The sequence below is a fragment of the Chaetodon auriga genome, chromosome 18 (genome assembly GCF_051107435.1).
Source record: "Chaetodon auriga isolate fChaAug3 chromosome 18, fChaAug3.hap1, whole genome shotgun sequence".
In the NCBI taxonomy this organism is placed as follows: domain Eukaryota; kingdom Metazoa; phylum Chordata; class Actinopteri; order Chaetodontiformes; family Chaetodontidae; genus Chaetodon; species Chaetodon auriga.
Window position 1 is genome coordinate 8,390,806 of NC_135091.1, and position 60,948 is coordinate 8,451,753.

At 43.3% G+C, this 60,948-nt stretch overlaps 4 protein-coding genes across 9 annotated transcripts; all 4 read right to left on the reverse strand.

Moving 5' to 3' along the window:
• Positions 1-12,144: 12,144 nt before the first annotated feature.
• smek1 (SMEK homolog 1, suppressor of mek1 (Dictyostelium)) lies at positions 12,145-24,323 on the reverse strand. 2 transcript variants are annotated; one of them, XM_076756229.1, is made up of 15 exons: positions 23,175-24,323; positions 22,862-22,917; positions 22,670-22,768; positions 21,933-22,550; positions 20,797-20,874; positions 20,585-20,701; positions 18,603-18,719; positions 18,390-18,521; positions 17,694-17,796; positions 17,439-17,597; positions 17,163-17,332; positions 16,269-16,408; positions 15,035-15,225; positions 13,988-14,199; positions 12,145-13,233 (listed from the first exon to the last, which is right to left on the reverse strand). In XM_076756229.1, exons 1-15 carry the CDS (start codon positions 23,314-23,316, stop codon positions 13,114-13,116), a joined length of 2,454 nt encoding a protein of 817 aa, XP_076612344.1. In that variant the 5' UTR covers positions 23,317-24,323; the 3' UTR covers positions 12,145-13,113. The 2 variants fall into 2 exon arrangements, with proteins under 2 accessions (XP_076612344.1, XP_076612343.1); XM_076756228.1 differs by having other exon boundaries at positions 16,269-16,411; positions 23,175-24,321.
• A 343-nt stretch (positions 24,324-24,666) lies between these two features.
• Positions 24,667-26,793, reverse strand: LOC143335921 (enhancer of rudimentary homolog). Its single transcript, XM_076755619.1, has 4 exons — positions 26,660-26,793; positions 26,163-26,250; positions 25,494-25,614; positions 24,667-25,400 (listed from the first exon to the last, which is right to left on the reverse strand). Exons 1-4 carry the CDS (start codon positions 26,660-26,662, stop codon positions 25,298-25,300), a joined length of 315 nt encoding a protein of 104 aa, XP_076611734.1. The 5' UTR covers positions 26,663-26,793; the 3' UTR covers positions 24,667-25,297.
• A 535-nt stretch (positions 26,794-27,328) lies between these two features.
• Positions 27,329-32,638, reverse strand: paplnb (papilin b, proteoglycan-like sulfated glycoprotein). 3 transcript variants are annotated; one of them, XM_076756863.1, is made up of 13 exons: positions 32,364-32,638; positions 32,090-32,169; positions 31,671-31,780; positions 31,317-31,377; positions 31,088-31,190; positions 30,676-30,806; positions 30,093-30,407; positions 29,605-29,781; positions 29,371-29,521; positions 29,196-29,276; positions 28,603-28,759; positions 28,427-28,514; positions 27,329-28,211 (listed from the first exon to the last, which is right to left on the reverse strand). In XM_076756863.1, exons 2-13 carry the CDS (start codon positions 32,144-32,146, stop codon positions 27,933-27,935), a joined length of 1,710 nt encoding a protein of 569 aa, XP_076612978.1. In that variant the 5' UTR covers positions 32,147-32,169; positions 32,364-32,638; the 3' UTR covers positions 27,329-27,932. The 3 variants fall into 3 exon arrangements, with proteins under 3 accessions (XP_076612978.1, XP_076612977.1, XP_076612976.1); XM_076756862.1 differs by having other exon boundaries at positions 32,090-32,172; XM_076756861.1 differs by having other exon boundaries at positions 32,090-32,638.
• A 113-nt stretch (positions 32,639-32,751) lies between these two features.
• On the reverse strand, positions 32,752-36,323 carry LOC143336607 (uncharacterized). 3 transcript variants are annotated; one of them, XM_076756864.1, is made up of 4 exons: positions 36,244-36,309; positions 35,569-35,705; positions 35,342-35,470; positions 32,752-34,218 (listed from the first exon to the last, which is right to left on the reverse strand). In XM_076756864.1, exon 4 carries the CDS (start codon positions 34,154-34,156, stop codon positions 33,815-33,817), a length of 342 nt encoding a protein of 113 aa, XP_076612979.1. In that variant the 5' UTR covers positions 34,157-34,218; positions 35,342-35,470; positions 35,569-35,705; positions 36,244-36,309; the 3' UTR covers positions 32,752-33,814. The 3 variants fall into 3 exon arrangements, with proteins under 3 accessions (XP_076612979.1, XP_076612980.1, XP_076612981.1); XM_076756865.1 differs by lacking the exon at positions 35,569-35,705 and having other exon boundaries at positions 36,244-36,323; XM_076756866.1 differs by lacking the exons at positions 35,342-35,470; positions 35,569-35,705; positions 36,244-36,309 and adding an exon at positions 34,342-34,462.
• Between the last annotated feature and the right edge of the window lie 24,625 nt (positions 36,324-60,948).

The following is a 60,948-nucleotide window of genomic DNA, read 5'->3' on the forward strand; positions in this document are numbered from 1 at the left end:
GAGGCTGACACACACTGCTCAGTCAGGGAGCTCGCTGCTGATCCAGTAAGCGCTCACTCACGGCCAATTATGCCTCCTGTGATGTGTGTTCAACCCCCCTACACGCCCCCGCCACCCTGCCTTTGCCCCTCTAGCAACACCAACTAGAGAGAGAAAGCTGTCAAAGAGCTGGGATCAAACCTCCAATCAAATACTGGCTGTCACACACCCAGGTGATGATTAATGGCTTGTATTCTCTGACCCAGAGAAGAAAGGAGAACAGAGAGTGAGCTACAGATGGGAGTTTTCAACTCATTACAAAGCGCAGTAACATGTGTTGAGAAGACCAGGCATCCTCCGCGTGTTCGTGCAGCCCAGCAACTGGCACTGGCAGGCAATTACAGCGTTGAGAGATGAAAGCGTCACTCCATTAAAAAAGCAAGGCTGTCAAGGTTTTCTTCACTTCCGGGAAAATTAACAAATTAGATACAAGGGGTTCGCTATTCACCTGTGTCCCACTCCCTCGTACAGAAGACCAGAGGTTCTCCCTTTCTCTCTCTCTCACACACACACACACACACACACACACACACAGTAAGGGTCTCGCCACTGGCGCCCAACCGTGTTCTGCGGTGGAAACCAAACACTGGCCTGTTTTGACTGGATGTGATCCTTGTTTCCGGGCGGACCGCTGCCAGAGGCGGATTGATGGCTCTCACCCAGAGGAGGACGTTTACAGGAAAATCCTCCTGGCTGGAATTCTCCCTCTCTTCATATTGGACTCCAAACACAGGGTCGCAGTCATGGCTGCGCCGGGCCAAAGTGCTCCCCAAGTGATAATGAAGGGAATGTTGCCGTGCATATCGCCACAGAAACACACGACTTTGGACTCCTGCACTTCTGGGGGCCGTCACCGACATAATGCCTGCTCTAGCCCCCAGTCCTAACTAACAATCACAACAACATGTCTAACTAGGAATCTAACCTAAAGCTAATCTTGCAGGAATATTCTGGTTTATTGCATCTTGGGTCTTGTTTTAATAGTTTTACCACCATATGTATTGATTATGAGGACATAGTGCCCACTGAAGTAACTGAGTGAGTGGTCAGATGATCAGCAGACAGTTTAGCCATAACGTCTGAAACACTGTAGATAAAACCAAAGATGAGTTCATCTGAAATGTTGCTACCAGTCCCTCATAGCACTGGAAAACTACGGTAAGTATGCTAGGTCAAAGTTGCTAATCGGTAAAATTGTAATGAACGTTTACAACAGTTGATAGGTGGGTAATAATTGTACTGTTTGCCTTTTTCCTCCAAATAAGCAAACCTGAGAGTTTGTTCAAAACCTGTGTGTTCAGCAGGATGCTCGCGCCTCTCGGCCCATCTGACTTCCTTTTAGCAAGGTCGCCGCAATCCCAGATATCAGCCACAAACTGATGTTATTAGAAATACAGTACAGACGATGTCCAGGACTACAAGAATGAGTTCTAATGAAGCTTTAACCTTAAACCTAAGTATTACCCCCTCAAAAATGTCTCTTCACTCTTAAGGATGAAGCCTAAAACTGCTCTGAACAAAGACGAAAGTACAAGAGCACAGAGATATTCTCAAGTAAACGCAGTACTTGTGACGAACATTTACAGTATGTGTTGCAGCGTGCCTCCTCTGTGAACTCTCTTGCGCACCAGTCGTCATGTTCACACACACACAAACACACACACACACACACACACACACACACACACACACACACTAGTTGAATCCATATGAATGAAAAAGCTTCTCGGCCACATTCCTCCTCAGCAGCAGGAAGACAGACCAGTTGCTTCCGCCGCGGATCGATAGAAAAGAAAGACGACCACTGAGATTAAAGTAGCAGAAGAAAAACAAGAGAGAGATATGGAAAGAGGAGAAGAGGAGAGGAGGGAGGTAAGAGGTTGGGCATGATGTGGAGAGAGGAGAACAGAGTACTGTCATACATGTACACAGATACTCATATGACTCCCTGCATGTAATTCATTTGAACAGTGTTGCAGCATCTCAGGAAACGTACGTCAATAACTATCAACTCAACTGTCATCTGTTAATGTTTTGTCTTTGATTTTACTACGCTGTAGATGCACAGAGGAGAAGAAGAAGAAGAAGGAGAAAGAGGCAGAGAGAGCGGGGAGGGAGGAAGAGAGAGAGACGGGGAGTGGTGACAGTGATAGAGAGCGAGCGGACTCCTGGGGAAGCAGCAGAGGCCAGTCCATCGATCCAGGACAGTGAGCCGGCTCACATTTCACCTCCTCAGCAGCAACACCGGCACTCTGCCGTGGAACTGAGCCCTATATCCCGTCTGGACGGGGTCACCTCCACCCTATATGTGTCTGTCTTTGTGTGTGTGTGTGTGTGTGTGTGTGTGTGCGTGTGTGAGACAGACACAGGAAAACAGATCCGAAAAGGAGGTATGGGTGATAATCACTCTTGAATCTATCAAATTGTTTCTCTCTTGCATCCTCTGTGCATTAAATTCTTTTTCAGTTCTTTGAGAATCTTTATAGAAAGTAACAGAACAGCGAGGGCAATGAAAAACCTCTAAAACACCACACTAGACTAAATGATGCTGTCCATATGACACTGCTCACTGTTAATTTACAGTGAGGGGTATCCCAGCCAAGGAATGGCGAGCGGCTGGTGTTTCTCGCGCTGCTGTAACACCACATGGCATCAAAACGCTGTCCAATTTGGATCATCCCCTAAGTCACATGCCGTCCTCATCAGGGGGAGACGATAGCCTGAATGAATCGCGTCCATCCAAAAGTGTTGAGCCGCGAAGGGGACTGGGCACGGCTCTCAAAGCCGTCCACTGTCATCCAAGACGGCCGAGCCATGTGACAGACGACCGAGCATGTGGCATCTCACTGACCCCTGACCCGGAAACCTTTCCCCTATCTGCCCCTGCTGTGGCTAACGGATGGCCCAGAACCTCAGTGACCACTCGCCACTGGGGCTCTTTTGTGCGAGTGGTCAATCACATCAGAAAAGGTCAGGCGGGGGTCGGATCGGGAACAGGTGAACTTTGACCCCTCTGCTGCAGGCTGTAGGTTGAGGTATTTGAGTCGGGTGTGTAGGAGCATTGAGAAGATGGAGACTCACAGACAGATGACAGATAAGACTGATACAACAGTTTGTAATGAGAAGTGTGTGTATGAAAACAGACCACACAGACACGATGAAAGATGGAGTGTACCGTGGTATTAATGAAGAGAAGAAGCTCAACTACGACCTTCATAGAGTAACTTCCCATCAAACTGGTAGCTTTCATGTATTGCATGCTGCACTGCAGGGCTCTTCAGCTACATTCAAGGATGTATGTACAAGAAATATTTAACGCAACGAGGACTTTTTAATGCCTCTGAAGGCCTTTTTTGAGCAAACTTGTACGACTTTTCCAGACCAAATTATATATTAAACACTGCTAAACTGAGCTTTAAGGCAGGTTTACACTCTGTACAACAAGACAAAGTGCACAGAAATGAAGAAACAGCTGACAGTAGAGGGAAAAACACTGAATTCTGCCTTTACCAAAAGACTAGTTGCATACGAGAGGTTGTAAGGAAGTTACCAATATAAATATATAAATTACCTTCAGGTTAGAAAAAGTCTACAATTTCTCTGACCAGTCTTTTCACATCTTTCCAGGAGGAGCCTGAGGGCCAACTAAGGACTTTTTCTGGACCCGGCCCAAAACCTTTTCAGCACCAGTTGGGTTTATACCCCACCTGACAAACATGACCACCCAGCAGGCTGGTGACATTTACAGTGAGCCGTTTCAGCCCATTAGCCAGCATCAGCTCCTCATGCCGCGGCACCTCGTGAGCGACACGACCAGCAGGTCCAGGATTTAACTGAACCCCTACACCACCATCACCACCTCCTCTGCTTCGGCTGGAACAATCAAAGCTTGGTGCTGTAACAGGAACAGGAAATACCATTCCCCACGGATTCTTTCCTGCTGTTATTCCTGCTACTATTTCACAATAAATTCACACCCGAAATCAAGGCTGACGAAATGACAAAGGGAAACCGTGGCTAACAGCTCACATCCTCTGAAGGAGAGGGTGCGTGTGCATGTGTGTGTGGTAGTTTATTACTAACATTGTGGGAACACCAGTCCCAAAATCGGAAATCATTCAGTTTTAGGGTTAAGGTTCGGTTTAGGCTGGGATTAGGGTTAGACAAGTAGTTGTTATGGTTAAGGTGAGTCTCCAAGACATGAATGTAAGTCTATGTGACATCCCTAAAAGTGATGGAAACATAACTCTGTCTGTCTGTCTGTCTGTCTGTCTGTCTGTTAAAGCATGAGAAAGACCCATAGGCTCCACCAGGAACACAAATTAGAATTCATCCCACGCGCAGTATATCTGGACATGAATCACTGATTGATGTATAATAACTTTGAAATAAAAAATGATGCTTGGAGAAGTTCAAAGACATGACACAAAGTATCTTTCAATCCTCATGACTTCACCGTGTCTTGAAGACACCGTGGACGGTTTCACAGAGTTCATTTCCTCCACTCCACAGCCTGAACTTGTGAACTTGCACCGATCCACGGTCAGAGCTAGAAACCACAAAGACCCCGTCACACAGGATCCCTAAACTCACAGTCCTCTTGTCCCAGGTCGGCTTCGGCGAGCTCGAGGGACACATCTACAACATTGCTAAACCAACATCTCCCTGGTCTCAGGTCAGAAATTAAACACAAGGGAAAAGAGGGGCTACAGTATGATTTCAGCCCGTGGCGGACACTTTTCACTGGAAGTTTATTTTTGTTCGGAGTCATACGACTCACATGCAATCAAAACATCCATGTACATAACTGCACATGCACACTTTCAAACATAAACACGTACATTAGTGACTGACAAGGAAATTCCTCTGACCCCCATTCGCTACGTCGCGCTAACGCCTTGTACAATCCCCGAAATGATGTTTATTTATACCTTTTTGCCCTCAGCTGCAGACAAAAGATCTTTCATTAAGATGATCTGCACGTCCATTTCCTTCACGCAGCCTCCGTGGCATTTCTAATGTTCTCTTACAGTTTTAAAGAGCATGTTTTTCATGGAAATGAGCCCACTAGAAGTCAACTCTCTCTCTCTCTCTCTCTCTCTCTCTCTCTCTGACCATCTGGCTGGTCAAATGGACAGCAGTCTCAAAGGTCAACTCAGCTATGGTCCATCGTGACCCTGTCAATATCACTGCTGCACTTATCTGTAATGGAAGACACTTTGTGAGGCTGATAGTCAGGTGGGGGGTCACGGGCTGTGTGCTATGAGCGAGTGCGTGAATGCATTTGTCTTTGTGTATGTGGGGAGTGGTGACTGTGTTCAAATGATTGAAGTGTGATATGCGAGGATCGCAGCTAGGATTGTGCCCTTGAAATGCTCGCCAGTCAAGGGTGCGTCGCCTGCCAACTGCGTGTTGGCCCGAGTGTTTGAGCACACACTGAAAGTAAGTGTGTCGCCTGGCTCTGGGAACTATTTCACCCCGAGTCCTTGACACACTGACTAAGTAACAGAATGCATGCAGGAGTAGCGGAGCCTATTAAAAGCCTTGTTGGAATGGGAGCGGGGCTGTCCTCCCTGTAGCTAGCTGTGATAGCGTAGCCCTTCCTGCGCTGGAGCCAGATAGTAATGAAACGGTGGTGTCAGACAGGAGACAGGGGAAAGAATCAGGCCTGTGGAACAGAGAGCTAATAATAGCAGTGGAAACTGTGCTATTCCCACCACTGGCTGAGGATCCATCATCGCACTTCTACACACAGAGGCTCAGACAGACACACACACACACACACACAAGCTTGGCACATAGTTTGAACAGTAACCTGAGCAAGCCACCGCAGAAACCAAAGCAATCAGGAATCAAAGCAAATCCAGCCTGCGTACAGTATGCATGAGCGTGCATGTGCCGTACAAATGTGAGCGTGTGTGGACGAGTGTGTGTATAGGGAGAGGGGCGAGCGAGCCAAAGATAAATGGAAGCAGAGTTTGGTGGAAACCACTTTTCCCTCCATAAAGCGAGGAGCGCATGCCTCTGATGTGCCCTACCAGAGAGGGAAGAGAGGAAAGAGGGCCTTTCATTCAGCATGAGGAGATCTGTCTCTTCTCCTTTGGCCCCTCATTTCGCCCCCCCCCCCCCCCCCCCCCCCCCCACTGGTCTTCGCTCCTAGAGAGCATCTGAAGCCCATTCTCCCCCTCTCTTCCCCTCTCCATCACCCGCAAATATAACGTCTCCCTCCTCGAAAAAGACGAAAGGCTTTTTGCGCCTAATTGTACCCAGCCGTCACAGAGACGAAAGAGGTGAGTGGACTGAGCGAGGAGAGGAGGGAAGAGAAAGGAGAGGAGAGGAGAGGAGAGGAGAGGAGAGAGGAGCGAGGCAGAGAAGAGGAGTCAAAGGAGGAGAGAAGAAAGGGAGAAATGAAAGATGTGTTTGTTCAGTACCACAGGCTGACACATCTCTCTTATCTCTTGCCCAGCCAAACCATATGCCCCTGGGCCACAAGGGGAGGGAGGGGAGAAAGATGAGGTGTAAGTGTGTGAGGGGGATGTGGGGGAGGGTGGGGGAGGATAAAAATATGCTTTTGCAGGATGTAGAAAGCCATAAAAGAGGCGCATGCCATGCGTACTGTAGGTAAAAGTTATTCAAGGTCAGCCAGCGATCGAGAGAGAAACATAAAGACGAACACAAATGAACAGATACAAGGCGAGGCACTGACCGAAAGGGGGCTTCTGCCTTGACCCGCAGCCCTCTCGCTCTCCTGCAGCTTCCCAGTCGCCCGTTGACCACACACGCCGCCTGGCACAGGGCGGACGCCAGCGCCACACGACAGCAGAGCCGCCGTCAAAAGCCTCAGACACTCCAGCAGCGGGAGCCATCAGGCCCGGCTGCGTGGAAGAAGAAAAAACACACAAGCATTCACTCCCTGGACACAACAGTGGACACAAATTGCAAATGTCAAACACCATTTTGAGCGCTACTGTATTCGGGAAAAGTTCTGTTTGGTTAGTTTTGTGTTACCAGCCAGAGCCCGAAGCCTGCCAAGACATTAACATACAGCTAGAGGTTTGATTTGTTAAGCTGAACGGTGAGTTTAATGTACACAGTAGTATCCTGACTCAGTGTGTGTGTGTGCGCGACTGGTCTCACATGTTCAACTCCCGCTGAACCATGCGTCCGATTCCCCTGTTTATTGTCTGGAAGCTGATACCTTTAAGGGCTTCATTCATGCTCTGTTACGTGAGGTAAATTCAATAGTGCAGGCATCACGGTTTGGTCATTCCCCCTCTTGCCCTGGGTGATTTTCACATGTCGGATGTCGGCCTCTCTCGCCGTCTTCCCTCACAGAAGCCATTCTGTTTCCCAGCGCTCTGCTGCACGGCCTCATTTCAAACAACACCTCCAGTCCGGGCCGCTATACACGCCCAGAGGGACGCTGAAGTTGGTTTTATTTTATTCAGCGTTGAGTTTTATGCGTTTTTAATAGGCGCAGAAATTTATACGGGTGAGGTTCGTATCTGCTACATCCCAATGTGTGACTCCACATTACTGGAGCGCCGTTAAACGTAAACTCCTGGAAAGTACGCTGCTTCTAGGAATAGATCCAAGTGTGTGTGCATGTGTGCCTCAGTCAGTGTGTGACCAGCTATCCGCAGCTCATGGTGTGGATTTACAGGGTGCCTCCAGAGTATACTTCCGACCCATCACACACTGCTCACACACTCCTGGGTGCGGAAGGTGCGCTCTTTATCACTGTGACATTTTCATTTAACACGCAGCCCAAGAGCTCTTGCATTCACATCCATGTTTCCTGTGCCCCATGCTGAGGCACAATACCAACCACTTAACATTTAGCAATGGCAGATCAGCCGCAAATTCTTCCACTTCCCAGCGCTTCCATGGGAAAGCTCATTATTTATCTTTGATTTAGAGCGACAAGAGTTATGAAGGGATCACGGCGTGCTACCAAGAAACAAAGGAAGCGCGGGCTTACTGCTGGTTCAGGCTGCACATTTAGGAGCAGTTGTATCTGCTCTGCAATAAAGCGTTGAGCTGCAGTGAATGCAAGTCAGGGGCAGAGCCAAAAGGCGTACGTGCAGCTAGTGGTTCCCAACACAGAGCCTGAGGACCCCCCCACCAAAAGGCTGTCATGATAAATCAATGGTGTCACAAGATGATTGAAGAGAGAATGAAAATAAAAACACAGCTCTGTTGCACCAAATTACATTTATTTTTTTCTGGCTTTTGTCTACTTTTGTCAAACAGTGCATGCATTTGTCACCATTATTATTAGTTACAGCCCTATTTGCAAGTAGGGCTTTCATTACTGAACTTTTCTGCTCAATTGATTGATCGGGAAAAGAAAATCTGTATCACAGAGCCCATTATGACAGCTTCAAATGCCTCATTTTGTACAATTTGCTAACATGTGAGACAAACTAAACATTTAAGAGGTGTGGACAGGCCTTTTTAGGCATGTTTGGGGGGAAAAATAACCAAATATGAAAGTTGTTGCAGCTTAATTTTCTGTTGATCAACTAATCAGCTCCAGATTTGCATTTAGGGGCCACAAGCCCACATCAGGTTGGGAATCAGTGCACTCATAGGCTTCATTTTGAGGAGAATCCTCAATTCAAACAGCAGTTTGCGCTGCTTATTAGCTAAGCTAGTCAGCTAGCATCCAGCTAACTTTCAAAACCGAGAAATGGGCCTACTTGAGGTTGGGGTCCATCTTTAGGAAGACTTTTATGTGGAAAACGTGAGCCAACATACACTGATTTAGGATATGCTGAATATTAGGATGTCAGTTAGGCTAACCCCCTGACACTAAAAGGGGAGCTTATGAAAGTATGGCGGACCTGTCACTGTATCTCACCTCTGCCTTAATGTAAACCAGATGTGACGGGTGATGACTTTTCTCCACTCCTTCATTTGCTACCGACGGCTGTTGACCCGGGGCATCGTGGCCGCCCGGTGTCCCTGTCGGCCCGCCGCCCTCTCTCCACCTCGGGGGACGCGCGGCTCTGGCGCTTTAACGCGGTGATTAATCACACACGCGGCGGCCGACGTGCTGCGCCGAACACGGCCAATCACCTCCATTAAAGCGGGGGAGCTCCGGCGGACACAGAGAGCACTTTGTGCCCGGGAAACACAGGTCATTGTCTGCCGCGACGCCCGGCTCGGCGGGGAGACATGAGGGTGGACTTTGTGTGCGTGTTTTGACAACCTCGGCTAGGTTTCCAAAAACCGCATGTGTGCCTCATTTCCTGTTTCATATCCTGGACTGGTTACCAGGATTACATGGGATTAATATAATAGATCACTGTGTTGTCATTTCACTCCGACTTTGATCAGTTATGGTTACTTCACAAACAGCAGGAAAAAGTTAGTGAGCTAACGGTAGCCTCATTTAAAGCAATCATGGCCCCCTATCAGCTAATAGGAAAGGGCGTTTACTTAATGAGTTATTTGCTCAATTAATATTCTGCAGTTCATCTCCATAAGTGGTCTCTACCGCCCCCTACAGGCCGCCTCCCAAAGCTGCTGTGTGTGACCTACTGTTCATTGTAAATACACATCTGCTTTTTATGAGAACTCTAACAACTAAAAAAAACTTATCAAGAAATAATCAACTCACTGTTTCTTACAATAAATACACAGAATAAATAATACTGAAAATACTGAAGGTGGAGCTGGTTTTAGGTAGCTCCATCCAGCGAGGGGTCATGATGTGATGAACGAGGCAAGAAGGGAGAAAATACACAGTTCTGCTGCACACATTTGAATTTGTACTTCAGATTTTTCTCAGTTTATTTTTCCTGTGAAATGTTGCAGAGGTTTACTTCTGGGGGCCTGAAACTCTTAAATGAATGAAACAATGTGAGACGTTTACAGGGACAATCTCTTTTTGGAGGAGCCTCGAAAAACTCAGACATCTGAAGCATAAGAGCTAAACAGAGCTTTTTTGTAAATTGTCATAGACCAAAATGGTTCGGAACCACATGTTTAAAGAATTTTACTGCATTTTATAATTAATCATATCAATGAATCATATCCAAGGCCCCAAATTTAAGGAAGGACTAGACTGAAATGCCTGATGGTCTGCAGGTACTGTGTTCAAACGAGTGACTGCTGCTTAAAACCACTGTTTTGACAGAGAAGTATCTATGAAACATGTGGAGGTGTGTTTGAGTTTACTCATGTTATGGAGGATGTCAGCAGGATCATTTTAGTTTCACCTTTGCTTGCAATATGTAATAATGGTTGCATCTCATGAAAATATGGATACAACTTGGTCCCAATGCAGTGCGGTGTTGTATGCAGTGCATCATCATGTGCTGCCGTATGAGTGTTACTGATCAATCCAGAGAGAGTCGATAAGTAGCAGCCGGGATGCCGAGGGAGCCGAGCCAATCAAGAGAGCTGTCAAAGAGGCTTTTCATTGGCTCGGCTGGAAGCTGGACAGCAGTGTCACCGATGGGGACTCTTCAGTCTGGCAGACATACAGGCGGGCAGAGCCGGGTGAGCGCCTTGGCACTGGAAGTGGAGCCGGCATTCTGGTGGAGCAGCGGCTGGCACCAGGAGCAGGCTGGCCTCTCCAGTGGCAGAGAGGGAGATCACACACACACACACACACATACATACACACACTCTGCCACACTCCTGCTGAGGAGCAAACGGAGGCTGGCAGGGAGGGCCGCTCCTGAAAAGCTGCCGTTGTCTGGAGATGGCTTTCATGTGAATGGGAGCCTTAATAGGCGTTGTGTGACGGCTCTCGCCGCACGCTGAGCGCCGAGTGATCCTCTTCTGTTGGGTTTTAATTAATAAGCAATGTTTGAAGGCCACAATGCACTTGGAGGGACAACACAGTGACTCCTTGGTGGCCTTGATGCTGTTTGTTTTTGAGTCGTACTCAAACTCCCACTGAGGTGACCACATACGCTGGGAGGTGCTGTCATTTTTCCTAAACTATTTTCACTCATTTTAACAAAAAAAAAAAGAAAAAGAAAACAATTTCGGTCTACCAGAGAGCCGAGGCTTTCAGTTATGATACTGAAACTATGGAACAGCAAAAATACATCAACATATCTCCAACTGAAAAACAGCAAACGTGACTAAAAGAATGCCGGTCAGGTGAAAAGGTGAGTTAAATGAATCATGTTCACACACAGAAAACTGTCATCTAAATAACGAACACTTCAGCCCAATCTTGTTCTCCAGGATGTGAAGTTAGCTGACTTGAAAAACTGGAAAGTTATGGTTAAATATTCAACCCGATCCCGTTTGAGTTTTGAGAGCTGCGGTCATACGCTGCGCCTTCTTTTGAACACTTTATCCTCATGAGCTCACTGATCAGAAAATAACCACCCTGGATTTGCTCGAGCAGTACAGAAGGAAACGCCATGAAATAATACTGTAACAGCAGTCGGGAAACAGTGGCATCAAACGCTCACAACCCATTTTCAGACAGTGTTAACCTATGCTTTGTAAAAATGACACCATCCCCAACATGTTTACTGTAATTTCAAAGCACAGATGACACGACCCGCTCGGACAGGCAACGACGCTTCTTTCTACAGTTTCTATGGACTGAGGCCGCCACCTGGTGGATCACAAAGACAACAGCAACTGAGGTGCATTCATAACATGAAGCACTAAACAGAAGTCTGAGTTTCACCATGGCATTGCTTTGATTCGTGGAAGATCTCCAACACAGGCAACAAAATTTGACCATATATTTTGTAGTCTTCATGATTTCACAGACTGAATATGTTTCTAGGGAATAACTGAATTTCAAATGGTCCAACAGTTTCAGAGCGGGGTTGGACGTTTGATCTTCAGTGTGGAACTGAGTGGCCCAATAATAGTTTGTGTAACCACGTTGTACCGGACAGCTCTGTCTGTACTACAAGGTCAAATTCTTGTAGTGCTGATGAAACCCCAACTGATCAACAACAGCACTCCGCAGAGAGGAAACATTTGAGTTATTAGGACAAAGGGTAGTAGGACATCTTACAGCAAAGATCATTTTAATGGTCCCAAATATTCTGAACAACTAAGTGTACACTCATGTAAAAGGAAAAAAAAATGAGAAGATATGACAAAATTCATCACATCTAGAATTCCACTCAATCTTTAATCAAGACGGGATTACAAATTCTCCAAAAAATCTGCAGTTTCAAAGGGCAAAAAGGGTAAAACTATCTCACCTACTGAGGTCTTTAAAAACCTGTTCAAGTGTGACTGAAAACGTCCTGAACATTTAAAGGCAGGTCTTTTTTGTTGTCATTTACAAAAAACAGGAGAAAGATTGAGAGACAAATAGAGAACAAAAACAAAATAATGAAGAAACTGCTGGCTTTTTTTCTCTTCAGAGAAAGAACGTCCGCTGAGGAACGACGACACGGATGACATCATCAAACGACAACAAGGACAGCTCTTTGCCACATGCTGCCTCCCGTCTGGTCCTTTATACTAACTTAAAAAAAAAAAAAAAAAAAAAAAGGACAAAAAGCAACAGACAGAGAGGGAGAGAGAGCAGAGGAGAAAAGATGCAGAAAGAAACAAGGAGGAAGGTGAATTCTGAGGAGGGGTTAGGGGTGCGAGTGGTGGTTCTGGGTCTGAATTGGCTGACCCGTTTGGGCCGCTGTGATGTCCTTCCCTGAGTGGGGGGCGGGGGGCAGTGGGTTATGGTCCGAGCTCGCGAGCTCTCTGGGATTTCACTCTGCGTGTACGTGTGTTTTTGTATGTGGTCTTGTCGTCCAGTTGCTAAACTCCAACCGGTCTCTTACCGTCCGAGTCTGCCGACGCTCTGTTGAGTGTGATCTGTTCTCCCTCAACCTTCGCACGTCTGTTCCACTTTCCAGACGCCTTTTCGCTCCCGGCTTCCTGATTGGCACTTGTATGAAGTGGGCTAGTCTGAGGAGGCTTCGTATCCGTTCACAGTCCGCTCCTCTGTTGGCCACCCGCTGGCGGCGAGGGGTGGCTTTCATTCATTCAATTTGTTTACAAGTTTGATCGTTCCTGTGTGAAGTCTATGCGCTGAAACTGTCTGAGCGGAGCACAGGCTGAGACAGTGAAGCTCCTTTAGGAGCTCAGTTTGGACTTCTTCGAAGGTGGCAGAGGGTCCTCTTTACTCTCCCCATCCTCCTCCTCCTCTTCCTCTTCATCATCGTCATCGGGATAGTCCACCAGTCCCACTAAACCCTGAAGAAGACACAGGTAAAAAAGTCTAGTCATCCTAAATAATGAAGACAGTTAAAAGTATTATTAGGCCGGGAAAATACAACAAGCCACCCAGCAGACCTTTGTTTTGGCTTGTTAGACTCTTTTACCTGCAAAGTTAGTAGATGGGCGATTAAAGCGTTTAAAGCTTTAGTGTTCTTTCATGTCTTCACTACTCACTCACTACTCCCATGTCACCATTGTAGAAATGTATCAATAAAAACACGTTTATGCTCAAGCAGCTGTCCCAGATTGTGTCTGTTGATCTCCTCTCATACCTTGTTCGTGTCTCCTGTGCATCAGTCTTATTTGATGTTTCCTCATCCTGTGCACTGACGTTGTAGTCTTTGGTATATATGCACTTTTTTAACATTGACTTCACCTGTAAATCGCGTTTTGGCTCATGTGCCATTATTAGTGTCTCTCCCTCCATTTTCCTTGTCTAAATAAAGTTAACAAGTACAGAATTTGTCTTGATGGCAAACTGGTGATTCTGACCATTCTTTGTAAAACACAACAAGGATGGTGGGAGTTGTGTGAAAACTGACAGTCTAAGTGTGAAGATTCATAGTTAAAGCTCAATTTTCACTATTTCTTCCTTTGTCTTGGTTAAGTAATGTTTGATGCAGAACAGACATTGTGTAAAATCATCTTTGTCCTTAAACTTTGTCTCTTGATAAGAGAAGATTAGTGGACTTCCTTCACAGAGATCAACTATTAACATGCTGACAAGTACCTTTGTGGTTACAGTGGTGGTGGAAGGTGAGCTCCGTGCTCCCGAGCCCGGAGAACCCGGTGATCCCGGAGAACCTGGGTTCAATGAGGCAGATGAAGGAGGGCTGGACAGGCTGGTTTTAGTGGAGCCAGAGAAGGCGAGCTTGAAGCTGGGGTTCTGCCTACCCGATAAGCTCGACTTCCCCAGTACTTCTTTATCCTCTGGGTCTTTCACTGGGGGCGCAGAGGGAGAGGTGGACAGGAAATAGTCATTCTCCTCAGTTCATGGGTCAACAAAACACATCCTCTGCAAGAACAACATGCTTTTCCAAGACACATTTCCCTTTCATGCTTTAGATTTAACCCAACAAGTGACGGTGTTTCTTTAAAAAAAAAAAAAAAAAAAAAAAAAGCTCAGCGTTTTCTGTACATGGTACCCTAAAATACAGACAAATGTCTTTTAAGTATGTAGACTTGTGTAGATTTACTGTACAGACGAATGACCCCATATTTATCATGACTGTACCTAAAGCAGCAGTAAAACAATCACTTTTAAAAAGTCTTTCTGGTGACTAATTGCAGATGACTATTTGGGGCCAGTAAATAAAGCTCTGCGACTTCTGCGACTTCCACCACAGTCTGCCGGTAATTTAATCACAATGTTGTTCTGTTTACAAATCTGCTCTTTCGCCTGTGAAATGTGTCAAATCTGATTTTATATAAGCTTTGGCTTGATTCACATCCTCATTACCTTGTTTATTTTCCCAGCACTCTGGGGAACGACAATGCAAACATACAGCAGTCTTTTCCTGATAATGTTCCCTTGTCAGTCCTCCTCTAGAGGCTCCTGTGATTGTTTTCACTGATATTGCTATCGTAAAACTGCAGCCTCACATTCTGAAATTATAAGGCTGCACTTTTAAAACTGCACAATTTAATAACCCCACATAGCAGCTACAGGATTGTCATTTCCACAACAATCAGCCATGAATCCAACATGTAATTCACTCCGATCACACTGTTTCACCCTAAAGTATCTGAGAGGAAAAAAATGCTTTTCCATACGTACATTTCTTCCTCTCCATGAACTTGCTTATAGGTTCCATGAGGTCTTCCTCTGCCTTCATCTTGTCAGAGGGAGGAACCACTGCCTCACCATCCTCGAGGTCATCTTCATCTGTGTTGAACCACATCTCCTCTTCATCCTCCAGCGTCCTTGCATCACGGCGGAAGCGGTGGTTCCTCAGGATGGAGCGCATGCTGGAGAAGACAAAGCACTCAGTGTTCAAAAAACACAATGCACATATGTTCATAGACAGCATATCAAAACAGAGTTTCTTAAACCACCTTTTCCTTTAAAGAGCATTTTGAACTTACTGGGCCAATCTTTAAGGCCTACATTTAACAATTTCTTCTCACTTGTAGAGGAGAATTATCAGTGTGTTGGACACCACTTGTCCAAAATATTTAGTCTTTAGTCTTATTTTGTTTCAGTCAAGTCCTTGGATTTGGACTGGATGATAAGTTACAGGTGTAGTCAAAAGATGATTCTTTGCTGTCTTTGTGCACATGTACAGATGCATCTACACACATTGATGGACAAACTATTCACTGAGTCTGATCTCACTATTGTGCAATGAACCAGGATCAAACAGAGAGGTATGATATGATGCAACTGTTGGTATTTAAATTGTAAACCACACGTATGTGAACTGTGTAATTGCTCTGTACAGAAACAATGATGTCAGCCCTTGTATTTCTATAAAAAGCTGCTACACCATAAACATGATCTATTCCTGAGAACTGCAGATTGACAGAAGAAAACAGTCACAGGAGCAAAGCGAAGCTTAAAAACAAGGAAACGTCTGACAGTGTTGGCAAGAGTTTAAGTTGCAGCAACAGTATTGGCCTTAAGTGACGAGCCCTGCAGGGTGCCACTTTCTGATTTGACTGTGTACTTCAGTCAGAGTCATACGTGAATAAGTGACACATTGCACAATCTCAGCCGCTTGTGGTAACAGCGCTCACTGTGTTTAGCTGATAAACCTGAAGTACAACACTTGCTTTTATACAGTCAGGCTTTTATGCAGATAGAAAAAAGACAGTATCTAAAACTCAGGATGCACTTGTGACACACAAATGAATATACTGGCCATTGTAACAACTCATCAATGTTAATTCTCTAACTGGCATGTCACATCTACTATCTACCCACTATGAGACACACTCACAAGCTTGCCTGTCATTAAATCATCAGTGACAGCGTAATAGTTGTCGTAGTAGTCCAGCCTTGTTTTTCTCACCTATCCAGTTTGGGGTTGTCTTGCCTCTCTCGCTGCTGCTCATACCGCAGCTTTAGGCCCTTGAACGTTTGGACATAGTCCACATCCTCCAGAGCCTTCCAGTAGTTCTCTACTATATGAGCTGTGAGAGATTTCACATCCTCCTGGGAGCAATGGGAGAGGAGAGAAAGAGGAGTGTAGAGACCCAGTAGAAGTGGAAAGTGATGGAAAAAGAGCACAGGAGAGAAATAGAGAGGAGAGATCACACCAAACAAGTTAAAATGAATCAAAAACACATTTTTACATTCAGGTACATACATGGTCTGACGAACAATGAACACTGCTTTCTTTTTAAAAATCAATTAGACAAGAATTCTGTCGACCGAGGTGAAATTGGTAAATCAGTGTATGTATTCCAGTGAACCATACACCGCTCTTATGACACTGCAAGACATAGCCGTTTTTAAAAGGTGTCATGTTGTACAGGTTTGACAAGCTGCTCAACTCTGAGCCGACGAGCAACGGAACAGGGAAGGACATCAAAGATATTTTAAAAAAAAAAACAAAGAGCAAAGCAGAACAGAAGAATTATTTTTCTTCACCTTCCTAAACCAAACCCAGCATCGGGCAAGAGGAGGCTTGAGCCTGATGGTGGACTGGCAGCCTCTATGGCTCTGTGGCGTAACTGTCATTTCAGCATTGGTAATAATTAACTATGCTCCCATCCTGAATTCACTGTGGGGCAGCTTTATGTGTGAAGTATTTCCTTTCATATTTCTACATTTTATTGATCTATTAAGATGAAAAAAATGGTCATTTCAACATTTAAAACGCTTTAATTTCTTTAATTTTGTTCATAAAAGATTCAAAACTGACATGAAAGCACAAGTTTTGTGGGAAACCAGCAATACTCACCACACGGACATACTCAAACATCTCAATGATGGCGGAGTTCATGAGATTGTAGCGGGAGCCGTTGTTGAGGAAGGCCTTAATGACGGGCTCAAAAAGAAAGTTTCTCATGATGTAGCGATTGTAGAATTCATCCTTCAAACCAATGATCCTCCGCATGAAGCGCAGGGCACCTGGGACAGAAAAACAGATGAATGTGAAGCTCAAAATTCAGATTCAAAACTATATTTGAAGTGTTTAATGCGAAAGTTTGTCCGGGTTGAATTATATGTAACTTACATAGTGCCAGGAAGGCATGCTGAGAGGCGGTGAGCACCAGTACCCTCCTGAGTATGTCCTTGTTGATGATGTAGTTCTTGATGTGGTATGTGTGGTGCTCAACACAGAATGTCAGCAACTCCAGAATCAAAGCCAGCAGCTGGGATGTTTGAAAATCATCTAATAGAAGAGCGAAAATAGTAAGTACCATGAAATACCATATTTAAAAAAAGCCAAGACACATGTACACACATAGAACTCGCAGGTATTCAGTACCTTTGCTGGGTTTTTCCTCTGTGGTGTTGGCCAGTAGTGGAGCTGAGAGGACGTGCATACAGTGCTTGTAGAAGAAGCTCAGGAACTCCGTCTTTTCTGTTTTCTGGACAGGAAAAAAGAAAGAATGCATTTTTTTTCTTAGTAACAAGACTTCGGTATCTATTTCAATTTATGTTTTTACTGTATCCTACACTTAAAAACAATGGTGAATGTGCAGAGCTCTGGCCCAACCTGTTAAGACTGTTGGTCCTGGGCAGCACTAATCAACAGTAACTTGATTAGCAGGAACATCCAGCTTTCCAGCGTGAATATTTCATGTTTTTTCCCCTCGATATGACTTGTATCTGTAATGTGTTCTAACAGCCAAAATCCACACATGGATCATATTTTTCTCTTTTGCATGTTACACCACCTCCCTCTGCTCCTTGTAACAATCCTGTCTCTCCAGTGCTGCCTAACTCTTGGCTACAGAATGGTGAACTCACAGTTTCCTAGTGAGGAAAACATCTTTTATAACAAAGTTGACAGACCTTAAAGGTGTTTTTGCTTGTTTCAGTTTGACTTAAGTGAATAAGCAACGCCTCCCCTTCTCACAAAGGAGGTTCAAACCTGCTTTTGGACAAGCTGGATCTAAATATCAAGTACTCAGTTTTGTTTGTATAAAATGACGTGTTTAGGAGTAGCGTGCAAACTCACATTTGCAGTAGCCAGCATGTTTTCGGGGTCCACCAGAGTCCGTAGTAGACCCATCAGCTGCACCGCCCCGCCTAGCTCCGGGTCTGTATCACAGATCATGTGTTCTATGATGAGGTTGATCAGCAGGATGTCCTGGAAGGCAAATAAATAATCATTAGTAACACAACATCTGCTCATATCCACCTGTCTGGCTGACTTTGTTCATATACTTACATCATCATTCTGCTGAGACTCCTGCATGACGAACTCTCGTACCATGGAGGGGTTGTACTCCACCAGATAAGAGAAAATATCTGTGGCTGCCCCACGGACCTGAACGTCATCCATTCCCTGTTCATTAACACACATTTTATTTGTCAGTGGACTGTGATTCCCCCCCAGGAGTCCAAGTTTCAGCATTTCTTAAAAACTAAATGGAAATAAGTGTGATAATCAAAAAAAGGACCCAACTTTATTTTCTCAGTTTATTAAGTATTAATCTCACAAAGTCAAACTCTGTATGTGCAAAGTATATCTTCTATTTTATGTTTTAATATGCTTTATGCATTTGTTTATGTGTTTTTTCCTGACTTGCTAGTGATACATATTCCAAGGTTAAGTTTCTCACAAAAATTAACAGGATAATGGGTTGTACTGTACAGCACTAAAACATAACCACTCTCATGCTCAGAGGCTGGCTAGATGCAGGAAAATCTGCTAGTTCATTTTGTCTGAGAACAAAGTGTATTTGGCGGCCTGATATGTCCTTTTGTGTCAGATCCATTCTTCTAGTTTGTTCTTCTGCAGTCACTACTGTAGTGGTAAAAGTAACTGCTCCAACAAACACAAAAAACTGGGACTGACGGTGTCAAAATAAAAATGATTCATTTGAACATGAGAGAAAATAAGGAGTGATAATAAGTTCATAAGAAAAGATGCATGGCATACCATACATGCATGAGATACCAAGCTCAGTTCTTTAAGTCAAAACTGAATCAGCTCTAAGTCAAGTCAGTCTTCTTTGGTGTTCGCCACGTGACACAATCCATCTACACACAACAGATGAGTGAACTCTACTGATCTGTGATCAGATCACTATACCAATAAGTAAAATATTTTTTCCTTGAATGAAAAGTGCTATAAAAGCATCCTCTCTTTCCAGGCTATGAACTCCCCACTCCACACCTTAACACATACACTCACAGCCACTACACACATTGCAGCCTGCCAATTCTTCTGGGGGTTTTTTTGGCATCTGTAGAGCTAGAGATGTTTGCAATTTCAACATTCTGGTCAGATTTACAACTGCATATAACTGATCAGGAATGTGGCATTACCACCTGTGGCATATTTGAAACAGGATTTCAGTGTGACAAACAGCTGAGCAAAGAGTGTAAAACACAACCAGGTATGATTAGATGCACCAGTTTAATATGGATCTGACCAGACTTGGTAGGGGAATTCAGCTGTAACACAATGTCTGCAGACCAGATAATACCCTGACAACCAGCAGCAGCCCAGCAGCCAACATGATCCTGAACGTTTGTGTTTGTGTGTATGTGTGTGTGTGTGTGTGTGTGTGTGTGTGTGTGTGTGTGTGTGTGTGTGTGTGTTAGCTCAACTCAGTATGACAACGTATGGCAAGCCTCAAGGTCTAGCATTATACAGACAAAAACTATATTTGGTTTGCTTTCTTGTGGTAGGAGTTACTGTTAAAAAAAACAAGTGCTGCGTCATTGTCCTTACTGAGAAAGGTTGAAATACCCTAAACTACCAGCTACAACTTTTTAATGTCATTCACCTGAGCAAGACTGGCACATAAACAGTGTAGTCACAACAGTGTAATTTAATGCCACGGTTAAAAGAGTCTGATTCTGCTTCCTCAACAAGGTGTTGTTGTGCTGTGTACAATCCATGGTAACCAAATAGCTTTGCATGAAACAGATGCACAGTTGTATCAACATGCTGCAAACACTCAATATCATCTTCACTGATGATGATGACAGATTTGTTTAGCTGATTTTTTTTCCTCTAGGAGTCTGCCACTTCACCAAACTTTCAATTTTCAAGGCATGTTCCATGATCCTAATGCAAAAAAGAGTCACCCCACTCCCAAAGCTACTGAAGCTACTGACACCAAAAGCCAAATTCCTTGTATGTCTGAGCAAGCCTCTAATTAAATTAATTCCAATTTATGTTAACATTGCTGCACTCACCAGTATGACCTCTAGTGCAGGTAGAATGCCCATGTTTGACAATGTCTTGAAGAAGGCGTCTCTGTTTTGAGGTTGTAACGTTTGTGAGAATGCACAGAATTCCTTTAGGAAGTTCACCTATAAAGAAGAAATTAACACAGCTCTATGAAACAAGCGACTAGGAGAAACATGAGAATAGCATTCGATAAATAATCTCTGACCGTCTGGCATACCAGTTCGTGTCTTTTGTCGTCATCTGTAGCCTCATCTGTTAGCTGTGCAAAGAGGTCTGTCAGGAACTTCTCATCGTCCTGACAGCAAAGGGAAGGGGAGATAAGAGGGAGTGAGTATCACATAGAGGGTCAACTTATCAGGATATGGAGAGAAAAGAAATACATATGTCACCCTTGACCCCAATTGTGCACTCCATGAAATCTAGCACAACAAATCTTTTGTTGACCTACAGCAGTTCAAGTCAGACACAAATAACCAAGAAACAAAAACTGCATCCAATGCATTGAACAATTACTGATTTTGCAGTTACAGTGGGATATACTTTGTCATTATAAAACACCTTTTGAAATTCAATTCACAACCTGAAATCAAAAATACATTTTGCTCACTGCAACTTAGTACCACTGCAGTTTCAATCTACTGTAAATTAAACATTTTAAAAACTACAACATTACGTTTCTGTGGATTTCCTTTTAAGTTTTTTTTTTTTACATGGACAATCCAGTTCCACTCAATGACATCTGTGATCCAGTATGTACATGATGCACTGGTTTAAATGGATATAATACTTTGCTTGGCTTAACAAAACTGCCACGAGGTAAGTCAGGAAGAAAAGGTCCATAGCTACAGTGTTTGACTTCAGAATTTCACATAGCACAGTGTACCAGAGTCAACAGCGAGCCAGTTTCAGTTTTCCTCTAGCGCAGCATAACTGATTTACACAACACTTCTCCATCTCTATGGAGACAGCCATACATAAACACTGCTGAGTTGACACAGTACAAAAACACAAAGATCACATGACCATAAAAGACTAGCAGACAAACTCAGACTGGGTAAAGCACAATCAGATGAAAATAAAACCTTTGTACAATCCTACAATTACTGTAATTTCCAGTCCTCACTGTATAAACACTACTTTGAAAGATATTCTCTCATGTGTGCATTGTGATGTTAGATACTATGATAGGGTTGTCTATTTGTAAAGTCTGTAAAGCTCATACATTCTGTATCATTCGGGTTTGCAATGAGAAAAATTTTAAAGAGAAAATTTGGAGCGTCCACACATCTTGTTTAAAATAATAACACATACACTTGACTGGCAAACCATGTAATACATCTCTGCCTTTCTCACCTGTAGCATGCCCACAATCTCCACCTTGTTGAAGAAGATGAAGGAGTGCAGGGTGGACAGCATGTTTTCCTCAAAAACAGAGGGCGTGGGCAGCACCATGTCCTGAATATACTGCACCCGATACGTCTGGTGTATTTTCTGACGCAGTTCAGGGTCAGATATGGGGATGACTTCCTTAAAGCGGGCTGTCTTAGTCAGAAACTCCCGATGCCGCCGTGGCTGCGGGAGAGCTGGGTCAAACTCCAGACAACCAATGACGTCCATGATGCACTCGTCAGAGAACATTACCTCAAAGAGTGCAGTGCGATTGAGCAGGAAGATGCCTTTAATGATTTCATACATGTGGTGCAGTCCCTCTCTGTTCTCCAAATCCTCACACACACGGAACAGCTCCAGGAGCTTGCGAATGTAGCCCTCATTCTCCACGGCCAGTGCCAGTTTCTCGCGCCGCAGTGGTGATGGAAGTGAGGAGGCCACAAGCTCAGCAAGGTCCTCCAAGCGGTTCAGTTCACATGGTGGTAACTCCAGACCTGGTGATGACATGTCATCAAAGCGCTCCTCCTCAGACTCGTCCACTACATCCTGGGTGATGTCCACTGATGGGTCCTTTCCCTGCACCTTAACGACACAAAAAAGAGTGACATTGAGATGTAATAGTAAGTAACAGAACCCAAACACAAATGCATACACAGTTGAAGCAGACAAACGTTCACCCACACAAAGAGAAGAGCAGTTACCTGGCATATTTTCTCCCAGATTTCATCACAGCCAGCCTTCTCCTGGAAGCTGAGTGCCAGATCATAATTTTCAGCCTCTGACCATACTATCAATGTATCCTTTCCAAAAGAAAAACAAAGCCAATTTACAAATGATAGACAAAGGAAAATACACATTATACATGAATATACTTCACCATGTTATGTGCTGACCTGTTGTTTCTGGTAGGCTGTGTTTGGATTGATTTTGGACTCCAGCAGTAGGGAACCTGTCAGGTTAAAAACAAAGGTGGCCCATAAGTGCTGTCAAAATGTCTTCTGTGAGGTGGGTAAATTAGGTTATTCCCTATATACAAGTGAGGGTTAGGTGCATGGTTGGAGCTGACACAGCTGGTTAAAATAAGTCTGTGTGGAAAGTGCTGCTTACATATAATTATGTTATGGAGCAACTATTGCGGTGGCCAACACACTGCAGGTAAGTTGACATATACCATTCCTATGGCCATAGATCGTTAGATCGCCTTACCATCACTCTCTGCTCGCACCAGTAGAGACGTGCCTTTCAAACGCTCCACATAGCCCGAGGAGACATGTCCGGTCCCACGGTCATCCCACTGTCTGTCCTCATTGAGGGTATAGACTTTGACTCGTCGACGAGTGTCCGTCATCCTGGCAGGTAGTTGTAGCCGGTTTCCCCCTCCCGGATCTACTATGGTTTCACGGGGTGTCTGCTTCACCGACAAACGCCACAACTTCAAGTCACTTTTTTCCACCTGCTCACTTCGACTATGCAGTAGTAACTACCGTCAGGGGTCAACCAGGCTAACAGTTCTTTGAAGGAGCTTGAAAACGGAACACCTGGACGAGAATCCAGGAAGATTCCTCGACCGATTCTGCAGTTACAACTACAATATAATTTTTTTTAACGAGCTGCCTCAAAACTTATCTCGCCAGGGTTATGGGCAACGCACCACAAAATCAGCTTACAGACCATTGTAGCAAGCTAACGACAGTCTAATTCACAGTGCGGATGGCACTGACATTAGCTAACGGGTTAATCTACAAAACAAGGGCTGACAGACATTGCAAACTCCTAGCACACAGTTGAGAAAGCAGTATTCAGAATAAGCCCTACCGTTAAGATCTCTGGCTCTCAAAACACTCTGCCTGCTTATTAGTACAATGTGTCCGCTTGCGGGCAACGTTTGCCAGTTACGTTAGCTAGCAAACCTAACGCGTTAACTAGCTAGCTAGTACGCTAACTGCCTACGCTTCACATATTCAACGTTAAACGACACTTTGAAGCAAAATGACCAGAGCTGTGTAACGATAACATTATTTCACACTTGCGAATCGCAGACACCGTGTTTAAGCCGGAACAATGTTTCTAAATGTAAATGAATAATAAGCCAGCTAGCTAGCGTTAGCTGCTATTTCTTCCCAAGTGTTCCGCCATGTTCTGGCTCGGGGCCGCGGAGAGACCACTCTCTCCTGACTAGTATTCATGCATCCCAAAAACTATGCAAACCAACAAAATGTAGTCGTATAATCGCTTCAAGGTTACGCTTTACATTATAATGCTATCTGCCATTCATTCCCGACGTCTTGCTCAGATAATTGCTAACTGTCCCCCCCGTGAGTATTCAGCCATCTTGGGTCCCTTCAGAGTCAGTACGGGGTTTCCAGCACAGCAACAACAGGGCAGCCCGCCACATTTAAAGAGACAGTAACATAACATGACAGAAATTCAATTTCTCATGGTAATCAGCAGAAACAACTCGTCTAGATGCTCCAGCAACATCCGATATCATTCTGCCCAATTCTGCCATTTATAAAACTTACCATTCAGCCACTCTGCATCCTATTCAACAGATAGTCCAACCATTCGACACACAATTTGATCTACAGAGTTGTCGATCATTGTCAACCAGAAATTTCCGTACTAATATTGTGAATTAACAGGAAATGTATTCCTCATTCATTGTACTAAAGGTGACATATGCAACAGTGGACACCAGTCAGAAAACAACTGTTTATTCTGTTTAAATCAAACAACAACAACAACAACAAAAAAGCAACTCGGACAGATGAAATCAGATTCTACTCAAAACGAAATGTTTACAAAAACAGCATTTTACATCATGATGCGAGGCTATAGTAACAACACTGAAATAAATGGAAAATAAATCTTCAGGGATCAGTTAAATTATTGGGTCAGTCAGTCTGTAGACATTCATCTCACTGAAAACTACAACATCGCCTGCATTCAAAATCCACAGCATCTTCTAATCCAACCGCCCAGTACAGGTATATAAAAAATATCACATAACTTTAAGGGAAAATACACTAATTAACCCCCCAATATATATATATATTTTAAAAAAAAAAAAGTTTAAAAAGTGGGGGGGGGGGGGGTCTTGCTCCAAGCAGGGATGCCTCTCCATCAATAATTTAGCCCTTGCAGCCATTAGCCCCACTCTCACCACAGTGTAACAAATTAAAAACATGTTTATGCTGCCAAGCACGACTCCACTTCTATATAAAGCCCAAAATGTCTGACTCTACCCCCTATTTTAAACCCCTTCCTTTCCCAATGTACAGTGAACTCCTTCAAAGTGAGCGGAGAAAGACATCTCCTCATTGATGCCTTTACTTTGTCGCTTGCTGAGCCTGACGCCGTAGCAGAACATATATCTTCTCCTTGATCCAGTCTTTATTGTATGGTTGGTATGTTTGAGTGTCAGCTCTGTACCTGTATTAAAAAAATAATATTTTTTTTCTTTTACTAGACCCAATCAACACAATCAATGCAAGGTTGCATTCATTTCATTCAAATCATACTCACACAAGACAGCTCAGATCTGCCAAGTCGTCAATAAAGTCAAACAACTGACTAATGTCATAAGTGATGGAGGGACTGTTTGGATTCATCCTCTTAAGATGCTCTTCATACATTTTGCAAACACCTGGAAGAGAAGTACAGGACATGCTGATTTGAAGCAAAATCATTTCCGAAAATGTGCATCAAAAGAAAATAGCTAAAATGGTACACTTATATAATGTATATAACAGTTTTCACAATAATGTGACATGGTTACAGAGGCCATAAAGTCAAAGACAACACTACAGATTTCACTGAAAAGGGAGAAATGCAGAAGAATTTATACTGAAATGACAAATCTTGACAATCAACTAATTATTTGCACTTTGGGCATATGTGACAAACAAACATATAAAAACATTTCCACTTAACATTTTTACACACAAAAATGTTTTCAAATTGCATCACATCTATCCTAAACTGTAAACAGCCTCCAAATAATGACAGAAAGTGTAACTGTGCTTATAGCTAAATCAAATTATTTCAGTTGCCTCCATGAGGAACACTGTTGAAATACAATTATAATGTTACAAATGGTCCTACTAACATAATATGGTTTAAGCTACTTAAAGTATTACACCAGTGAAGACAAAACAGCATCATGATTCATGAGCAAAAACAAAAAAGACTCACCTTCCATGCATTCATTCACTGACTCATAGTCAGCATATGTGCGGCCCTCAGGTCTCTTGGTAGGTTGGACAAGCAAAATTGTGTGCGACTGTAAAAATGATTAATATTATTTAATACACACAACAACGCCAGCTCTTTATATCACACCACATCAGCTGCAACTTTGTATTTTCCCGGATACATCATTACTTGTTACCTTCTTCCAGAGGGTTTCAAATAGGAGATACACGCTGGTTATTAGGCAGCAGACCACTAACTGTAACGTTAATAGCTCATTTTCACAAAATACCTCGCAAACGTTGTTAACATTTAGGCTGACAGACAGAGATGAGTTAGTTAAGCGTTCAAGTTGAAACAAGGTGTTTAAGGCAACAGAAGTAACGTTGATAAACGTTAGCCTCGTACCTCGTTAGCTTAGCTGTGATAGTTTAATAGGAGCTAATATGGCTAATACTGCGAGTTTTTACCTATTAAAACATCAAACAAAACACTCTTACCATGTTTGTGCTGACCACAGATCCTGTATATTTACTGGGGATGCAAATCTGCAGGAAAAAAAATCGTTGTTCAGTGCTTTTCAATGCCCCGTGCGATGTAACGTTAGCTCCTAGCTAGCTATTTGAGGAAAAATATCTAAAGGAAATGAAATATGTCGTCTTCCGGTTGTAAAACGAATTGCCTTCAAAATAAAGTTTTTTGTGTCAAAATAAAGTCCGTTTTTAAAATCCAGGATCAGTTATTTCCAAGGTGTACAGAAACATTTTTGTCCTTTACATAACTAAAAGAAGTAATCCAGTAAAGCTTACTGGCTTACTTAAGTACTTAATTATTGGCAAAATAAGTATCAAAAGTAAAAGTAGCCTACTTCTTATGCACCGTAATAGCTCCTGTCAGGTCAGTGTCATATTTTATTAATGGATAATCATAATGTTGCAGTTCTTAAAACAGATGTGTTAATATTAACATAAGTTGAGTGAATTCCCAGCACATTAATATGTCTTTATTAGGACTGTACATTTTGTTTTACTTTTAACACAACTACTATGTTGTGAGTTTTAATAAAACATTTGGTTTAATTTTCAAACACAGTGATTACATCAAATATAACACACATCATATAATTATATTCCTAAGAATTTGAATTTTTGTGATACCCAGCTGTATACACCTTAGAGGTGTAAAATAACAGAAAATGAGTTAATAAGTGGAGTTATATCACACCAGTCTTTTGTTTCCTAAAAACTAATCAATAGTTTAAAAAAGGGTTGTCAAATTAGAGTAAGTGCATTTTTGGAGACATTTCAAGTGCAGATGGAGACAAAGATAAATCACACCATTTTTTTCAAGGTTACCTAAATTTATTGGATAGCTTTACAATTTAACTTGCATAGTCATGTTGACATTATTTATTTTTGTCCTGATCTATAATGAAAAATACATAAATGACTGAACTGAGGATCAGAGACAAAATGTCAAAAACCAAGAAGATAACAAAATCTGAACCATGAGCTGGAATCTTGGCAGTTGCAAAGTGAGGCTATCTAGATGATCTTTAGTGTAAAGACATGATTCTGATTTCTGATTCTGATTCTGAAAGTCCATTGTTTAAATGAAAGGTTGGATGGTGTAAGTTTTACAATGCATGTTTGTGTGTCTTCATATACTGTATGTAAAGAGGGCCTACTTCATGTGTACAGACATCATGTGATTCTTTCATACAGACAGCACTCTGGTTATCCCATGATTTGGAGGTATTAGTGGCGAGCACGGTTACGCCCTTGCCCTCAGAGCGCCCCTGGGTGGCCCTCTCCTTGGGGTCTCTCTGCGAGGGGGCTCCCTCACCACACCCCCACACTCTCTCTGGCATGCTTCCAGGGACACAAAGTTATTGCTATTGCCCTGGCAGTTTCCATACCAGAACTCGGTACATTTGCGACTGCCTGCATCATAGTAGAAGCGGACCTTCCAAGTATCGCAGGGGCCCTCATCACGAGGCAGGGAGCACACGTTACCAGTGGGTGAAGAGACAGGAGGTGGTGGTGGTGTGAGCTGCTCAGAGTGAAGGTCAGAAAAGAGACATAGTAAAATTTAGCAGTCATGCATACATACAGTAGGTAAAAAGGGACTATTTAGAGGCCCATTTAAAAAATGGGGTATCCCAGTGATACACAGTTGTGTTTCTCTAAGTTTGGAGACTTGTGAGAGGCAGATTAAAATCGTAATGATCAAAACTGAAACAAGACATAAACAGATGTGATTCCTACCACAGTCATCACAGTTGTCCGGTACTCAGGACATCCAGCCCTTCCGAATCCTTGAGCTGGAGTCACTCCATCCAAACAACAGCCGTACCTAAGGAAGAGAGGTTTTGTTTTAACTCTAATTATAATTTCATTCATGGTATATATTGGTTACAAGAATCAGATCCAGGAAGTGTTACCTGGAGCGAACACAGTCATCTTGGGGGCAGCCCTCTCCCCTGGGTCCCGTGGCAGAGGTATGGCCATCAGGGCAGCAGCCATAGAATGACTGCGCACAGTGAGGACCAATCACAGCAGGGTAGGGCTCATATGCAATGTTTGTTTGTGGCCTGGGAGCTAAAGCAAGTAAAAAAAAACACGGACATGGTCAAACAAGCATACATGCCACAGACCTGTAAAAAAGAGGGTTTTTTTAAAGTTTAGGATTAATTAGGTAGCTTGGCTTGATATTTTTGTAGAGTCTAAATATGACTTTCAGAAGTAAGGTATGAAAAGCAACACTGACAAGAAAGCAATGGGAAAGCAGTGCAATTATGGTCTAGACAGCAGAAATTACAACATAAGGGCACATACTTACTGCCTGAGGTTGAATCCACTCAAAAGTAAGTAATAAGTAATACTGGAGCTCAAATAACTGGTTGCACATTCAGTTTTTTTGTACATCTTCTTTACGACCGCCTTGGCATATGCACGTATAAAATAATTGCATGTTCAAGCACATAAAGAAAGAGAATAATGTTTCAACAAAATATCCCCCGCATGCTCCACATACCTGAAGGGGCACCTGGGACATGGGGCACAAATCCTCTCATGGTGGTGTCATGTGCCCTTGGGTCCTGTACACTTGGGACCACTAAAGAAAAACTAAACTGATTAAACACAAACGAGCACAAACAATCAAATCAAAAGAAAAACTAGATAGTGGAAGTGGTTGAGATTTGGCTCACTTTGTGGTCCGGGGCAGGGCTGTGAGTTGCATGTTTCCACAGAAACGGGCCTGTTAGCTGTTCCACACCGGGCCTCTGGGTAGGGGTTCAGATCTGTGTCAAAACAGCTCACCCTCCTCTCCCTCACACCTCCACCACAGCTTCTAGTGCACTGCAGAGACAAGACGGGAGGCGCTAAATAACGTGGAGCTAGAGGAGAGGTAAAAGTTCTTGCTGCTGCCCCATTTCACCTACCAGTCCGTACTCAGTCACGTGCCAGGAGATGTGAGCGTGACAGGCAGGTCTGCGGCAGGTCTGGACTGAGGGAGGTCTTGCGAGTCCACTGCAGGCCTGGTCAGCCAGGTGTTCACCTCCTGAGCCCACACAGATCACCTCCCTGGTCTGCTGGCCTTCCCCACAAGTCACCGAGCACTGACCATCACATGCAACATGATTATATTATACACTGTGTGTCGTTACTAAATCAATTTTGATACCCAGCATAATGAAGACTATTGGTAGCCCCTATGTAATAGCAGTGATTACTGCATGTCTCTCCAAACCTCTTGGACAGTGCAAAATATAGAGAAAGTGAACATAGATTTGTACACTTATGCTGTGTTTTGCACTATGCATTTGCATAAGACCTTTAACTCTTTCCTATTTCATGCCAGAAACAATAAGTCATCGCCTGTCTGCATGATAAACTGAAAAAGTTAAATTCTTTGTTGGAAGGTACAAACCACACTGAAGCTGGAGACACTGTACTCAGCACAGGGATGCATGTTGCAGGCTTGCTGGCTTTGTGGCCTCTGCAGACGCTGGGTAATGCAGTAAGACTCTTCCACCACACGGGGGTTCGATGGGTCCTGAACCCAACACTCCACGCTGCGATACTGCATGCCTCCGTTGCAGGAGGTAGAGCACTCGCTGTAGACACCGGTTTTGTACATGTACGTGAGTGTCTCCCTTGGGTGAGGAGCAACGGCGACAATAGTAGCAGAGTGTACAGAATTAGGGTCATCATCCAAGCCCATAAACTCGCCATGGGTCAGTGTCTGGAGAGAGACAAATTATTTTCAAGGTCAGAGATGGTGTACAATAAAAGTCTTCAGAAGGGGACTTTTGATTGACATCAACATCTAGCATCTAAGTGCCTCTGAGGAAGAGCTGAAAGAGCCGTACTGAAAATCAGCATGAGCCAATTTTCCTCAAAAATAAAAGCATCTAATTAAGAAAAATATAGTAGTTGTGATATGCTACAGATACAGTATAATATATGTAGCTCTGGAAGCGTTATATTGTAGGTCGCAGTTTTGTTCCCACCCTGCAGACGCCATCAACACAAATGTCAGTACGGCCCACATAGCACGGTGTCCCATCCACCACTGCAGGTCTGTGCCGGTAGAAGAAGTTCTGTCCTCTTGGGACACAGCTCAGCTCACATGGATTGGTTCCTACAGGACAGATACAAACATGAAAATCACCGGGAAAATAATCTACAACTCACAAAAATTGACAGATCAAGCTCAAATCTTCACTCAGTATGGTTGGATGGCCATCACTACATATGTATGTTCATTTTGTTCAATTGACAACTTGGTAAACACCCACACATTTAGGAATCCAAATAGGCTAAAAAAAAAAAAAAAAAAAAAGGAAAAGCATAAGAATAAGAAACTGTTATTTCATCTGCACTCAGCTAATGTGGATGTACACTATGTTACAGGTCTCATACCTCCATAATAAGGCACCCATGAGTGGCGTTTTCCCTGAAAGTCCGATCTGTCAATCTGGGCACACTGCTCCTCCCTGAAGTCCCTGGATCCAACTGGACAATCCTGCAATGAGACAAAATATTGGATTGTTGGCATATTTTGGGAAATATCAGGGCAAGTTGTATGTAGATGTAATACACAAAGAGGTAAAAAAACAAACAAACAAACAAATGGTTTGAAGATAATTACCTGTGTGTTGCAGATTCGGAAGGACTTGGAGGATCCTATGCAGTTATGGCCTCCATCTGTCCTACAAGAGAGAGGAAGTAATGCTATATGCATGCAAGCCAAATATCTCTGTTTCTTGTTAAATACATCCGCTTTGATGGGTCATGTCTAAAACATTTAAATGTAAATAACTTTATAAAATCGTGTTTTAGAAAATAGTAACTAAAGGCAATGCAAGAAAAGATGGCAACAAGATATCTGTAAAAGATTACTGAAAACATAATGATTATTGTCATACTTTTATTCCAAATCAAATTCTAGAGACCCTCATAGCAAATTCTTTAACAGACAAGACCCCACAGCTCTATGTCCTACCTCGACGTGATGCATTTCCTGGTTCTCATTGCCACTCCTGTGCCACAGGTGCGACTGCAGGGCCCATAGGCTCCAAACTCTCCCCAGTAGTCATGGGTCGGTCTTGTCAGCTGAAAGAAAAAAAAGCACAGTAAAACTCCTACTCACTCAAACTCTGGAACACATAGTACTCTCTCACACCATATCATAACCCACCACGAACCACTAACAGCACACACCAAGAGCATGCTAGAAACACCAAAATAGAAGCTGGAACATTTGGCCGCAAACAGTCTCCTAAACATTGCGTAAATAACCAGCAGCATCACTGCCGGAACATTTTGGACGTACTGTACTTTACTGCAATTTTCGAGTAAGTACTTATTATTGACCTGGACATTCAAATGGGACAACATTATTAACATTGTTAAAAGACTCACAGTGAAAGCAGGTCCAGCCAGCAGCTGCAGGAGACCTAGCACTTGCAGGATGTTCATGTTCACCAGAGGTTACTGCAGAACTACTGATGAGAAAAGCAACAAAGTTCAATTGAAGTACTCATATTTATAACATGTATGTGTATGAGATTCTACCTAGATTGCTTGATATCCTTGGTGATTTCTTTGCTAATGCTTGCATTGAGGGTGCAAGGTGTTTCACCTGGATAGATCAAACAGCTTGTAACAAATGTCATCAGAATCTGTTTCGTCTTACCTTGTTGAGGTGAATTCCCAGCCAGTCAGCCAGCAGTCCAGAGGGATGTGCACCTCAGTAGTGAAGTAGGCACTGACACCCAGCTTTCTATCTCCTCACTCTTTCTGCTCACCAACACCACAACCCATAAAGTGTCAAGTTTCAACCATAAAGAGAAACACGTTTTTTTTTCCCTTCTTTTTTGGCTTTGAGTATAAGCTGTGATTTCCTCTTTTTGGAACAGGTTGTTTGGAGGTAAGACCCTCAGGCTGTGAGACTACTTGTGTTGTAGTTTCAAAGTCTTTTCACTATAGCAGCCACGTGTTAAATGTGCTAAAGAAATCATCAAAAACGGAAAAAAACTGAGTAGAATCATTGTTTGGCTCAATACAGAAGAAGACAAAGAGTATTTTGATACACATGATTTAATGGCTGCATGCATAGATTAAAAGGTTAAAGCAATAATATTCATAAAGCCTTTACATAAGAAGAGAGGAGTGGAAGAGATTGTCCCGTCTCCCATTGATTTTTTTTTTCAGGTTGCTGGCGGCTGAATGTCCCTTTCACACATCCCATAACCACTAAATACAGACCAGTAAGTCACAGAAGAGGAGCTGGTGGGAGGTAAAGATCACCCTAAGGCTCTATTTAGGTTTATTTTAGCGAGAAACCACAGAGAACCGTGGCCCGGATGGGAAGAGAGTATGAAGGATGTCCCAACAGCCGCCAGCAAAGAGCACCATTGAAGCCGGAGGAGTCATATTTTACTGTCAACACAGAATGACATGGTGATGGAAAATCATAGCTGGGATGTGTGTGTTTGTTAGCTTTTTCCTCTCTCTCTTCAGTGAAGATTATCCGTGTGTTTGGTAGTGGGTGGGCAGGGGAAAAGTTTAGTGACAGCAGAAGTGAGAGTAAATCATTTGTTGACACGCAGCACAGGTTGGACCTCTGCACGGTCTTGTCATAGCCTGCATGAAGACAGCAGCACATGGAGGTCTCGTATGGAAACAATGCAACAAATTGCACCCTTGTTAAGCTCATAATGTTCATGTTTTATTAAAACTATGACAGACAGGTATTTATTCAAACTTAGCGTTTTTTTGTTGAGGCTGGAACCTGTGATGTTGCCTAATGTACTGGATTATACTTCCTGGTAATGATACACAATCATACATTTTACATATTGCTTTTCAATGAAACGGATAAGTGCTTAGAGATGATGCATGGATGGACTTTCAGTGGTTGCCTAAAAAAATAGACCTAAAAAGTTGCACAACAAAGTTTATATAATGCCATTTAAGAATCTAATTGAAGCGTTGGTTCAAAGCCATGAAAACCTCAGCATCTCACCCCACGTCCAAACCCAAAATTCAAGTTTTGACTCACACGTCCAAATCCAAAACCACCACCCCCACAGTTCTGGTTTTCTCCTCGTTGAGAAGCAAAGTCCGTCAGACGCTTTCTGTCCCTCAGAGCTGCCGGTTCAGTTTCTGTGCTTGCTTCTCTTTGGCTTCAAAGGCACTCTTGGTGCTGAACAGGTCGTCCACTGAATCCATGATCTCCTGCATTTCTCTGGACAGATCCGAGTAACTCTGCTTCAGATCTTCTTGTTGCTGCCTCAGGTCCACCGCCGCACTCATCAGCTCGGTGGCCTGGTGGCTGCAGTGGCTCCGCAGCTGCTCCACGTCCGACAGCAGCACCTCCATGCTCTTCATCAGCTGCTCCAGCCGGTCGGCGGTGACCTCAAACCCAGACGTGTCCAGAGTCCCGACCTGGGTGTTGTCTGGAGCCTCGTCTGCCTTTGACTCCATCCTCCTGTTGTAGCTGCTCTCAGGCACCTGATGCTCAAGTCAGACTTCAGTAAAACAGATATCTGGAAGAAAATGGAGTCATTTAGCTGGAAGCCATTGATTGTCAAAGGTCAGAAAGGGCAGGAAATTTCAAATATTGAGAGAAAAGGCTGAGAAATGTCACAGATGCAGAGCTGCTCTGACACCTTTTCTCTCTCTCCCAGCTGGTAATGAGATTAAGATCCTCGCAGGGGGTGAAAAATGCACTACTGATTAATCCCTACTGCTTGTGCACCTGCATGTACAGTGTGTGTGTGTGTGTGTGTATGTGTGTGTAGGTACACAGTATGTGTATGTGTATGCCCTTTCACTGACATGTGCTGCCCTGTAATCCATTTAGGGCAGCTATACTGGGCGACACCCTCCCAAGTCCAGACCATTGCTGGCTCGGGTGAGCGGCAGGCGGGACATCAGATTATGCGGTTGGTCCCTCCTCCCAGCCTATTGACTGCCACGGATGTCTGAGTAGACAGATTAACCCCATCCTCGTGAACTCATCTGTGGGTGGCTTTGTCATTCACATGCACACACTGGCACGCACAGTATAATCTCTTTCCTATTCTCTCTGACCTCTGTATCTTTCTGTCTCACTTTCCCTTAAATATTGATCGAATAACACACCTCTCACTGTGTGTTTGGCCCAAACTCTTGTGAGTTTATTGAGTAATCGTACTAACACCAGTAAATGTTAGGGGTGGACGAAGTACTCAGATCTTTTACTTCTGTAAAAATAACACATTTTAGTGATATTTCCCTGTGAATTGTAGTGAAGTAGAAATATACAACAGTAACATTCAAGACAGTGAGGTTAAGTACAAATACCTCAAAATTGTACTTAACGACAGTTTTTGAGTAAATGTGCTTCGTTACTTTCCACCACTGGTAAGTTTTGAGGACACAGGGCTGACAAAAAGCAACAGTGAAGCGGATCTATCCTTATTCTCTACATCACAAACCTACACAGAGAAAAATGAACCATCATAAACGCTGGTGCTGCTACTATGTGTGTGTATGATAAAAACTCAACACACATATGTGTAACTTGCTACTATCTTGTAATAGTAATATCTTACACATGTAGCTTGAAGGTCAACAAAACATTCCACTAAATCAAACGTGTATTGCCGTCAATGCTCAAATATTTACCCTGGATTCTCAGCGCAGAATGACTTTCACACAGAAGGTTGAGAGATGACGCCCTCTGGTGGCTCATTTGGTCGAAGTCGCTTCAGTAAGACGAGGGATGAAGTCGAGCAGTATTTCAAGACAGAAAAACTGTGAAAGTGAAAAGTAAAAATTGTGAATTGTATGAAACAGTACAAGGTGAAAACCCACGTGTTCAACATGTTAAAGAGCCGGCACAGGGAACCTACCCTTTAAATGGCTGTAAAGATAAGGAGTTGAAATGATGACCTCACCACCTTCAATCTCTTATCAAAACAAACCAACTTGCTGCAGAGAGGCCAGCGCCAGGGAAGGACTGTGCTTCTGACAGCGGTGCAAACATTAGCTGTATCACAGATACATAAAGGATTTACTAAAGTGGGACTGAGTTTTGGATCATTAATCATAAAAATGTACATATGTAGACCTGAGCACACATTAAAGTCAAGTGTTAGCTTTAAAGACAACTCAAGGACAAGAATATAGTCACTCTGTTGCACCTTGGATCAACGCAAAGACGCCCTGGCAAGCAAAGAACCTTGTTTTATATGTCCAAAAGCAAAAAACAATAGATTTAATCACATAAAACATAGAAAAAGATCTCTGATTTCTGAGACATCCACATGAAAGCTTCAGCTCGGCAAAATGAATACAAACAACAATAAACCAGAATGGTTGAAGTACAAGCAGAAACACAGCTCTTCACCAAAGAATAAAGAGGCATCACTTATTAGCAGCAACAGTCACAATCACCACAACAGAGAGAGTTAAAGGAAAAACTGCAAATATTTAGATTTGGCCATGTTGTGGTAGACTTGAACAAAAGCTCAGACTGCAGCAGATATAATTACTTATAAGCACGAAATGACAAAATGAACTCTTACTTGTTCCTGTGGTTCTTTACTGAGGATGTTTCAGCATGCATGCTGAAGATAAGATAGATTGCGTTTGGAGTATGGATCCTGTTCAGAACGCACGGCTCTGCCCACCTCACAGCAGCTATATTCACTCCCTGTGACGATGGTCGTGCTATTTTAGACTGAGCACTGAATGCTGCTTATCAGCAACTCACACAGAAACTTTAATTGTGTGAGAAGTAGGAGTAGTTCCTCATCCCTTTCCAGAGATACCTGCAGACTTTCTATGATGAACTCAGTCCAATGCATTTTTCTTATGTTTAACAACCCTGATCTAGTACATAAAGTTTGAATGGATGAATGAATGAATGTCCTCGTCCTTGGATTGCTCGTGTGTTAATTTGAAGAGAAATTGCAGCAAATGTTTAAATTGAATGAACTGGCTATGGATTATAATGCGACTGCATTTACATAAACATCTATTGAAGCCAAATTGACTTTATGTAAACATCAAGAAATAAATACATGGATTAAGTTCAAGTGCAAATTCATCCATAAGGGAATATAAGTCAGTATTGTGTATACGGCCAGGTACACATAATAGATGGCTGTTAAGATGAACACCACAAGAAGTGTCTGTTTACAGTTCAATACTGTGGACCAGTTGCTGAATTTGTGAGTAGGACATCATAGCTGCATCTGGATACTTGTTGCTTTCTATGTGCAGGGAAATAATTATGTATATATATAGGTTAAGTTAAAAGTGAGTCAAAATGAGAGTGATGAACATTTTTACACCTCTGTTCTGGCACTTAAGTGTTAAGTAGAAATTATAAGAGGCGAAGCGTTTTTATTTCTTAACTATGTCCACATGGGGGCAGTCTTGTCTTTCTGAGTTTCCTGCTTTGCACTCTTGTGGAGGTGTTTGATCAACAGTGGTTTTACATATATTATGTGATAATTGTCTGCCTCCACTCTTGCATGCGTGCGTGTCATTTGCTCCTCAGTGTGAACATCATGCAGAGATTTTTGCTTCGAGTTGGAGGCGCATGCTTGTGAATTCTGCAAGAAGTCAAACTTGCGTTTCCGTGAGCCCCAACTTGTGTGACCCTTTAAGTGCCAACATGTGTATTCATGTGTGTGTTTCTATGTATGTGAGTGCTGTGTGGGGGTTTAGGGGTATGGATTATTTCACCCTGGGTCGTATTCAGAGAAGCCAGCTGAGCGTGAGGCGGAGAGGAGAAAGGCGGCATTGTTGTGGTCCAGATGAGTGTCATAGGTGCCTCAGAAATAGATTCACTCATGGGGGTTTAACAGAAACACACTTGCAACAACTGCCTGACCCCTCAGACTATGACCACGCTTGAACCCCTTTTACAATAATGAAGGGATTAAATGTATCAATTCCCATGGTCTGGCATCTGTATTTGGCTTATGTTAGCTGTAACTGATTGGTATTACAATACAGATTGCTGGAAGGCAAAAGGCAGGAACACGTATGAAAAGTGTATTTAGTTTCATCTGAAGTGAATGTAATGACTAAGGGGAAGTTCCTGAAGATCGTTTTTGTTTTCCTGAAGCAGCAGATGGATGAGGTTTGAGGCACAGATCGTATCTTCTAAATCATTCTGGCACTTTTTCCATCCTAGTGAGGGAAAACTCAGTGGTCTTGTGTTAGTAAAAACAATTGCAGGAATCACATGGAGATAACTTTTGTCTCAACCAGCCTGCCCCTGTCTGAATCTCTTTCTGCCTTTGTCTCACACACACAACCTCCAACCAGACATCTGGTTTGTCTCTGCAGAACGCTTTCAGACAGCCCACCATCATCACCGGTCAGAGCTGAAGAAAAAGTGCATGACAGTGTTTCCCCTCTATGATTTACTCACAAGTAAATGAGAGCATAAAAAGACTCTCTTGTCACTGAGAGAATGGGAGAGTTATGGGCCAGTGGCTCACATGCTGCCTCAGCCCTCAGGACCGTTGGGGGACCAGGGGCTCGCCACAGCGTCTTTACCCTCAGAACTGTTACACTATTTATGGACTCTCCTGGGTGTGCATGTGCCTGTGATTTACGGCTCTCCATCTGGTTCTGTGGGGGCATTGTTGTTGATACTTAGGACATGGAGTCCTATGGAGATGGAGCCTCTCTGCTGGGATGGTCATGGGTTGAATCATGGGGATTGGCATGTGGTTAAAGGGGGTAAGTTAAAGGGGATTGGGTGTTGGGTAATAAAGTGGGCATTTAGGGATGTGAAGAGGTGGAAGTAGTTAAAGGTAAAGCCTGAGGACACAAAAACCTGAAAAGTTAAAATAGACTGAATGGGACAAACATACAAAGCAAGCAACGATGCCTTTTTTTAGCATGTGCATGTATACAAGTGTGCAAATTGCAGTAGGGTGTTCAAAATGGATCTAATTATAAGTTAGAAGTTGAAGAGAAGTATTGCATTGTGCAAGAAGTTACAGGAAAATCCCCGAATGTCCAGACCCCCAGAAGACACGAAGCCCTTTGAGACAGAACTGTGGTTTGTGATTTTGGGCTGTATAAATAAAACTGGCACGACTGCACATGATGGACAAGACTGTTAGGTGGTGTAGGAAGCTCTCATTTGTCATACAGTATAAATCAGGCAGAGATAATCGGACAAAACAAGGTGAGAGAAGTCAAGTTTATTGCCTTAAAATTAAGGCTGCAGAAATCAAAATATTAACAGCAAAACTGGAACTAATGACTATGTGTAATGTGAGACGGGTCACACGTAGCGACGAGCCCACAGATAATTATCACCCAGTTCCACAGATTCCCTCAGCTTTATGGAGCATTTCAGCAGCTTTCAGTTCATTGTTTTGGTTTAACGGCCCGCAGCTTTACTGTTCTGCTTCACCTCTTTCATCAGTTTTGGTTTTAGTAGCTGTTTCCATTGAAAACCTGCCGTAAGACTGCACGCCAAATGGCAGATAGACATAGTCAGCGAGCAGATGCTGAACAGACTGGAGCATTTAGCAAACTGAAAAGTCAGAAATTTCCCTCAGGAACCAAAACTGAGTTAAAAGGAGAGTGAATGTAAATTTGTCAGGTTGCTTTGCAAATTTTGCTTTGTGTCCACCTGATGTGTAAATAGCCATAGCCATTCGCCATATCAACTTTATAAGGTGATGTGTTTTGTGTTATGTGTACAGCATGCACATGTTTCCCCCAAGTGGCCAGAAATCCATTATTCCAGGTTTAAGTGAACAGGGCTTTAAAAACAATTAAGTCAAACCATTTTTATACAAATCTGCTTCAAACAGCTTTATAATCAGTACAACATACAAACACCCTCCAGCCTTGAACCCTCGACTTGGATGAGGAAAACTTGCCTCAATCCTTGGAACAAACAAAGGAATAGTTCAGCAAAACACATACAGTATATGTCAGTGCAATACAATAAACCACTCTATCCCGAACCATCATAGGTTAAAAGTTGACCATGTGAGGATGATTAGAGATAAATCTGGGACAGTTCATATGCAGTTCATATTCAGTATGAAGAATGTTGATCAGAGAAGACGTCAAACTTCCAGATGCTGCTGGTAGGACCTGGACCACATGGCAGCCTCTTTATGGCAAAGATGTGGAACAAACACCAAGATTCTGTAAAACAGAGAGATTAATAAGATTGAAACTGTTTTAAGAACTGTTTGACTGACCAAACCATGACCCTCTCCACATCATCTGACTGCACCGTGATAGAAACACCACTTTGAATATGATTTAAAAAAGATTGGGAAACACAGCAAAGTACAAAAGGTCCCTATCCATATTCCTGATGAGGAACACATGACATGCTGCCTGTATGTGTAGGCCTTTACAGGCTGTCTCATGTCTTGGATCAAGGACCAAGTGTTGCTGGTACTCTCTGTCTATCTATAGAGTTGACAAATATGCCGTGTGAAGCAATTTGAGAAACGTCTTGCGGATGAAAATGATGGAACAAAAACAAGTTGCCCTTCAGATGGGGGACATTATTACCTTGGAGATTTGAGAGGTATTTCTATTTCGACTGTCATTTACAGTTTCTTTCAAATGTCAGTCCCTCTGGATGGGAGCGTGAGTTAAATCCCTTAAAAAGAAAAGGGTAATGCCTTTTGAGAAAATGCTAAAAAGCATCGTAGAAAAGCAAGATTTTGTTTAAAAAAAAAAAGTCAAAGAAAAACAGCTAAGCTGCGCTCCACCCCAAGTCCTCAGATCAGGATCAGTTTCCTCGAGACATTTCTGGTAAAAGGGTGGGATTCCTGATCCCATCCCTCCAGGGGAGTACAAGTGCATGAATAGCTAATGTTCCAAAGAGACCTCCCCCGCTTTCATTTAATGCCAGAGAATTTCCTCTCCACTGTCAGAGAAACAACAATGTGAAGTCTACGCTGTGCGTTGGCCAGAAACCCAGCTCTTACGAAACTATAGCTGTCTGAATCAGATGAGAAGTTTAAGTATTTCCCTCCAGATCTGTCTGGAAGAACAAACCCAGATTGTGGAAAATGTGTGATTTATGTTCCTATTGGCACCTGCTGAAAGACGCTAAAAAATGACTCATCTTACTGGAATGGTATCGTTGTATTGGTTGGATTCTCGGAACATAAGTCTGTAAAACTGCGTACAAGGCAGGAAAAAATCAGTGCAAACATTGGTGATCCTGATCGAAGCCCGTGGAAGATAAGCAGGAGTATCCTTTTCAAATTACAGGGCTGCAATTTACGGTGGAGCACATCAAGTTGACCTTCGGATGACTCGTGTCCATTATGAATGTGTAATGTGTTCAGAGTGTCAGTCAAGTGAAGCATTTGGCCCCGTTGGTGATAAGCGATACACATGACATTGATCCGCTCACCGGCCCATAGCGCTCCATTGTTGGGTCTCCGTTGCACCTGATGTGAGATGGCTGCCAGCGCTGCACTCCCTTCACAGAGCTTTAATTGTTTTATTTCCCTTCCACATTCTTGGCCTTGCAGTTTCACCTCAGTGCACACTCGCACACACGTCTTCATACATGCACAAACAGACCGAAGCAACACTCGTCGGACATTATTTTTTTCTTTCCAATGAAGTGCTACGCTTGGCCAGCAGCAGTAACAAACACAGGCTTGTGGGAATGTGGCTTCTCAGGAATCGCCGGCCCTAAAGTGAAACCACATTTTATCTGAGCAGGGTTGGGGAAAGAGGGAAGTAAGAGACACACTTACAGTAAGTGAAACTAAAATCCGGCTCACCTGAATCATACCTCTACAAAGCGGTATACAGAATACTGTGGATTCAGTTTATGTTGATATTTTAGCTTGAGAAACTTTAGACATATTTTGAAATAAACCATTTGCACTTCTTTAATAGGGGTTCTCAACATTTTTGGCTCATGATCTCTTAAAGGGGAACTTAAAGGTGAACTTAACCAGGTAGGCTCAAGGCTACAATAGCAACTACAAGCAAAATATGTCCTGAATCTCTGACCAAACCATCAGTGGTCGAGTGGCATTGTGGTTAATGAAGTCAGGATTTGGCAAGAATGAAGAGTGTTATGCTAATCAGTGTGGCACTCTTGTGATATAAAACAATATCCACTTGCAATCCATTGTCATCAGCTGCATATGAGCAAATGAGTCGTGAGCAGGTCCATTCATCCCCTTGCAGGGGTCCCGACCCCCAGGTTGGGAACCACTGTTGCATAAAATGAAAAGAGTTTCCACTGATTATGCAATGAGAAAACATCCTTGTCATACAACACTGAAGAATTAAAATTTCCACTCTCATTTCCCACAACTAAACCACGCTTGCCTCATTTGTTTGATAAACCTTTTAGTATCATCAGAGCTGTCATGTTTTCTTTTTTTTTCTTTTTGGATATTTCCTGCTGCTGCTGCCAGGACCTCATTTACTCTTATTCAGGGCTGGGAAACGGGTTTTAGACGCTGGGGAAATCTGGTGTGCCTCTGCTCCTCTCACAGCTAATTAGTGTGTGAACTAATTGCATAGCTAACTTTAGCAAAGCGACAGCCTAGTTCCATCTGTCCGCTATCTATATAGTAGGGAGGGAGATGGAGTGGAGTCTTCTGGTGACATCTAAGCTCCTTTTAGAATATTCTAGCAAGAACTTTACCTCGGGAGCCTGTCAGCTGGTCCAGCATGGTTCAAATGACATTTTGTCAGTTTGAAAATACACTGAAGGAAACTGAGGCCTTTCGCAATTGACTGAAATCACACATCTGGCTTACAGTGACTCAACATCCAGTTTTCTAAAATGGTGTTGTGTCTTGGAACGTGGACAAGCTGAACCCTTTAAAACATCAGTGCAGCTGCTCTGAGCATCCATCAGACTGTCTGACATTTTAGGGGAATATGCTTGTTCCCTTTCTTGCCCAGTGTTAGATGATTAATGAGACTGAAAGTTAGAAGGTTAATACCAATCTCATGCTTGTACAGCTACTAAATATGAAGCTATCCACCAGCCTGTTAGCTTAGCGTAACAAAGAGACTGGAAGGAAACGGCTAGCCTGGCTCTGTGAGTGGTGGCAAGACTGAGTCGAGCACAAAAGCCCTTCATAAAACCACAGTGTGTCCAGTTTGCACTTAGCCAAGCTCACTGTTTCCCCTCATTTCCAGTTCTCATGCTAAGATAAGCTAATTACCTGCTGGCTGTAGCTTCATATTTTGTGCACAGACATGAGAGGCTTGTCAATTTTCTCATCTAACTCTTGGCAAGTGAATATGTGTATTTCCCAAAACGTCAAACGATTCATTTGAATTGCTAAATGTGTTTACCTTGGAAGCATCTGTGCTCACTGTGCGTGGTCGTGATAGGGCCGGGACCTCTTTGTACTGAAAGCACTCTCTGCCATTGCACTGGTGTGGAGGCAAACATCTCAGAGACAATTATCTAAAAGCCTGGGCAAATAATACCACTACCAACTATCTGCATGGCCAAATATAATTTTTGTGTTTTCAGTGAACCCTTTGAGCTATGATGTTTTGTGGGACTCACAGCAATTTCCACATAGAAGATTACACACTGCTGACGGCAGATCTTCAAATTGAAAGATTTCACACACATTCTCACTTTCGCAGCTTGATAATAGTGGCCCTTGTTTAAAGCTTCAAACACTGCTCCCTTTGTGGCAGGCGAAACCGAAGTTTGTCTGAGGTGAGCCAGAGGCTCTTGGGGTTTGATGACCTAGACTTCCCCTGATCGCGCTCCCAAAGTCGTGGCTGATGAGGAAAACAGACACCCATTTCAAACAGACCCCCCACTTGCCACACACCTTCCTGCGGTTGAGGTTGGGCGTGTGGATTGACTCCCCTCAGACTCAAACACGATACGTAACGCAACCAACACGCAGCAGATGACAGGAGAGAGGAAGATGAAGCAAGATTATGAGGGATGGAAGTAAAGTCAGGGTTTGCAGGCAGCAGCAGATCATGTTTCTGGGAAACAGAGCTGCGGGTGGTACGGAGGAGATGGAGCGCAGTGGGACTTGAAGTCTTACTTACTTGTTAGATTGAACTTGTAAAGGTATCAGTCACAAGAGATGGTGGTAAAGTGGCACCTGCTTTACAAATGTCCATACCAGTTGCAAAGTGAAATGCTTGTGAAAGGTATAATGTGAGGTCAGAGGTCAGGGTGCGGGTTGCTGCTGCACAGAGTTAACCCTAATGTTTAGTTTATTTCCGTATTTTGTCACCTTCATCAAATTTACAAGCCCGGTGTGTAGGAAAATAAAATGTTACCATGCCAACACTTTTGGGTTTTAAAAAGGTTGGACAAAAAGAAAAAGGTTTTGCTAATACATATAAAGCAGTTTAGTTATATGTAGCTCATGAAAAATGAACTTCTATGTCCTCTGTCATTTCTGAAAACATCAGCAAACATGTGACAACCGGGAGCTTTCCGAATCATGAATACCAGGAGACTTCCTGGGATCATCCTTTCACTGCGGCCAGTTACTTCACCTAGATGACATCATCATCATCTCTGGACAACTTGACACCAGGAAGTGATGTAACCAAAATATGTTAAAAATAGCAGAAAGGGACCAGGACACCATTGAAGGTCTAATGGATGGTGTGGCTCCAGGTGTGTCCGTGCTCCTCTTACACTGATGTCCTTTACATAACACCACACGTCACATTTCTTCACATGGGCCTTAAACATATCACCCAAACTTGTGCCATTGTTGGTGGAGATAACATACATGTGGGCAACATGGTAACTGTTCATGGAAATGACTGACCCATATGGAGGAATAAACTGTACATGATGGGTTTATAAAATGACGTTCTAGATGTTTTATCTGATCATAAGATGCAGTTCTGGCACCTGTCAACCACCTGCTTGTACGCCCAGAAGGATTTCATTGTTAATCAGTGACCTCAGTAGAATAACAAGGCGTGAACTTGTGCTTCCAGAGGATGTTGTATCAGCCCAAAATCATGGTATGTTGTGTCATTGGTTAAACTGTAATCAATATATCTAATTCATCGTTCCACAGGAGTTTCGTCACTGTTCTCATTAGAACGCTCGGTGTCTTATAACAGCATTGATCACGATACAATCACTTTCTAAAATATGTCAGATTTCTCAGTATATTTAGCACCTCACTTGTGTGCTAAATGTACAAAAGCCCCCACTATTTTCCCACCACATCAGCATACATAATGCGGGTGCCACATGGGCAGTGATCAGAGATAGCATTACACACCCTCTTTGGCATTTCCTGTGGCGTTTCCTGCTTTCTTCATGACTTCATGTGCTAATGTCCATTAATCCTGTCAAACTCTCGACAGCTCTTTCTGTCTCGGGCTCTGATATCACAAAGGCTCTCTCTCTCTCTCTCTCTCTCTCTCTCACACAGTTGTCGCTCACCGAAAGCAGCAGAGTGGGGCTCCGAGCATTTCACAGCCGATGGTGGAGATAAGCTTTCTAATGTGTGTAGGTGTGCACATGCTTGTGTGTGCATGTATGAGAGGAAAAACAGAGATCTGCAGTGTGTACAGCTCGGCCTTAGGGAAAAACTGTCTGGGAAATTGTACAAGTGATGCCAAGCTGCACAATATCTGTGTCAAAAACGTCTGTAAGCAAGTGCTAATCCAACTGGATGAGCACTGGGTCATGAGCTGAGGACAGTGTTTGAACCTTCTCTATTGTTGTGTCTGCATGTTGTTTGCACTGTGTGTATGTGTCACCTGATCATAACTAGCATGCACAGTCTCAGTGAAGTCTTTTAATGTTTTTTATTATGGCTGCCCTCATCTTTCTTTCAGTTACAGCCTTTGTTTGTGAGGCTATTTTTGACTTCTCATCAGTCATGTTGCCCTTTGACACTCTGAACAACCGACATCATTTATCTCGAGCGTGACTCAGTTCAATAGCTGTCCTTGCTGTCTCCTGCACAGTCTGCCAGAGATAAGCGTGCCCTTAACCATCTCGCCATACGGTTTTACACAAGCGAGCTGATCGAAAATCTAGAACAATGCACCCACATGTGTCTTGTGTGTGTTTTTTTTCACAATTGGGGCCATGAAAGCATTTTACAAGCACATAAAGCGACCAGTGCTACTTCATTACCCACCTGGCCTATTTTTGCACCGGTTAGGTGCCACACATATGAGATAATGTGTCTTACCTTACATACACTGATAACGTGAACTGATTACATAAAACATAATGAGAATGGGCTTTAAAAGAAAGTTCAGGACCATAAACAAAGCCAGACCAAAGGTAGGCCTAGCTGTAAAACTGTACAGTCAAAAGGAAAACATTAATTCACAGAAGCGTTTAAGTTACATCATCCCTGCAGGAAGAGACATGACTGAAAGCTCAAAGGAGAGTACAACACAGTTTAATCCAGCAAACATCGAGCTCACAGTTAGCTCAAAATTAAATGAAAATGTTGTATTAGCGACACGTTAGCCTTGGACAGCTAACGGCAAGCTTGGTTAATAATAACAAATCAACACGACAATCAACAAGAACTGTTAAAAAGCACCTAAAGATAATGCTACATTTGAGGAGTAGATGACTGTTAATATGGTGACGTAACAACATCTGTCTAGCAGCAGAGTGTTTAACTGTGATTGGCAGAGAGGAAACATCCATTTTTTCAGGAGAAATGGCAGCTGAAGTGCTGTAAACAATATTCTTCCAAACACAGTGGGTACAAGTGGCAGCGACTGTGGCTGGAAATGATGTGAAAGTCGAAAATAACACAAAGACTCACACTATCAGACGTGCATAAACATCGTTAAACGCAGGAAATATTTATCTCGAGCTCAGGAAGTCATTTCGTGTGTCCCACAGCCCAAGTCTTCTGAGATAAATGCCTGTTTTGGACAGCGCATAATTTCCTGATGTTGCCGTGTCACATGACATAACAGGACGCTTGAACGTTGTAAGGTGACAGCCAGTTGGATTTCGTTTATTTTGTAAGGACTGAAAATGTAGTGTGTGTTCAGAGGTGGAAATCGTGCACAACCAATTAACAAAATAGCAGATTTATACACTTTTTAAATTGATTTAAGCTAAATAAATTTCAGTAAAGACACTGCCAATATGTTGGAAGCTGTTTTCAGACTGCCCCGTTCATGACCGCAACCTTCTGACTTGAACTCCAAACTATTTGGACTATGGGACTCCACTTATCTGAAAATGGCCACGCATGCCTCCACACGTATGGGGAAAAACAGTTACGGGCAGACTATAATTTCTTTCACTGGAGGACTAGACACTGACATGTGCGGAGGACTGCATTGTTTGTCTGTTCAGGCGCTACCTGAGGGGAAATTCTTATCGCTTTCAGGATTTCAGCAGTTTCAGTTGACAATGAAGTCATCTTGCTGTGGGAAAGGTGATATTCTGTGGAAAGGCTCCGAGGCCAAGCCTTTCCCCTGTGGGACAATCATTTAGGTCGTGACCTCACCAGCGCCAAAGGTATTACCCGCCAGTCGGCAGCAAGCATGAGACCTATAAATCACAATGTGAAGGAAGGATCATGCTTTGATAACAATACAGTGCAAATAACGTGATACGGCTCTCTTCAGTGAGAACATAAGCCGCAAACGGTGGCTAACATCGCCTTTATTTAAGTATCTCTCAAGGAAATAAGATTACAGCAAAGTGTGGGAGCAGAGTCAATAGAAAGGAGGGGCAGAGATACGAGGAATAGGTATAGCACTGTACTGCTCATTCCCCATGGGTTCCTCACAATGACCCAATTTCCATTCAGTGATCACAGACATGTCCTGCCCCTGCACTGTGTTTTTGTGCCCTAATGATGGCTTTTAGTACAGAGGAAAGGGCTGAGTCTGGTTTTGGGTTTCCTTTACATTCTGTTTGCATGCAGGGAGGCAACTGGAATCCGTTACTGGTACTGTAAATGTCAGCGTAACAAAAGAATCCACTGTGGTCCAAGGTGTTAAATTCAAAGCAACATTATCTCTGCAGAGGCACATCTTGAGACGCCTGATGTACCAGAATTATATTTTACCATGTTAGGGAGAGTGTTGGCAAGCGCGCTATTTTCCAACAGCTCCCTCACAGTCACAGAAACTCCTATGTGGGAGATAGAATAGATTTAAAGACTCGTGATTTCTGTGGAAGTTCAGTCGAGCTTCTCTGATGTCAAAGTTACGATCTTATATCTGAATCAGAATCAGAATCGGCTTTATTGGCCAAGCATGTGTGCGCATACAAGGAATGTGACCCCAGTTTAAACATTGCACTCAATGTACTTGCATAGAAAAAAGACATAGAGCTCAACGAGGACATAAAGATCCCCAAAAGACTGAACAATAAGTTAAATAGATTATAAAATGAAAATACATTTTAAAAGAAACTATATGTTATACAACGAATGATCGGGCAATAAACAATATATACAAAGCAATTTGCAATATGTAGGGATTTACAGTATTTTGCTAGTAACAGTGAATGATGAATGTGCATGTTAAAAACTATTGGATGATAAGTGGCCAATCAGTGGATGTTTTGGTGTCAGAGTCAGGTTAGTGACACTGTCTGATTCGCTAACTGTTCATCAGGGAGATGGCTTGTGGGAAGAAAGTGTTTTTCACCACATGTAGGCCAAATAACATAATCTGACTGAGATCAGTTATATAAAACTGAAAGCACCAAAAGGGTTGCACCTGGGAATGTAATTTGGATTTTGTTAGTCGCTTCATGTCTGCATTATTCTTTGAGCAGAAGATGAGTACTTTTCACAGAACCTGGGAGTCAAACCTGAGACCTGACATTAACTCAAACAATGTGACCTGCAGCACCTGTCTGTAAATCCTGAAGAGACTGAGACCGCCGCGAGGCAGCTGCTGGAGACAGCAGTAAGCCGTGAAGCTGAAAGCATCAAACAACATGTTAGAGGCCCAGCGTGCAGACAGTGCACAGGCATGCACAGAAGCATCACATCCGTGGGGCAGCAGGTCCTGTGTTTACTGCCCGATTCAGCTCAAATCTTTTGGGGATTGTTCAGAAAATTGAAGAGCATATATAGTTTGTGGGTTACTGAAACTTTTTGTGGTGGCATTTTTGAGGAGGGAATTCCTGTCAAACCAGCAGCTTTCAGGCTTAATGTGGTCTTTCTGTTTGGACTTGTTTTCCACTACAAACTAAAGGGTTCTGCAGCCTTTGTGGGGAATAATGACGAATGGTAAAACATGTAAATGATTGTAAAAAGTTTCACCCAGTTAAATCTACCGACAAAATAATCGATTATTGTGTAGATTTATGATTTTTGCAGCATTGTACTACAGAATTTTTTAATGAATACCAGAAAATTGTCCTGTCTCTGCCTCATATACCACAATCTGTGTGTACTAATATTAAACAGAGTGAATATTAAAGATTGAACATTAGACCTCATGCTTTTTATTATTATATTCATTGCAAATCTATTTTGATTCTATCTATCTGATGTTTGTGTGCCTTTTCCAAACATAGCCGCTGCCTATGTGCCTGTATTAAATGTATACACAAATAAAGTTCGTTTAATTTAAATTAAAAACAACTGGGTTGTAATAGCAGTGTCTGTAATGACGTGGAACTTTTTTTTTTTTTTTTTTCCTAATTACTGCACCAAAGAGAGTAACTTCGAACCACTAACGTGCATGGTCTGCTGTGCCATCAGGTGAGCCGCCTGATGACGCACCGCGACAGGGACCTGCGTAACGTCACTTTACCAGCGGACAAACGAGGACACAGTGTTGGAGCTAGCGAACTTGACAAGTGGGTCAACGTGCATGCATTTTAGTGAATTTTTAGCCGTTTTTAATGAAGGATTTGTGTCCAGCAGCAGCAGCAGCAGCAGCGAGGAGCCGAAGATTTGCACAGGTGTTGTCTGCAACGACGTCTTCAAGGAAAAGCAGTGAGTGAAAACTGTCTAATCCTCCTCCTCTGTGTCTCAGTTAATGATTGACCCACAGCCACAGGAAAATCAAGCATCCTGGCGTCTTCAATGCACACTGATCCCCAGGGCCCAGTTGCTCCGGAAGTTGAATCTGGATCAGAATAATCTTGATGCGGAAACCACATGTTTTTTGACCAGAATGAGCGAATCCATTTTACTTTGTTAAACGGTTTGTCAAAGCAGCATTGCATCGGATCAAACTGATCCGGATACAAACTTTTCATGGTTACCAAATCCAGATTACAAGTGCTCTCAATGGGATATGTTGAATATGTGTTTTAAGACCTGAAAATGTCCAATAGTTAAAAGGGAAGTCTGACTTTGTTCCTCAGCCAGATGAATCTGTACTTCTGCCCTTTTTGTTTCACAAGAAGTGACTTATCATCATCAGCATCAGCATCTTTTGGCAAGGAATGTTTCCAGTCCCTTTTCTGAGCTCCTCTGGCAATAGCTACAGGCTTTCCCACTGAGGATCTCCCTTCTTCCTCACTAACAGGGCTGAGATCCAAAATAAATGGTTCTGCATTCAAAGGAACTGGCTCACTTCCCTCTACAACACCTTGAATCCCATGCAGAGCTTGTGAAGTTACACTGACAGCAAAGCCAAGAAGCACATCTGTGCAATCACCTCTCGTGAAGGGTCTCTTGCCTGTTGTGGTGGTGTTTGCTTCAGCATGGTCATTTGTCGCCTTGGCCTTCAGATTCTTCTGTCAAATCCCCACAGAGGACACTGTCAAAGAAACAACCAGCACACCACTGAGGGACTGTTTGCTGGCTTTCACTTTGTGATCGCTGATATTTGCTCCATTGCAGACCTTGTCAGGCCAAAACCAGAAGGAGTCAGTCAGTCTGTGGACAAGCACTTCCTCTTTGTGCTGCTTTGCATCTAAGCAATATAGGAGTGGACAAATTAACTGTGAGTGATAACAGCTCGGGGTTATCGGCTGTACTCGTGCATATACAAGTACCTCGTGAGAAGGAGTGGGAGTACATCAACCAAAAGGGGAGGCCAACCAATCACCAACTGCATCATGGCCAAGGTCTGTCCATGACTCTTATCCTGAGGAAGAACACTCAAAACAGAGCAGCTCTAAACCAACCATCCAGATTTCATAATATACACATACCTTAAATAGCCGACGTCCCCTTTTCTTGCAGTAAACGCACCTGAGCTGCCAGGTGTCAACACTGCTCACTGCAAAGCAAGATGTACTATTGATAGAGTTCTGAAGAGGTGCTTTGCATGCCGTAAGTACTTGTCAGTGGAACCAAAGGGAGCGTGGAACGTAATACTTGCCTGTATTGTTCTGCACAACCTGTCTGTGATGATGTTCATGATGCACTCGGACAAACCTCTGTTGTCACGTAATGCGTCATTGTGATTAATATAAAGAGATAAATCAAAGTTAAAATTAAATAATTTTTGTTTGATCTATTTTGGGGATTATCCTTTTATTTTTTAAATTTATTTTGCTGCAGTGAAAGGCTAACAGGGAGCCTAATGTCTACTTTACCTGTGTTATCAGCTTGTTGTGCTGCTCAGGTGCAGAGCGTGTGAGCTGCCTGCAGGCTAGACCGCAGTCTTGTATAAGAGTGATAAACGCTGACAGATGATAGAGGGTAATAAAGAGATTGACTAGGAGATGGCATTGGTTTGATGGACAGAGAGAGCATGAAGTTCTGCTTTCAACAGACTCATGGTCCTGTGATGAAACAGGATGAACTCTGACACTGACCCTTTTAAAATTGATCTTACATAACTGGAGCATCATCTTACAGAAGAACCGCACAGACACAGATTGATGTTGTTTTCTGGACACTAATTTTTTAAAAATGACAGTTTCAAATCAGCCACTGATGATTTTTTTTTTTTTTTTTTTTTTTACTTGTTATGCAACAGTAGCAGATGGGAGAAGGGGGTGGAACTGCACAGCTTTTTTCACACTGAATCACTTCAGTCTTCATAAGTGATGATTAATGCTGAACCTCACCATAAACCACATATTAAGTTTGTGTCTATGATTGACGGGGCCCCTTTCCCACCAGTTCATCCGCTCCTATTGTTGCACGCTGTACTAAAGAAAATAGTTTGGCATTTGGAAATGCACCTTTTGGCTTTCTTGCAGAGAGTGAGATGAGATTAAGGCCACTCTCATATCTGTATAGTTTGTAAAGTTGCAACCAGGTAGATAAGTTTAGCAGAAAGACTGGAAGCAGGGACAAATGGGTAGTCTTAGTCCCAGAGCCAGGAGACCAGCTGAGCCTCGAGGAAGTTACTGGCCCCTGCCATATAACATATTACATCTTGATTAGTGAGCTTTAGAGGTGCAGGTAGGAGCATTTTGTTACCTTTGGACAGAGCCAAGCTACCATCTGCTTCCAGCTAAGATAATTGGCTGTTGGCTGCAGCGTCATATTTACAGTACAGAGTGACATCAATCAGTCGTTTCACTTAGTTTGCACTGTGTGTTTACCCTGCTTCATCCCTGAAGTTAGTTGGATGGCAGTGTCCTTCCTCACACTTCACAGAGAAGGAGGACAGGTGTCCTTCTCACTTCTAAATCTCGTGGGAATGTTACCTGAGATTGGACGACCCCGTAATGTTAAACCCAGAACAGGCCAGACCTTCTCCTCTCATGTCCTGAGAGTAGTCTAGTAGTGGGGAGTTACTGTCTTCTGCCTGTCTTCCAATGACGCTGTGGCTCTGGGTTTATGTAACATGTGGCTGTAGGGGCTTTTTAACCTTGCTAGCAGAATGGCTCCAGGGATAGCAAAATTGGTCTGTCTGTCAGTAGGTCCATCACTTTGGTCCAGACTGAAATTAGTCAGCAGCTATTGGATGGATTGCCATGGAATTTTGTACAAGCTTCCGTGGCTCCCATAGGATGAATTTTAATGGCTTTGGTGATTCCCTTGAATTCTCCTCTAGTGCTACTTTGAGGTTTAGATTTGTGGTTTCGAGTGAAATGTGTCAACCATTAAATCTGGTTCACACATTCACATCCCCCTCAGAATGAATTGTAAGAACTGATTCCTTCCATCTGGCACATCAGCAGATTAAAATTCTAATTTGTCCAGTGCTTTGGTTTATGACCAAATACCTGCAAAACCAGTGACATTAACCTTGCATGCACTTTCTGTTCAGTGCTAATAAGCGCACGCTAACTGTGTCTCTCTGCTGTCTGGTACTAAGCAGGTAGATTACAGATTCTTACAGCCACCTGCTGTTCTCAAAAAATGAGAATGAGAATTTACCAGAACAATAAAGCTGCAGCCAGACAGCTGAACAATGAGCTAAAACTAACGATAAAGCTCCATAAAGCAGCAGAGAGAGCTGCAGCTTCTGAGATAAGAATGGAAATACAAGATTCAGTCAAATATATCCAAATATTTCCCGACAGGATCTTTCTGTGTAATTAGGATATCAATTCTGTGGAAAGTCAGAGATGGGCAGATGTCCTTGTGTATCATTGCCTTCAAACAGAAATTGTCAGGCCGACTGTCGATCCTCATCTCTGTCACGTGGAAATAAACCCATCGTAGTGACGGCTGGTCAAGTTTATGATGAACTGCAGCTGTCATGTCACTTTCTCTCCCCGTGTCTCCTGATTGATGTTTTTACTGGAGGTCTTTCCGACGGATGGCTCCACAGGATGTCTTTGGTCCTGTGCTGTATCACGTTTCTCTCCCTTGAAGATTATCTTAAATCACTCCACAACCTGCCCTATTTATATTGAGGTCCAGGTGGTGTGGGTGTAAGTGTGCAACACTAGCGTGTTTGAAGGCGGTGCCTTATAGGAAAAACACTTGTGTGTGTATGTACAGTGTGCCTGTGTTGGGTTAGGATTGTATACCTGCCGTCCTGATGTCCAGTTTGATCCAGCACTTTTATCTCCGTTCTGCCTAAAGCAGTTCCAGATAGCATGTGGAGTTCAAAGGCAGTGCAGACGGAAGAGACCCAACTGTGCATCCATAGGAGGCGTGATGCATATCTGGAGCATTTTTGATGACTAGAGCTGTTACAGGACTTAACACTACCATAACAACAGGTTGGAAAGAACAATCATGAGAAAATGACAGACCAGATTTTCTCTATTGTTCCCATATCAGCTCCTCTGTTTCAATTCATGGCCGCCTTAATTGTACTCGCAATATCAAGGTTATTTGATGACGGGATTTGCCGGATCTCTATTTTCTCTTGTTAGTGTTTCGGAATCCTTCCGATAAAATGTCGGTGTTGAGAGATGTGATATCCCCCCTGTTTTCCTAATCTCTGCCTGAGGCTGAAGCTGAGCTCTTTCTGCCTGCAGGAGGAGGGCAGTGAGTCTTTGTGTGGGGGGTCACGATCTTTCACCTGTCTTCCCTGCTGGGAGGTCACATGTAGGAGCTGAGGCGTGAAGGAGTCGACAAGAGAGGGGAGAGCAACGGAGGATGGGAAGAGAGAGGGAGCGGGAGGATAATAGACACTAATACTTTAATTACACCTTATAATAGCAATTGTTTAAGTTTTGGTGCTTAAAACTCAAAACACTGATGACTAGAAGCAGAAACTGTGGCTTGGCTATTGTGCTGGACTGTTAACATGTACCTAATAAAGTGGCTAGTGAGTGTATGTAGGGTTCAACAATGCTGTAATGCCAGTATGATGAGCAGAAATCAGATGGTCTTGCAGTCCTGACAAGCCGCCCCGTTATTGCACTTCTATCATCGCCCAGCTTTGTTGGAGTCTGCCCTGTTTTCAGCTGCACAGCTGAATGACCTTTCCTACTTGTCATACGGGAAAAGGAAGTGAGCTGTGCTAACAAGCAGGGCATTAAATTTAGCATCTTCATGGATACAAACAGGGCGCATACTCCAGCACAAAACTGCTGCATTGTGTGAGGCATGAAAGTTTACTCTGCGGAGAATGTTGTTAACCTTTAGTGAGAAGTGTGTCTTCAGCCTTAGCACCGATCTCCTATGGAAATGTCAGCATTAAGACAGGCAATGCTGCCTCCATCAGAGAATAAAACGCCTGTCACTTTCTCAGTACCTGTCGTGAGTGGAGATGCAAACAACACCGCCGGCCTGGGCCGACATGCAAAGCGTGCCCTTTCACATGCAAAGCAGCGTGGCAGCCGCGCAAGCTGCAGCCGGGCATCGTAGAAATGTCAAGATGAGCTCTCGCAGCATCATTCTGCTTGAATTTATGATCCTGATGCATCTTAATGAAAAGATGTTAGTTAAACGCACACATTTTTGGTGTATATTTGTTTACATTCTGATAAACTTTATATGTCTTATTAATGTCGCCCTGTTGCCCTGATGGATGAGCTTGCACTGCTGTGACTGTTGTCTCCGGTTAGAATTCCCAAATTTCATGGTTTGTCTTCAGTTGTGTGTATGTCTGTGTGCGTGCGTGTCAAGAGGACAAAAGATTGATGGATATCGCCATCTGTTTCCTGTTATACTCAGGTGTGTATGTGCGTGCGTGCCCGTTTGTGGTTGCTCGTGTGTCTTCAGGTCCAGCCCATATTTCCGTGGCCCAGACTGGAGCAGCAGACGGACATGCAGAGACCTGCTCCGTGCTGCACTGGGATATTTCTGGACTGCTGAACTTCCTTTTGATTTGCTGGATTGTCTATTTAGCACCAGGCTGCAAACTTTCTATTCATAGTGTATAATATGCAACTTAAAATAATCGGGTGCTATCAACACCTGCAGGGAAGCAGTTCACTGCGCTTCTGAGATTAGAGGGTCACATACTCTCTAGAAGGAGACTGAGACCTCTGTCAGGACTTGATTTAGATGTAAAACTGACCCGACCTCCTTACCTTGGGGCTAAATACAGATAACCCACATAGGGAACCTTGACCTGATCTGTCCAGAGTACAGACTTGCATGCACGCACACAGAGAATCATCAAATGAACCTGTGGTGACCATCTAGCCCGAGGCAGGCAGAAGTTTAGTGTTGAGTCACAGAGTGCTCATCTCCTCTGGATTATTTATTCATCATGAACCAGAGCAGGATGCAGAACATCAGAGTGCACGTAAATTGGATGTTTTTTTAAGGATTTCCTCAGTTGATCTTTTGATTAGGTCTTTCAGTCTCAGGCTTATGCCTTAGATATGAATGTCTCCATGGTAATAATCTTGACTGCGAACCCAGAAAAACTTCTTGCTGACCATTAGTCCCACAAGAGAGAGGTGGCCGCCAAGCAGATATTTCCACAGTATTAGTTAAATCACTTCCTGCAGTTGTCATCCTGTTTTGGTGTTTTTCTTTGTACATTGCTTAATATTAGTGCATTTTTCTCTATTACTGCTACACTTGTCATTGAATTCTATTAGCTAAATTGTACTTTTGTCTATGCACTTTCTGTTGAATGGAGAGGATTTCTGTTGGCTCAGGCTCAGTGCAACAATGACTGAGGGCATCTGAGGTGTTTATGCGTGTGTGTCTTGGTTTGAATCACTTAAAATGACTCAGATGAGCCGCGACTTTTTGATTACCGAGGGCACAACAGGCCTGCCGTGAGCTTTCAATGGAGCCTGTATGAAACCTGCTGATTAGACACATGCCTGTTTCTCACACCCGTACACACTTCATGCACCTACTTCAGATGTGAAATGAAGCGTGTGTGGGCATATTAGTGCATATGTACTTTGTGTCACAACCCACTCTGTGCGTCTAATCACACCCTGGTGTCTGTGCTTGTTCAGCAGGGAAAAGCATTCCAGCAGACGGACCTATAGGCTGTGATTTAAGTGCATGTGTGTTCTCAAGCTCTTTCTATACTGCTAACCACTACTTAAAGTACTTCAGAGATCTGCTGTAAAAACATGTTTCAGCTAATTACACGGTTTGTGATGAGGAGAGGGAAAGTTGGGCCCACTGTCTGTAAAAATGCTAACCTAAGAAAATATTTTAATGCATGCCTTCAGCTTCAGAATAGCTCTAATCCCCACCTGGTTGAACAAGGGCGTTAAGAGACGGATTACCGAGATTGTAAAGTTAATCATAATTATATTAGTTTAAGTGCTGCGCTCCATCACTGCTCAGCACCAGCAGCTCTGCGTGAAGCTAGCGGCTCGAGGCTACATTAGCATCAAAACCTGAATCTCTGACCGAACTGTTGGTGGTCATTTTTGTTTTTTAAACTGTCCATCTTGAGTCTAACAGTGTCAAGGTTGTAGTGCTAAATTGTTTTGTTTAGCCAACAGTTTGCCGGTTGTAATCACAGCACCAGCGTTGAACAGTGCTTGCCCATGCACTTGCCTCTCTGAGCTGCAGGTTGTGGATGCGTAAACTAAAGGCTAAAAGGTTGGAGGTCAAGCAGGGTGAGACTGAAATACTCCAGCTCTGAAAACAGCAGGCTAATTCCAGATAGTATGAAAGGAATCCTAATAGTTGTGGCTATATATGGGAGTGTGGGTCAGTTAACACACTCACTTATTGTACAGTGGCTGCAGACGCTCTGCCCACTAAGTGCCTGTAGACATTATGACGGGCTGAATGTGGTGTGGTGCGTTTTTTTAGAGTGTTTTGCAACTGCTGTCGAAGCTCTGGTCTGCCCTCACTGTGCAATGGAGAGTTAATTCTGTATAATAAGGGCATGCAGTCATACCTGTTTATCAAGTGGCTAAATGTGGCACTTTGACCTCCCTGTGTGTGTCTCTGTATGTATGTGTGTGTGTGTGTGTGTGTGTGTGTGTGTGTACCTTTTGTCTGCCTTAGCCTGTTGATGGTTCCAGGTTCAGTTTATTCATCCATAAAATCGTGGACATTACGGTACTTCCATTCTAATCAACCAGCACTGATTACAGGACCTCATCAGGTCTGAGGTCTGACATAACCTAGATAAAAGACAACTGATAAAGGCAAGATAAAACGTAGACGTTCCAATTATACTGTCATATTATACTGCATGTTATGTATTTCATGTCTTCATGCCGTGATTGTTTTAGTTCGATTCAACACATGAGAGCCGTTAACCACAGTACATGTGAATATAAGACTCTTGTAGAGGGTGATGCCCAATAATCCAGGCTGAATGAAGCCTGGCTGCAGAAACCTAGCGGCTAGCCGTCAGTCAAAGCTGCCGTGCCTATAGTTATGCATTACTTTAAGCCTTAATGTAATTTAAACTAGTGAGTTTTAAAAAGTTGTTGTTGGAGCCAGGCAAAAGTGGCCATTGGAGGAACTGTTGTTTGTTTTGCCGCTTGGATGCGAGTGAATCGCCTCCCAAAGCACTGTGGGATAGCAGGCGACGCTGGTCGGCTCAGCGAGGCGGAAAAAGGAGCATCTTCAATGTAACGGCTCACCGACTCCCTCACCATATTGCTCCCTGACTTATTTCATCCCACCTCCATCATTTTTGATGAAGTTTGTCTCAGTGAAGTCATTATAATGCAATCGCCGTTCTTCTTGTGCACTAGCGCTGCTTCAAGCCAAGTTCCCAAGCTCCACATTGAGAAGTGACCCTCATGGGGCTTTTTTCACCCACTCCATCATGTCAGTCAGTGTAATAGTCCTGTAACAATCCATCGGATGTTTCCTACTGGGGGGGAAGGACAAGAAGAAGAGGAAGGAGAATGCCAGGATGGGTCAGGGGTCATCAGCTCACCATAGCCAGTGAATGTCCCATGACAACTAGTGACATTTTTATACCAGTTGGCCAGATTCCTTACTAAGTTTATCAGGTTGGTGAACTCTGAGGTGGGAAACTATGTAGAGTTGAATGTTGTGGTGGACAAGAAATTCCTCTAGTTTTATTTAGATGTGCCCTCAGTGACAGTGGGAATCTGCTGGTGAGCGATGAAGTGCGAGGGCGAGGATTAGGGAGAGCGACCCCCTGAGATTGGCTGGTAGTCCTGTCAGTCTTGAAGTCATATTTGTCTTTTCAATATCTTACCTGCGCAGTAAGCTCTGTCTGTTCTGTGATTATTTTTTAATTACGACACGATTTATGAATTCCCCTTGTGTTCCCGTGTGCTGGGGCGGGTCAGTCACCGCTTCACCTCAAACCTGAGATGTCATCAGATATGAATAAGACAGATTAAAGTCTGATGACTGAAAATGAAACTGACAAGGGGGATTTTGTTGGGAGATTATCCAGTCGGTTCCACTGACTCATAACTAACAAAAATCAGTTTGCACTAACATGCCACACTAATTACATTTCCCAGTAACAGGTAATGCAACATCGTTTGGTTTGTTTTTATTGAGTCAGCTCCGTCAGTATATGCAAAGAAATAACAAGAACGCTGGTTGCAGTTGGTCGTACCTCATCATTTCTAGATTGATTTCAGGTATTTTGATTTTCTGAGGATGCATTTTGGATTACTAATAAAAGTAATATGATAACTTATCCAAGGGATTGATAGGTAATTATAACAGCGGTTCTACAACCAAGCTGCCTTGAATTAGTCACCTCTCTGTTGTTTATGGAGCTGCTCGTGGTGCAGATCAGTCAGGAGAGAGTTTTTCACATCCACTGCTCCTTCTTAACAGTTTAAATACCAGAATTATACCGAGTGGTGTTCCACTTAGGTCTACTAAATAATGAGGCCACCAGAAAGTTGTCGGTTGAACCAGAATGTGAATGTGTGCCATTGTTGGCCTCAGCGCCTCCCTCCTCCTCCCAGTGTGCTCCCCAAGGCCCCGTATATGTGGCTGGCTTCTTTCCTCCCTGATTTTGTTATGTCTACCGTCCCCCCAAATACAGCGCGCTATTTCTGGCATCCATTCATTTTAATGTACATGTGAAAGGCGCCGCGGAGCGACAGAGGCATGGGGCAAGAGAGGAAGAGTGAAAGTCACAGTCGGGCAGCCTGTTAAATTCTAACAAAAATAAAAAAGCTGTGGTGAGGAAGTTGGCGAATTGCAATTAACAGACTTTTTTTTTTTTTTTTTTTTTTTTAGCTTCTGTACTTAAATAGAGGCTAACCAGCTTGCCTCATGTGACCAAAAATACCCCAAATAAATTTTTGTTTTGGGCCACCGGTTGCAGATCTGTTTTCCACTCCTTTTATTTGCTGACTGGTGTTTTATGGCGGCAGGCTGAGTGGAGTGAGCAGCTGTATTTGGATGTCGCCAAGGGGCTGTACCACCTCAAACATCAGGCGTGTGACCTGCGGGTCAGACCAACTGTCCGCGCAGGAGGGGTGTGTGAAGTGTGCCTCGCTGTGTACCCCCTTTGCTCGCATACTTGTACTTCACCGGTTTGTTTCTTAGGAACAGGCAGGTAACCAACAACAGGCTGTAAAACGTATTGGCACCGTGGAATGAGGATATGTTGTTTCATTACTTATTATTATCCCCGGCACTAAAACAAAGAGGATAATGCTGTAAATCTATGAGGTAACCTGTTTCTGGGAACTACCCTAAAGTGTCAGCTGGCGTGAAGGATAAAGGACAACAGACCTGATGCTGTCATGGCAACAGAATACATCTTTATAGCTTTTTATGACTTGCAGTGCAATAAATGAAAGTGTACTTTAGCTTAATCAATAGATGGAAGGTAAATGAATGAAATGCCCATCGGAAACACACTCAACAGGAAGTGGGTGGTGAGCTGTAGATGTAGATTCATAGGCTGCAGGTGGATGCTATTGCAGGCAACTATTTTCAGCAAAGTCTGACTACCTGCTCAGCTCCAGATGACAGACAGACAAAGTTAGCTCCTAAATGGTGAACATAGTGGAGCATTTAGCAGCTAAAAAGCCAGATAGTTCCCTCAGAAGTTGGTAGAGACCGCAAACAGAGACACAAGAGAGTGAATATTGGACTTACATTCATCATGCCAAATGAATGATAACATAAAAAGTATTTGCTGTGTCAACTGAAAGTGTGTATGATGTGTTTCTGCTTCCCCCAATCGGCAAAAAAAAAAGTGTAGTTGCAGGTTTAAGGTAATCTATATGTTATCTTGCTAGCAGTGCTCTTCTTTAATGACCTTTGCTGATGCATTACTGGCAACAACCATTGAGTCTTGGAGCTTGAAATCACCTGTCAGAATGTGTGTTCTGTCACCTGCACATTCAAACAAAGAGGGACCCGCTCATCAAAACATTGCTTCACAGCACCACTAGTGGCCAAAAACTCCATGTTTTACCTTTAATACTTAGCTCCAAAAATGAAACAAAAAGGGGGGTTAAAATGTGACCTGTTGCACCTTGTCACACACACACACACACACACACACACACACACACACACACACCTGGGCAGCCTCCAGCTCTTGACTTTAACAGCAGCTCCTTGTTGTCGTCTCCATCTCTGTGTTTAGCAGATCTGTCAGCGCTC

Excerpts from the sequence above, each read along its gene's own strand:
- LOC143336607 (XM_076756865.1), bottom strand. The coding sequence starts at position 34,156 with ATGGAGTCAAAGGCAGACGAGGCTCCAGACAACACCCAGGTCGGGACT.
- paplnb (XM_076756863.1), bottom strand. The coding sequence starts at position 32,146 with ATGAACATCCTGCAAGTGCTAGGTCTCCTGCAGCTGCTGGCTGGACCT. Across the intron at positions 29,522-29,604 it reads ACGTGACTGAGTACGGACTG|TGCACTAGAAGCTGTGGTGG; the intron begins GTAGGTGAAATG and ends TTGTCTCTGCAG. Across the intron at positions 29,277-29,370 it reads GCCCTGCCCCGGACCACAAA|TGGTCCCAAGTGTACAGGAC; the intron begins GTGAGCCAAATC and ends GTTTTTCTTTAG.
- LOC143335921 (XM_076755619.1), bottom strand. Across the intron at positions 25,615-26,162 it reads AGTGAATGAATGCATGGAAG|GTGTTTGCAAAATGTATGAA; the intron begins GTGAGTCTTTTT and ends CTTCTCTTCCAG. Across the intron at positions 25,401-25,493 it reads GCAGATCTGAGCTGTCTTGT|GTACAGAGCTGACACTCAAA; the intron begins GTGAGTATGATT and ends TTTTTAATACAG.
- smek1 (XM_076756228.1), bottom strand. The coding sequence starts at position 23,316 with ATGACGGACACTCGTCGACGAGTCAAAGTCTATACCCTCAATGAGGAC. Across the intron at positions 18,720-20,584 it reads CTGCACTAGAGGTCATACTG|GGAATGGATGACGTTCAGGT; the intron begins GTGAGTGCAGCA and ends GTTAATGAACAG. Across the intron at positions 14,200-15,034 it reads GTTCATGGAGAGGAAGAAAT|TGAAAGACCCAGAGGATAAA; the intron begins GTACGTATGGAA and ends CTGCGCCCCCAG.